Raw genomic sequence first — 69,050 nt, forward strand, 5'->3', positions numbered from 1 at the left:
TGGGAGCGCGGTGCAGGCAGGGACGCTCAAAAGGCGTGGATTTTTTTTTTTTTTCCCCCCCTCTGGTAAACATTGTAAAAGGCATTGGTGATAAAAACCGTTGTGCAAAAAAAAAAAAAAAAAAAAAAAAAAAAAAACCGTTGGCAGAGTAATCCTGAAAGCAATCACCCCGCAGCTTGCATGACAAAGGTGGCTCTGCAGGAAAAAGCCGAGCTGCTGCTCCCGGGGAAGGTCCCGTCCCTGTCCCAGTCCCTGTTCCAGTCCCCATCCCCGTCCCCATCCCCCAGAAACCCCCAGCTCTGGGGGCTCCCCAAGGACAGGGAGGATTTATCTGTGGATAAAGAGGATTTGGGGTCATCCTCTGTCCCAGTGAGGTTAAACCCAAGCCTCTGGCTGGGGCGGTGGCCTGGCTTGGCTTCCCCTCTCCCCCCATAGGCAAAGGGGTTGCACAGGGCAATTTTGGGGTCTTGCTGGGGTCGGTGCAGGGTGAGGGTGCCCCCAAGGGGGAGCAGCAGGAAGGAAGCTCCCCACCGGGGAGGGAGCAGATCCGGCTGCAAATCACTCGTCCCCCCTCAAACCCAGCCTGGACCACGCCAGAGACGGAGAGGTCGCGGCCGTGCAGGAGCAGAGGGAGCAAAAGTCAGGATTTGGCCTCCGCCTGGCTGGGAGCGGCAGCCGGGAGATCCCGGGGCGATTTTCCAGGCAGCGGGTGCCTGCGCTGATGGGTAACTGGCTCTGGGCATGTTTGAACAGATGCTCTGCTGCAGCACGGCCGCCTCGGGCAGGGACGCTCCGCTCCGGCAGCGCGCTGGGTCCCCGCGGGGAGCACCGGGGCAGGAGAGGGAAAGCTCCGTCTGCAACCGGGATCGGGGTGTCCCGAGCATCCCCTGGCCCAGCTCGGGGCAGACTCGTTCTGGCAGCAGCGGTCTCACTGATGATGGTGATCCCCCTCCAGATGAACCTCTCCTACTTCCACGCCGCAAAATTCCCCGGGGAGCTGCACGGCGAGGGTGCTGCGCCGGGGGATGCTCCCCGAGCACCTGAGCCCAGCTCAAGACAGTTATTTCTTCCTCCAACTCGTCCCTGTCTCTCTGCGACCCTATTAGTGCTTGCTCGCACTGGGAACCCGCGTGTCTACCCCCAGACGGTGAGGATGGCAGGGAGGGCACCCCGCTGCTCCCCGAGGTGCACTCCCACCCGTCTGAAAGGGTAAAGAAGTGCCCCATATGCATACAATGGGTTTTATGGCTGCCGGTCATCCTGCAGGAATGAGGAAGTCTCCCCCGAGCCCCAGAGATGCCATTTACGGGGATATTCTCCCAGGGGAGGTCTGGGCTCGGGGGGGGGGGGGGGATGCCGGAGCTTGCCGCAGAGGTTAAGACGTGCCCGTTAGCCCCTGAGCAGCGCCTTATCGGCGCGTGCCAGCTGCAGGAAGCGGGGATTTGAAGCCCGTCCTGAAAGCACACTCAGTATTTTTAGGAACCCAGGAGAGGGCTGACTGGGTCAGACCCCAGCCTTCTCCCACCGGCCCCAGCCAACGCCACGCTTTTCAGGGAGAGCTTTCCCAAGCAGGTGGCTGACTGCAGGGAAAATGTGGCTTTTTCGGGGTGTCACCTGCCTTGTGCATGGGTCACCCCCATGGGAGCAGGCACCGGCCAAGCCGTGACGCGGGGATACAGAAACGTAGTGGCACAGAGAGCTGAGCAGGACGTGGTGAGCAAGCATCTCCCTCCAGAAGGGAGTCAGCAGTACCCATCGGGGATGAAAGCAGCGGGAGAGGGTGAGCAGGTGCTGCCCGGTCGCTGCTGATCCCCTGGCTGGATGGATGCCGCTGAGATGTCCCCCGAGGAAACGTCGCAGGGACCACGGCACCACCAGCAGCACCGGGTCACCTCAGGAGCCAGGGGGGCTCTGCCTCATGCGGATGTGGCTTTGGGAGGTTAGCGCTGGTGCCTAATAAAGCTTGTGGTGGATTTCTGAGCGTGGTGGGGACGTTAATGAGGAGCGGCTTTCCCTCCTCTACTTAGCCCCCGATTTGCATGTGGGATTTCGGTACCTGTGCCTGCCACATCCAGCTCGGTAGCAGCACTGCACCTCGCCGGGGCGGCCGTGCCGCTTTCCAGGGGGGCGCCGGGAGCGGCCGGGGCGCCGCTGGGCGCCCGAGGGAGCGGAGCCGCGGCGAGTGGGCGGCCGGGGAGACAGCGCCAAGCCGGGAGGGGAGTGGGAAGGAAGCGGAGGTATCGGTGGAGAAAGACAGGGAGACGCTGGGAGTGGCAGGGGATGTGGGAGGCCGGGAGCCGGGAGCCCGGTGAGTCAGCGCGGTGGGGTGCTTTGAAAGCGGGCAGGGAAGCACACGCAGCCCCAGCCCGGGGAGACATTTTCCCCCCCATGCCGGCGCCTGCTGCGTCCCTCCAGCCCTGGCTGCTCAGCAGATCGCCCTCCACATCGGGGAGGTTTCGGGGAGCCGCTGCGCCCTCCTTCCGAGGCGTGCTGGCACCCGGCCACCCGGCTGTGGAGAAGCGGCTCCTCCGCTAACTGGGGCGGCCACCGGCGTCTGGGCTGGGAGCAGGGCTCCTCAGTGGCCAGGCTTGGTCCCACAGCACCTCCATGCCTTGGGGGACGACATGCCCTCAGAGGTGGCAGCAACGCCCAGCCCGCAGCACTTGCTCCCTGGGCTCCTTCCTCTCCGTGACACAAGAGAGAGGCCCTATCTGGCTGGGCTGTCCCCAGGGGGATGCTGTAGGACCGCAAGCTTTTCATAACAGGACGGAGCACAGCTTTTCCCTTTCGGCTCCCTGTCCTGCTGCACAGGGTGCACGTGGAGCCCTCAAGGTGCCAAGCCGGAGTGCCTCTCGCAGTGGCCAGGTGGCATTTTGGCACCCGGCCTCCTCCCTGTCTCTCTGAAATGCCTCTGGGAAAAGCGGGGGGGGGAGCCAGACACAGGGGCAGCCGGGTGTTTGGGTGACATGGGGCAGCCCAGGTCATGCTGCAGCACCTAGGATGTGAAGGACATGAAGTTGTGCCCATAAACCCACATAATTTATGTGGGTTAAACCCCCATTTATGTTATTAAACCCCCATCCGAGCTGGGAGCCAGCAACCAAACCCACCGCTGCCACATTTCCAGGCTCCCCGGCCAGTCAGGGTCTCAACTCCATCCAGCCCTGTTTGGATCAAAATCACAAGAAATGGCAGGAAAACAGGCACCGGGTCCTTGCGGGCACAGAGCTCTCAGCCTGGCCCGTCCCTCATGAGCAGAGCAGCCCCGCGCAGCCTGTGGGTTGGGGGCCAGTGTCCCCCCATCCAGGCGGGGTGGTGATGGCATGGGGGACAAGATGTCATCTGGGGCTGGCCGTGCTCCAATCCCCCTGTCTGCAGGTAAAGCTGAGTCCTCCTCACCCCCACAGCAGCGGACACGTGCCTTTGCTTGCACCCATTTGCCTCTTTCTGAGCATTTCTTCCTCCCTCTCTGCCTTCCTCAAGCCCAGTTCCTTCCCACACTCTCTAAACAGGAGTCCCTGCTCTTGTGCACACTTTCTCCACTTTATTTCATTATTATATCAACCAGGACGATGCTGGCAGTGAAAGGGAGCCCTCCAGACAGGACCAGTCCCCCACGTCAGCCTGTCCCCACGTCAGGGGTTTGCCCGGGATGGAGGGGGTTGCGATTGCGACAGCATCGCGTGGCTGATGCATTGTTTGATCCCATCTCTCTCTCTTCTCACTCCCAAATGATTTGAGTCAAATGAAACACATTTTAGTAGTCAAATATGTAAGGGTGGGTCCCATTGTGCTTTGACCCTACAGGGCGTTTTGTACATTTAATTTGATTTACACCCAAAATGTTAATTTAACATACTGGATTTTCTTCCACACCCAAGCAAGGCTGAAAATTAAACAAGATCCTACAGAAAGGTTTGTGTGCCATTATCTCGTTAGCGTTGTTATTTATTAAGTAATGAGGGTGCTGGGGTTGTATGCGTAACGTTCCTGCAGCGGCCGGTGGGGAAGGACACCAGGTGACGCGTGATTAAATAACAGCTAGGAATGGTGTTTTTAGGCAAGGCAGCATTTGTCTTCCGCTTCCCAATGGGCTTAGAGGCGTCTGAACCAGTGAGTGGTGCCGGAGTGATGCTCACCCTCTTGCTCCTTCCCTGAGCGTCCAGGAGCCGGATGGGGGACGCTCCCAGCCCCTTTCCCCTTGTGTCCCCAAAGCTCTGCTGCCAGTTTGGGGCAAAAATGCTGCAAGCAGAAAAGAGTGGGCTAAGCCCAAACAACACCAAGGCACGGTCAGTCTGTATTTCCCCCGTTGGGTCAAGGAGAAGGCAGCCCACCACCAGCAAGGTGCTCCATCTGATCCAGGCAGTGTCTCCCCATGCCGCCTCTCCATCCCTCTCCTCTCGCCTTGCCAGAGGCTGCAGGACCTCCTCTCCTCCCTGTGCCATCAATTCCAGGCACAGAGCAGCCCTGACCGCTCGTTAGGGCTCCAGAGCCAATAATAATAATAATAATAATAATAATAATAATAATAATAATAATAATAATAAAGTTCCTGATTCAGCCGTGCGTGTAAGTGCACGTCTGACTTGGAGCACCCAATTAAAGTGAAGAGTGTGCTCCGGTACCTCGCTGAGTGGGAACCTCAAAGCAGGATTTGAAAAAGCCAAGAACACGCTGAAGTAGTCACAGCAAGCTCTTCATTCAGGAGTGTTGTGATTAATGACGTTTGCTGCCTCTGTTGGCTTAAAAGACAAGGAGTGGTTAAAATAAAAGAAACCTCAAGTTGAAAGCGTTGCAAAAAATCAATTAAAACCCGTGTAGTTGTATCTTGACCTGGAGCAAAATCGCAGACATAACAGAGAAATTACATAGCCTTAAAGAGAAAGACAGAAAGAGGAGGTTTATGTGCGGTATCCCCCCGAAGGCACGCTCAGGTCGCTTCTCCCCCAGTGCTCACGGGTGCCCTGGTGTCCCCGGGGAGCAGCATGGGGGTCCCTACTGAAACGCAGCTCCTGGCTGGGAACACCAGGGGTTGGGATGCTCAGCCCTGAGCCCGGCCATGTGGCACCTGATGGTGGCTCTGCTCAGGGGCTGGGGCCATCGCCCACCAAATGCTGGAGGTCCTCACCCTTGGGGTCTGGATGGACACACGAGGACCTGCTGCATTCGAGGGCACGTCCTTTCCAGAAAGCCCCAGCTCTGGCCCCTGCCACCAAACAGCGAGACCCCCGTCATCTCCCAATGGCCCTTTTGCTCTTTGGGAGGAAAATGGCAATTTTGGGGGGGAGCGATGCCGTCCGCAAGGCCTCCCCGTGCGGGGAAGGAGCTCTCCGTGCGCAGCCCCAGCAGCCTGCGAGGATGTGCCCGGGGAGGAAGGCTTGGAAATAACAGGCCCAGGGCAGGAGAAAGCACCCCTGAATGTTGTTAAATATTCAAGGACACTCCATGCGCGGGCTCTGCGGCGCTCGGAGACTTTTCAGCGCAGTTTTGTGGGTTTTCTTCTGTTTCTCTTGCTTCCTTCCCCCCACCCGTCCTCTTTTCTTTTGTTTCATTTCCACTTCGGGAAGAGGGGGGAGAGGACAAGAGGCAAATAAAAAAAAAAAAAAAAGGTGGGGGGGAAGGATAGAGAGAAAAGACCGAGGCCTTGACACGCTTTTCATTTGAAACGAACGACTACAACAAAATAAAGAAATAAAGCCTTTTCTTTTTTTTTTTTTTTTTTTAATTTTTTTTCCTCCTTCCCAGAAGAAAAGCTTGTCATTAAGAAAAAATAATAACACCAACAACTTTCCCTGCCCGCTGCTGCCCCGAGGACAAGCCCAGCCGCTTCCCCGGCACCCTGGGGTGGGCAGCGCCGGCGGGACCCCGGCCCAGCACCCATGGGTGGGGGGGCACCGCCGCCGCCCCCAGCGAGGGGGCTCCGGGTGAGGCAGCAGCGGGTTGCTTTTTTTATTATTTTTTATTTTTTTTTCCCCTTTTTTTTTTTTTTTTTTTCTTCTTAATTTTCAGACGTGAAATTCTTTTGCAAACATTCATGCCTTAGGAAGGGCTGGAACAAAGCTCAGCCGCTCCAACCGGTCGGACAGGTAAGCAGACTTGTTGACACCGTTATGTTTGCAGCACGCATGCTCCTTCCCAAGTTTCCTGGTGCATTTTTCTATTCCACCTTATGAAACTTTCCTCCCACCCCCCCCCACCCCCCCCCCCCAACACCACCTCCTCCCCTCTCTCTCTCTCTCTCTCTCTCTCTCTCTCTCTCTCTCTCTCTCTCTCTCTCCCCCCCCACTTTTTTTTTTTTTTTTTCGCACCCTCCCCTTCCCCTCCCCGCTCCTCGGGCCCGGTGCGGGCGGCAGCGCAGTGCCCGCTCCCCGCCGGGGTTGCGGCCACCGGCGGGGGGGAAGAGCTCCGTGCCGAGCCGTGCCGAGCCGTGCCCCCTGCCCTCGCCATGCCCAGAGCCTTCCTGGTGAAGCGGCGGAGCCCGCAGCCGGCCGTGCGGAGCTGGGCTGGGCTGCCCGACGAGGAGCGAGCCGACACCTACATCCCAGGTGAGGCACCGCCGGACCCCCGTTTTGTCCCCGGGGGGCGACCCCCCGAGCCCGCCGCCCCCCGGGGAAAGGGGGCGGTGGGGAGCCGGGAGGCGGCCCGGTGGGGAGGGGGACCCCGAGCCTCGCACCCCCATCCCCGGGGGTGTTTTGGGAGCCCCCCGTATTGGGGTGGGAGGCATGGGGTGGTGTGTGTGTGTGGGGGGAGAAGGGGTTGGGGGTCCTCCCGGCTTCCCCCCTTCCCGCTGCCTCTTCCTCCTCCTCCTCCTCCTCCTCCTCCTCCTCCTCCTCCTCCTCGCCTGCCCTTGCCCCGGGTATAACGGGCAGGCGGCGGAGCGGAGCTGGCTTGTTTGAACTTTGGGACCGTCCGTGTTTGAGTTTCCGATTGCGGAGCGAGCAGCCCCGGGGCCCGCCCGCAGGTTAAACAGCCCCTGCCCACGGCACGGCCTCGGGGGGGCCCCGTCCCGCTGCCCCCCGCTCCCCTCACGCCACCTCTGCTCCCCTTCCCTCGCCCCGTCCCGCTCTCATCCCGCTCCACTCTTGGTCTCTCTGCATCCCCACCCTCGGCCCCGCTGCAGGCGGCATCGGCTGCGTCCTTCTCGGCTACGAAGACAGCTGCAGCCTGGAGAGCAGCGGCAGCAGCGGGACGAGGGACGCCGAGCCCAGCGACCCCCCCACGCCGCAGCCGGCCCCCGCAGACCTGGGCACGGCCGGGGGGATGCTGCTGGACCTGGCTGTGAAGCGCCCCGTGGTCAGGTCGAAAATCAAGGTAACTGGCACGGGTGGCCCCGTGTGGTGACCCCATGTTGAGGGCGGCTGGTGGGGGGCACCAGGCGCCGAGCTCAGCTCCGTTAGTCCGAGGTGCCAGCACCCAGCCCGCAAACCGAGGCAGTCGCCCCCCAGGAGCAGGATGGCGGCGTTGGGACGAGCCTCGCAAGCGATGTACCGTAATCTTCCAGCGCCCTTTGCCTTCCCTTAGCCCTGCCCGGGCCGTGCCGCCCCTGACCTGCTTGGCCACGGGCCCGCCGCAGCTCCGAACCCAGCAGGAAGCACCAACGTGAGGAGTCGTGCCCCATGGGACGGGGGTGGATCTGGCCCTCAGCGCCGGGCCTCCTCCAGAGCCCTTCTCCCAGGTGGTGGCTGCGCGGCCGCCCCCTCGGTGAGGCTTCATCCAGCCCCATGCCCTCGTGGCTTATCAGGGCAGCGCCTGGGAGAGGTCCTGTTGGCACCTCGCAGGGTTCTCGGCTGAAAGGGAGCGCTTATCTCAACGTGGGAAGCCCACGGGCAGGAGCTGTGACAGGCTGGGTCCCCTGGGCAGGACCAGTGGGGCAGAGCCGTGCTTTCACCCCAAAGGTGGTGAGGGCAACTGGGGAGTGGGCTCCTCAGGGCGCTCAGACCCCAAACTCCTGCACGGTGGGGTGGGATGTGCAGCGGGATGCATGGTGTGATGTGAGGCACAGGACCATGTCCATCTGCGAGCTTGCCAGCTGCCCCTTGAGGTGGAGCCAGGCCCCCAGGCCACCCGTGTGCTGGGAAGGAGGAGATGCCTTTAGCCATGGCTAGTTAGCACCTCGTTAAACCCTGGCTGCTGCTCTGCTGGACAGAGCTGTAAATGTTCCTGCTGTCTGTGTGGGGATTACAGAGTTTCAGCCATGGCATTATCAATCTTGGGGTGAACACTACAGTTTTCCTCTCCTTATATGCAGACGTGGTGAGGTGGAGCCCTACCTGTTGCCCAACGTACTTCTCCCTCTGCTGCCCCTCTAGTTTCACATCTCGATGTCTCACAGCTAGCTTGTTGGTTTTTTTTTTTTGGCTTTTACAAACCATTTCAGGTAATGTTACTTCATGAGTAAGTGAAGGAGGAGGAGCAGGAAAAATAACTGGCTCTTCAGGAAAAAGAAACCCCAAACCTATTCCTCTTTTCATGCTTCGCTGCTGTTTGAGTTGAGCCCACTTCTTATAATTTAGTTTGTGCTGCTAGCAAAAATTACATCGAAATCCACGGAGAGGACCTGTGTAGTTAACCTTGTTTCTGCAGAGTTAGGTTTTCTACGAATGCCACAGAAACTTGCCAAAAGCACCCCGAGTGCCGATGCCGTGTGTGTGGTGCTGCTGCTCTGCTTGCTTTCACCTGGCTCGAGTGGCTAGCAGTGAGCACATCGTCTGCCCCAAGGATAATTAAAATAATAATGAAGTATTTGCATATTCCAGACAGTAAACTTTCATTGTAAGGAATGCTCTTCCCAAGAGCTGAATCATCAATGTCTCCCTTAGTCAAGTTAGGTCATGGAGTTGGCGCAATATTTTTGGTATTAGAAATGGGAATGAGGAGATTAACCCATAATGACACTCTCAAGCTAATTAACCAGCAACGGGGACCGATGGGAGGAGATTAGTGCCATTGTTTTAGTCTCCACTGAGTCAGCACAACCTTGCTTCAGTTTATCTCTCCAAATTTACCTGCGCAGCCAGAAACACCATTAACTTTTTTTTTTTTTTGGGTGAAAAACCTCCAGCAGAAACCAGCAATGTTTGCAGGGAGGTCTGTGGCGGGACATCCCCAGGGAAGACGTGGCAGCGTGCGGGAGCATCTCTGAAGGGGAAGCTGCAGGGCATCGTAGCATCTCCCGCAGCCTTGAGTTGTGAATTAACATCAGCTCGGCGTGGCAGCGCTGCTCCCTCTCCCGATGCCCCTCCTGCAGTCCAAGGGGCTTTTATTTGTGTCCGCTCCTCGGTCTCATTCAGCCGGGGAGGGATTCAAGCTGAGCTTGCCGTACACGGCCACGCCGGCACCGAGCTGAACTTCCCCATCCCCTGCAATGCCCCTGTGCCGACACAGCTGCTTTTTTTTAACCTCGCTGAGCCGGGCACTGGCAGCGTGAGCGCGAGCGGTCACCGCTGCTCGTCGAGGCAGGCAGCGGGGAGAAGCGCGAGTAGCGGAGGTGCTGCCGGCAGGGAACGCTCGCTGCCTGGTGGCGAGGGGCTCGTGGCCGAAGCAGGCGTGCTGGATGTGGCTGGCGGAGGGTCCCTGCTGCTGGGGGGCTCGCGGCACAGCCCAGGAGGGGGCCAGCAGGCGGTGGAGAGCGGGCTGCTGCTTAGGCATGAGGTCTGCTGCGCCTGCAGCCGCGTCCAGCGCTCCCGCAGGTGCCGCTCGCTCCCCGGTAGGGCCGTGTCCGCCTGACGTCTGTCCCGGGCACCTTACTGCAGGGCAAGCAGAGGTCTCCCAAATGCTTTCACTTTTCATTTTGATTTTATCCCCAGAGTTTTTTAACGTAAACAATGAGCCAGCACCCCTCTCCCACCCCCCCTTTTTTTTTTTCTTTTTTTTTTTTTTTTTGTCTTTGCCATGTCGATACCTACTCACCCGGTCCTGTTCCGTTCCCCAGTTCACCACGGGCACCTGTAACGATGCGACGGTGCACTCCTGCGAGCTGTGTGGCAAGGGCTTTCGCCTGCAGCGCATGCTCAACCGCCACATCAAGTGCCACAGCCAGGTGAAGAGACACTTGTGCACCTTCTGCGGGAAAGGCTTCAACGACACCTTTGATCTGAAAAGGCACGTCCGGACCCACACTGGTGAGCTTGCTGTACCCGGGGGCTCTGGGCTGCTCGGTGGGGGGTGGGAGAAAGGGGTGAGACGGGACAGGGACAGGAGGGGAGGGTAAGCCTCCAAGGGGAAAATGCGAAACCAAGGTAAAGCAAAATTAACAAAAAAATAAATAAAATAGCAGCGATGTGGTGGAGGAAAGGGAACGATGTGAGCCCGTCTCCCAGCACGCCTGGGTCCCGCCAGCCCCAGCCGAGCGCGCGCCGGTGAGCGCGGGCAGGCGCTGGGTGAAAACGCTTTGCCCTCTAGAGGAAACGAGCAGCAGTTTCTCCTGCCGTGGTGCGAACCGTCCCTGCGGGCTGGGCTGTGTGGAAAGGGGCTGTGGTGCGATTTTTGGCGCTGTCTGGAGAAAGCAGAACGTGGCTCACGCTGCGCCTCCGGCTTTTGGGAAGCCAGGCGACACGCCCGTGGGCAGCCCGCAACCAGCGCTGCACAGTCCCGTGCCTGCGTGCTGAACTTGTCTTACCTTAGGCAGGAGTTTATGAGGCTGGTTTTTACCCTGCGACGATTTAAAAATCAGATCCGTGAGGGTCTGTCCTCATTCTGAATGAACTTGGGTCAAAGCAAAGCGTTTCAGACACTGGAAGTAGGGTGCTCACCCCTTCACAGAAGCGCTTGTGTTAACCTGGAGCATGGGGAAGGCTGCTTTTTTTTTTTTTTTTTTCCTTTTTTTTCCCCTCAAAGTGGAAGCGGTGGTTTAAACGCCCTTCAAGTCCATCCTCACCAAACAGGGCGCTTTCTGGCAAGCCAGGCTGGCTGCGCTCAGGAGGCTTTTAATTTGCACTGCAGGGCACCCAGAAGAGGCAGCCACATCTCCTGGGCGCGCTCCACCTTTCCGCATTTGCCGTCGCCTACAGGACCTGCTGGTTGCTTGGGGTTGCTCTGCAGTGCCCTTTTCCTTTGCTTATGGGATGAGGCAGAATTAAGCAGGTGCACTGCTAGCGGCGCAGCAGGTCCGCTGGGAGCTGCTCCTTAGCAGTGGACCTCGCAAAAACGATGCCGCCCCTTTTGATTTGAATGCACTGGCCAGAGCCGATGTTTTGGGCTGGTTTGGGTTGTTTGCCAAGAGCCACAGTTGTGATTTTTTTTTTTTTTTTTCTTTCCTGTCAAAGTCGATTGCTGTTGAGGGAAGCTGGGCGATGTTCGAATACTGGGGCTGGGAGCGGTAGCGTGGGCTTTATTCTGTCGCAGCAGGTGCTGGTCTACACCTGCTGTATTGAATTTCAGTGTCCCGGTGGGAATTGTTTGTAACTGGACTTTGCAACAGCAGGGTAGTGTCACAGGGTGGGAAAGCTGAGCCTGCCAGTCGAGGTTCACAGCATAAGCAGAGTTAAATGTTAAAAAGTAACTAATATATGCAGTTAAAGGGAATTTAAAAATGAAGAGGTACAGTTCCTGATCAGCTGATATAGGTCTAGACCCGTGCAGATGCTGAGAGGGGCAACCCGTCTCAGCATCAAGATGCTTCTTGGAACTCCGAATTAGCTTGGATTTCTGGTAAAGATTACAGCAAGTGAGTTGTGAACACAATTCGCTTACAAAGTTAAAGCCGTCCGCTGCTTTACACTTCACCCTTTTTTGCCTGCCTGTTACCCTAGGTCTGATCTTCCACGCTCTTTCCATTGAAGAAAACGAGGGTTTGGGCTAACATTGTGTCAGCTTTAAGGCTGGTCTTTGCTTGAAAATTTACTGAGCTACTCCCTAATAAGTAAAATCACAACAGTGTTTGGGTTTTTCTAGCGTTGGTAAACCCTACAGTATTTTCCCTTCAAGTGCTGGGCGGGTGGTTGTTGTTAAATCAGTGCTGACTGGTGATAAAATGGATGCTCCACTGCTCGGTCTCTTTTATAATGAAACTGTTCAGGCATTCAAATCACAAGCCAGCCCCTTCTTCCTTCTCCGGAGCACGCATACGTCTTTCTTTCATCTTAATGCACTTCTTTTCTAGAACCCGAGCTTGTAAGCCCAATAATTAAAACTCTATCCTGTGAAAACAGTCTTGCTTGTTTGAAGTGCTGCGATCGCTGAACGCTCGTGTTTGGCAGCCATCCACCGAAGTGTTATTAAGCTTTGCTCACTAAAAGAGAAAAATTAACAACTTACCGAGATACAAGATTTCATTCATTGCAAATGCCAAGATGAAGGGTTAGCTGGAACCGACGGTTTTACCTAATCACAGGACTAAAATTTCAAGTCAGGCATTTTAAGGAGTAAGTTATACCAGAGCGGATAACGGTTTGTTCTTTGGGATCAAAGCACTGATGGGCACCTGTTAGCTTCAGCATCTGCCTGAGCCTTATCAAAACATTTCTATATTCCCAAATATCTCAAACCGTTCCTGAAAATTTTAGCCTAAAAGTAAAATGTCTTATTTAGAGTTTCCTTAGAGCAGCTACCTATTGCTAGGAATTTGCTCAATATCTATTAAGACAAAGACTTTCTCTTAGCTGATTCCTCACTCGGCTGTAATAAATGTAAACCGGAAGAGTAATCGCTGTCTTTTGATGTTGTAGGAATTCGTCCTTACAAATGTGAGGTTTGCAACAAAGCATTTACCCAGCGGTGTTCCCTGGAATCCCACCTTAAGAAGATTCACGGGGTGCAGCAGCAATATGCCTACAAACAGAGGCGAGATAAACTTTACGTGTGCGAGGATTGCGGCTACACCGGCCCCACGCAGGAGGACCTGTACCTGCACGTCAGTAACGTTCACCCTGGCAGTGCTTTCCTGAAAAAAAACCTCAAAAAAACTCGCGGCAGTTTTGCAAAACAAACTGAGCCCTGTCCTGCAGAGGAACTCCAAAGACGACGACAAGGATGAATAACACAGTGGATTACAGTGGGCTGCAGGAATGAAGTTTACATGTAGGACTACATATATATTATTATTTTTTTTAAAAAACAATTTTGGAAGAAATCCCTGAAAGAAAAGGGATGCTTTTGTTAACGGGACTCTATTGATCCTGGCAGAACCTCAACTTGAAAGAAATATTCCCACACGTGATGCAAACATTTGTCTGGTCAAAAAATGGAAAGACTGGAAGGGGCTGTCACCTATTTGATGGAGCATTTACTGAACTGGCATTCAGGTGACCTGCTTTGTTTCAGCTCTGCTACGCATCCGAATGGCTGCTGACCACTCAGTTCACCGTTCCCCAGTGCCTTTCTTAAAGACGACAACAGTTACCTCCTGTAAAAATTGCCTTTGAGAGGTTTGGGTGAGAGGGGCCACGTAAGAGCAGCTACGAGTACATCGTTCTCATGTGCAAAAATAATTAAAATGGGCTTACAAACAGGAATACATTGTATCGGTACCTACGTTTAAATGTGCAAATAACCTTAGCTCTGACCCCCCGTGCAGTAAACTAATGATTTCCAGAACCGTGACCCAAGGCGAGATGAAACTTTATTTAAAAAGGACGCGGAACATTTTCCCCTCCTAAACTTTCTCTTCTAGCAAGCGACATTCCAGGGCAGCCTTACGGTCACGTTCTAGGTACTTTAAGCTGTGAACTCATTTTATCATATTTAGATTTAAGTGTGTAACCTTAACTCTGACTTCCCTGGACTTGTTATGCATGCTTTGGGGATTATTACCACATTTGATTATTACCACATTCTCTTAACATACATCAATATCAAGCCAGAAACTCAAAGAAAACACTTTAATGACTTGAAGATTTATATTTTCTGTCACATTGAAATGCATTTTTGTGTGTATTTTATGGTGTGCATGTGTGCGTGTGTTGTTTTTTTTTAATTTTTAAAAATCAGGTGCCTTTAGTTAGTACAACAGAGCTGCGCAATGCAGTTAAGAGCACAACTTAGGCTGTCTGCCTCACAAGATCAATGCAAAACTATACGCATGTATCTGGCCCCTCATGTGTAATCACCATCAGTTTAAATGGCTCCTGGTGAGACTGATGCTACCAGGGAAGAAGGTGGTGATGATGATGAGGGACTGGAGCGATGCCTTTGTTGTTTTCAGACTCCCCTTCTATTCCTGCTCCAGCTCCTGTTGACCTAGGACAACCGAGATGGTAGCGCTATAGGGACCATCAAGTGCAAATTCAGGGATTAAAAAGTAAAAAAAAAAAAAAAAAAAAAAAAAGTAGAGGTGCTGTAACTGTTGTTGCTGAAACTTCCTGACACTTTAAACCTCTTCAGAAGTTGCTGCAGCCCTTCCTGGGCACTTGGGTGTCTAAGTTAGGAAAGTCAGGGTGGGGTGGCAACTTCCTCAGCAATCACAGGTTATGCTGGGCCAAGCACATGTTATTCATCTGTCTCATGTCTTAATGGACACAGCTGCTAAACAGGTTTTAATTAACTTAAATGCATCATAATTAATGGTGTTCATTTTTAAATGCCCCCAAAGTCATTTGTGTTTCAAAATAAAGCCGTACTTTTGGTGAAGATCATGCCACATTCTGTATACGTTGAAACAAAAGCTGAACCATAACAGACCTGAAACAGAGTCATGGCCAGGACCAGAATAATCGTTGCTACTAAAATGGTAAGATTCTGAGAATCAAACAAAACAAAAAACCTCTCAAGATGCCTTGGTCTTGTACAGACATCTGCTTGAGTTCTTGCAGGGAAGAGCTTTTAGGGTTTCTAAAGATATAAGTATTTTATTCAGCACAACTGTGGGTGCTTGGGACCTTGAAAATGATGATAATAAAGTGACGCTACTGTGTAAAGAACAAACTTGTAATCTATGTAACAGGAAAGTCTGCAGAATACTTCAATAAATAGCAAGTCCATGGAAGAAAAAGCATCTGAGGTAAATTAGAAGATACTTTGCAAAAACATCTAAAGCTTACGCGCTGATCCTCAGTTCTGAGACAGTGCCCCTGTAACTGAGTGGTGTCAGTGGAAGGTTGTAGGACACAGTGCTTTTGATTTCCCTCCAATATGCCAAACTGGGTCTCTGCTGAAGGAACCAGACACGTTGAGGTGGGTCCTCTATGTGGCTTCAAAGAAAGCAGTCAGGGCAGCAGAACAAAATAGTATGTAACAGAAAGTAGCAGAATCGAAACCGCTCTGGCTGGAGAGCAAAGCTCCAACAAGGCTGACCCTACAGCTGCAATGACTGCCCCCATCACCTGTTTTCTGCACAAGACAGATACTCCCCGGAGCAGATGCCTCGGGCACATCAGTTTGACAGTCAGACGAGTTAGTTTAAACAGGTGACAAAGGGGGTTTCAGTTTGCATGGGACTGGCAACGTCTTGTTACGGGACAAAACTGGCAACAGCTTCTTCAGAACTGTTTGAGAGCTCACACGGGGATGCCTGAGGCAGCCGGGCTTCCAGAAGTGCTAGACACGAGTAACTTCTACCAATACTCTCTTTGAAGACTGCCTACCTCCTCCTGGCTCTCTGATGTTACAGGCTCGTCCAAGACTTAAGGACAGTTTTACAATCTGACATTGTCTGAGGAAGGCTGCCAGCTTCCGTAGCAGAAGGCTTTTGTTACACAGATGGACACAGGTGAAGCCAACAGGTGCCTGTGCTGCCCGGGCTCCAGGCTTGTCCTCACTCAGCAGGAGGCAGGATGAGGATGAAACCTTACAGAGCCCAGAGACACCCAATGGCTGTACGTATGAGGCACTGAGGGAGGATGCAGTCCCATCCCAATGCTGCCCGCCTGTTCCGTACTCCCTTGATTTACCCAATCCCAATCAACACATGGAGTCCAGAACATTTTATCACCTCCTGCTTCTGCCCAAGACAACTCCTCTCCTGTTTATGCCCACCTTCTTTGCACCTACAGAGCCACCTTTCACAGAAAATTGACTGTGTTCAGTGATGTTGGCCTACCCACTTGCTAAAATTCTGTGATGTGGGGATGTACTTGCCAAACAGGTACAACTTCTGAGCACGCACACAGCTTTGTTGTAATCAGCCATCTCTGAACCTAGCTTCTCAGTCTCCACGTTTGTCTCTTTAGTTAGAAACCTAATTAACCACACTGTCACCAGACCAGTGCTTGAATGAGCAAGTACCAGTACAGCTCAAGGTTTACTGCGCAGGTTTCCACAGTGCAGTACTCCAGAGGAGCTGAGGACTAAACACTACAGAGGCTCAGGTTTCTTCAGCAGCAAGCTTGCCTGTTGCTTGTTTAGATATGGCTCTGGCTGATTTTCTTGAAGTTCAGGGGTTGGGCTTATTTTTATATGCAATCTTCAGTGGTATTATGAAAACTCATACCTACAATTCAGAGAAAAAGTGGATGAGGAAAAAAGCTTTCCAGGCATGCAATGCACAAAGCACTATCACCTGACATCATCAGGGCTTATTCTGTGTGTCTATGAACTTAATTTTATGAAACAAGCTTCAAAAGTAACGCTTCTGTTTTAGAACATTTATTCACAAATGTATTTGAAAACAAACAAACAAGAACAATTCAAAAAAAAAAAAAAGCAGCTCTTTGTCCCTCAGAAGGCCCAGCTTCAAAGTCACAAGTCTGGGACTGTTACAAGGAAATGTACTTGCACTGACAAACGCTACAACCTGACACTGGAGATAGTTCCATATGGGAAGGCTCCTTGTCCCCGCAGACCCACAGCCAAGTCAGAAGAGCCCTAGACAGTCGCAGACCTGGCCTGTAGAGCCCACTGTAAGGTCACAACCTAGGGCCCAAAGCCCATTTACACTTTCGTATTTATTTTATGTGGGCTACGCAGCCCGTTAAGAAACCTGCAGGAGGGCTTACCAGAAGCAGTCAAACTTCCCACCTTTCAGAACACTTGCTGGAAATTTTTAAGTGTAACAGTTCTGCCCCTCTGTTCCTAAGCCACTTCTGTTATACAATCAACTTTTACTCAGTATTTTAAACAAGCACTTATGAGAGTTTGGTTGTAATTCATCGAGCAGTTTTCCCAATTGTATTTTTTCTTACAGCAACAAATAGTAACAGACCTGTTAATAGATATCTTTGAAATGGGCAAGAACTAAGCTGGCTGAAACCCAGTCTACTACATTCATTCATTGTTTACATTTCTCTCAGCACAGACAACGCAGATGTTGTTTTGCTTTAGTTTACCCATTCCATTTTCAGAGTCTCAAGCTCTGCGACAGCTTTTTCTCAAAAATGAAAAAAGGATAATTCAACTGACTGAAGTCTCCTACAACTTAGACAAATATGCATTCCCCGTTCTGATTTTTCTTTCCTTTTTTTTCTAAGGGGAAAAACAATATTAAGAAATTAGCTCAAGTTACTAAAAAAAGAATATTACTTACAGTATTAAAAAAAAAAGATTTAAAAAAAAAAGAAAGATTTGTGCCTTGGATCTGTGCTCAGACCACTTGCCTTGACCACTTGTATAGCTTAGTTTGGGTCAGTTTCTGTCCATGTATTCCTCGAGGCGCAGAAGCCACTTACTCCAGTACTGTGAGCACAGGTCTGGATCCATGAAATGCGGATGTGCGGGGCAACCGTTCTTGTAGGCAACCACTATGAGTCCACAACTGACCTGCAGTTAAAACCAGGAGGCTGTTAGAAATGGAACATTTACACGCAACTTCAGGCAGCAGTTTTAGAGACCAAGCCTGACTGCAAAATGTCAGCTTACACATACATATCACAGACTCAAAGAACAGCTGAGGTGGGAAGAGACCTCCGCAGGCCAGCTGGTCCAACCCTCTGCTCGAGCAGGGACACCCGGAGCAGGGTGCCCAGGACCACGTCCAGGTGGTTTTGAAGATCTCCAAGGAGGGAGATTCCACAACCTCTGGGCAGCCTGTGTCAGTGCTCCATCACCTGCACAGTAACAAAGTGCTCCTTCATATCTTAAATAAGAAATATTTAGCTTATAAGAAATATCTAAAGAGAGAAATGAGGAACAAAACCCAGCAATAATTCACCGTAAGATACTTGGAGACTAACATTCAAACGTTGAGAGTCCAGAGCTCTGACTGACCTGGGTGAAAACTGGAGGACTCAAACTCTGAATATCAATTTTTTAGGGTCCACTTACACCTTCCAGATGCTGGTAAAATTCCCAGTGACTGACGAGGTTTTGCCTGGGGTCATATGATCAGACTGACGCCATTCTCCAGCATCACTCTGAGTGGGAACGCTTACTTAGGCCTGTTCTGAAATATTTAATACTTGACAAACAGCTCTAATCCAAACACCGAGCAACCCACAGGGGTGAAGAGAAAGTGGTGGAGTCAGAAGGCTGATGGCAGAATCCTTGAATTACTGCCTGTACTGCATTCTAAGCATCACGTTTGTTAAGCACTTCGGATCAGTAAACCGATCTCTGTAATATCCTAGAAAGTCCTTTGCAGAACCCATGAATTACCCTGCTCTCTTCTGCTTTACATTTTCCCCCCTTCAAGGCTTTGCATTGAAATAACAATCCTTCAGGCCAAGCAGGCCTGGCTAGATTGCCTGTGGAGTCTTTGAAGCAACACATGACGTGAGCAACGTGCTCCCATCCCATTTCCCTGTTTGCAAGGTCTTTTGCTTCACTTCCTCTCCTCCCGCTTCCTACTCCTGACACAAACCAGAAACATACAGAACTAAGCACTGGGGACTGGCCAAATGTCAAGAAACTGGGATTTCACCTGACCTCCTGGGACACCGAGCATCCATCCCTGAACAGGGATTCCCTTAAAACCAGGGACAAGATACTACTGACAAGCAATGGCAGCATGATAAGCAAGAGTAATGGAATCATTTTACAGTACAGCTTTATGTCAGCTAAACCTGATCTAAGCCCGGGCTGCTTTGTTACAAATCCTACCAACAGTTCCATCACGGCCAGCAGGTGCTGGAGACAGTAAGTGGGGAGAAATGAAAGTAACAGGGGCACTGCTGCTTGTCTTGGCAGGCAGCAGGCCTGCTGACCTGGAAGTCGTAATTGGCATCGTGATTTATGGCTCCAACATATGCTGCAACCTGCAGCGGGTTGTCAAAAGTATTCTTCAGAGACGGCTTCAGTTTCTCTGATGTCTTCCAGTCAATCACACACAACTGGCCTCTGCATAAGACAACAAGAAAGGACAGCGTTTTAGCTTAAAATCAGTCACAGCAGGAAATTAGACATGGCACAGCAAAGACAGGTGTATCACTCAGCCCATTTCAACCCAAAGTCCTGTTGCTCGTCATTACTTCCAGTCTAAGGAAGTCTCCCCCATACTGGTAGCTTAGATCCCAAAATTCAAGGTGTAGTAATACCTGCTGCAGCTCCTGGAGACTGCTGAGGATCACCTAACCCTGCCCTGCTCAGTCAGGTATCCTCCACAAGGAACAGCGGCGCTTCTGTCAGTGGGCTCACCTCTGAGTTCATCCACTTCACCCCCTCCCAGAGATTTTCCCGGCTTCCCCTCAACAGCTCACCAAGGCGGCTGCTCCAGCCTCCCACATGCCACAGAGCACCAATTATCGGGTCTCTCAGAGAACCAGGACCTCACCGATACTTAGCCACGCAGTCTACCAGGCCCAGATACTGAAGAGTTTCATGCTGAACTGCGCTTTCCAGAACCTTGACTTCACTGATATCTTTTAAGACATGTTGCACGCTTGTTAAGTAGCCAGAAATAGCAGTGTCTTCTCCCTGCTCCTTAGTTGCCAAGTCTTCAGGTAAAAACATAGATTCCAAAGCTGCATGGAAGAGCTCTCCTTGGATGAAAAGATCTAAGAAAGGTGCGACATTTTAGACACTACTCATGATACACGATGGACTTGTATATTAGACATTACACAACAAAGCCTTCAATCAGACGGTTTTTGTACTGAAAACTTAAGGATGTGGGGAGGAAAAGGGAATGAGATAGAAAAATAACTTGTGTCAACAGTGAAATTATCTCTGTTACATTAATGCTTACTTTACTCTTTTTTTTTTTTCTAATTCTGCAGAAACAAAATAAGAGCTTTAATTTACTGTTTATTAAAAGGCATTGTTTTACTGTGTATTAAAAATGAGAATTTCTGTGAATGAAAAAAATATCATTCCAGGCTTCTGGCTGCATTTGCTTCTTCTGCTGTACAGGTTCATTTGAATTGAACAAATCTGAAATGGGTGGGCATAGCTCTTAGGAGCAAGGGCTTATCTCAGAAACAATTCAAAGACAATTTTAAACAGCTATATAAGGTTGTGTCAGTTCTTCGTACTAAGCTTATTCAGTCAAGCACTTTGTAGCTCAAAAAGAGCATAAACAAAGGATATTCAGTTTTCCAAAAGCATAATTGTTCATGTGAGGAGCACTAGGATGTTTATCAATCTTGCTGCAAGAGCCTACCTATTGCTCCCCAGGTCTCCCCAAATCCTTTTCAGTCCCACAGCTGGGGGGAGGTACCTTATGAAATGAAAGCCTCTAAAACCTCTGAACTTCACAGAAGGGGCTGGCTGTACTCTACATACTGAATGGTTACTGAAGAACTTCAGCATATTTGGCAGGACCTGTTTTTTAAACACTCAAGATGATACAATTTCAGAATGCTCATTCCCACCTGTTACAAAGCGCCTTTGGATCTGCAGGCAGGCTCAATAAAATCAGCTGGAAAATATCTATTTGTAAACAGATACCAGCACATAGAGAAATAGTGGAGAGGCAGGTAGGACAGAACAAAGGGTGTCTACAGTCTAATTCTAGTTTCCCCACTCGTTTCTGAATCAGTTTTAGCAGTCCTAGAGCAAAGATTAGAGCTTATATTCATCGAGAACAGGTGCCCTCATAATATGCTCTTCTCCCCTGAAATGGAAACAAGGAACTTTCAAAACACTCGACTTCTAGAGCTGGATAATGCAGCTCTGGTAACGTGTCCCAGACAACTATTCAGACCATTGCTCCCACTTCATCGTGACACTGTGCTAAGACTTACTTTTAGTATACTCTGCAAAACCATCCTTCCCAAGTTCCAGTATCATTTTCTGCTTCCATCTTTCTAGGTAAAAGGCTTGCTGCGGAGGGATGGTCTGTTGAAGGATACGGGTAACACTGGGTATTTTTGTTTTTTGTAAAGCAATTTTCATGGGAAGGCTGGAATCGCTGTCAAGAAGTGGAGCTCTCTTGTTGGGGTTTATGAGAGGAACCCAGTTCTTGGGAGTGTTTGTTTCAGCTTCATTTGGAGCTGCGTGTTTAAGTGGTTGTCCATATAACAAACCGTCTTCTTCAAGTATTGTCTCTGGTGTTTGGGCACTGGCTTTGTAAGATGTAACAGAATAGACCAAGCTGTTGTATTTTTCTTGATCAACTTGTTCATAACCGTTCACTTTTTTCTTTTTGCTATAAAGACAAGCAGAGGTAGCCAGACACATGTATGGGAACTGCTTTTTGCAATATCGTAGTCGAAAAATCATTTCCAGTCTCTCGGGTTTCCTGGACAGTAGCTGTAGGAAATTCATTCTGACAAGAAGCATTTGTGACTAGTTAACAGTTCTCTTCCTTTTGTTAGGAGCAGTCTGTACGATACCAAAATCCGCCCCTGTAGAAAAATAAATCAGTTATTTTCAGAGTCATAAAACACCATCAACCATTTTGTCCTTTGCCAAATAAAGAACTACTACGGTCATAAAGTGCCTTCATGCACTTTATACCACCAAAATTTAGATAAACAATACAAAAACAAAAAACCTGTAACTAATGAAAGAGGAAACGATCCTGAGAAGAACCAGCGCTGGCTGGCAGAATCTGAAACAGCAAACACAAAGATGCCGCAAGTAGCAAAAACTGCAGAAGATGCTCTTACAGCAACAGTATCAGAACTGTCAGGAAAGGAAACACACAAACTGATCTGTAACAAACCACCCCCAAAAGTAAGAGAGGGGAATAAGAAACAAACAAACAAACAACCCTTTGTAGAGGAGAATGAAGCAAACCCATTGACGTGAGACAGTAAGTGCGATTAAGTTCACAGCGCATGCTGAAATTGGGAGTCTTGAGACTGGGAAAGCCAGAGAGAAATCAGACACGTTGCAAGTACCTTCAGACGTAAATAAATCTTTTAAAGACCAGAGTAAAACAAAAATTATTTTTCCAAAAGAAGTTTCAACCATAGTTACGTTCTAAGACACTTAGGAAGTTTTAAAACAAACCCAGTATACCATAATTATTGTTCATGGCATAGCTTTCAAAACTATTTTATAACTCCAATGCTAAGTCCCATGGAAGTCTATGAACACGGCTAAAACAAACACGTGAACTGTGGCATTTAAATCAACGCTAAACAACTGCAGAATTGAGGCCTTTTCTCCTACTGAAAGTTATCTGCCTACCACTACAAAGTTCCCTTCCATCCATCCTCTGCAAAAGAATACACACAACACACATCGCCAGTCAACATCAGCATTTTGCTTTGGACAATACTTTTAACAGTACTCTCTTTTTCTTTCCCCCCCCACAGTTCTTACACAGCACTTCATACACTGCCCAAAACGTAGGCAGCACAGAAGACAAATAAGTGATAGGAGGAGTTATTTTGCATGGACAGATCCTGAACTCACGCAGAACTGCAGGGACACCAGAGTGTGGGTGCAGGCATCTGTCACACAGAACAACTTGCAAAGTGGGGCGATACCAGCTGCAGCTGTTTAGATCAAGGAACCTTGTAACAAAAGGGTGAGACCTTGGATTCTGGTTCCATAAATATTGTTCTTCACTTGTGAAGGACAAAACCTGCCAGCTGTAGAAGTTTAATCAGCAGTAGGCAGATACACCGCATTTTTTCTTTACCGGCTTTACACTTTTCACACTGACTTTGTAAAGCTTGGGCAAATAATAACTGATCTAACAAAAAGCGTACATAAAACATCAACAGTGCAAACAGATAGCATGCAACCTCTGCAAAATTAACCTGTCAAAAGCAGACAATTTCAACCATTTTATTGCCATGAAAGCGTGCCAGTTTTGCCAAAAAATAGAGCAACCTGTTTTAGACAGGTTACACATCAGTGAGAAATTGGATTGTCCACGTTCTGTAACTTCTGCCCTGCTTTATTTCATGGATGTCTGAGGAAGCTTTACAATGTTGAGTGAAATATATCCAAATTCTCTATTATCTCTCATTTTTATTCAGTGTCAAGGAACCGTTTCTACAATTTGCTAGAAATTTGTAAGAGCTTAAGAAGGTACTTTTAATAAAGTACACATCTGTTTGAATTTTTCAGTCCTTCTTGGGTTTTCAGCCAGTGTATTTTGTATGGCCTCATTTTTACTACTAATCGTTCTAATGCATTTCTTTTTAAGAAGCTCTCCATGTTTTGCTTTTCAGCTATCAGAAAGTAGCTCACTTCTGCAAAGCTGCTATGCCAAAATTTGCAACAGCTCATTCTTCTAACATGATCACATTTTTTAATAGATTTGCGATCTTGGAATTGGTTACCCGTCAGAATCTGCCACTTGCTGAAAAAGAAGCAATAAACTATATTAGCACATTACATCAGGTTTCACTTTGCTGCGGGTGGTAACAAGAAATAGCAAAAGCTTCAGAAGAATACCTAAGAGTCAAACCTTAATACCATAAGCTAATTTTTTCACGGTATTTTTTCCATCATAAAGAGCAGGGCACAAAAATTAATCTCTTCTCTTTCTGGGGTCTGCCCCTAAATAAGGTTACTGAAGCTGTAGTTTAAACTAAATAGGAAAACAAAACAAAACAAAACAGAACAACCCTTACTCAAATGCAATAGTATCCGAGCTTGCAGTTTCTCAGGCCATTGTTTAACGGCCATTACAATCTTACCCAAGTGCATCAAGTGCATCCATCAGAACAGAATAAACACTGGGTCAATGACTAGGTATTTGTTAAGCTAGCCAGAACACAAAAGAAATAGCTTATGCTGGCTTTGTGTCAGTGGCAGCAGGCAAGATGATACCTGATCAAGCATAAAGCTCACTTGTAGTAAGCTGCCCCCTCAATAATTTTTAAGGAGTAACCTTATACCAGACCAGTGCTTTAAATCAGAGGGCCATGAGAATGCTCAATATTACAAGCACTAAAGCTGATTTACTGTAACACTCATGCAGTGTTTCAGTAATGTCTAGTACGAATTTTAAATTTACGGCCTATTTTGTTCTGGAGTAATATGTCTGGAAATGTTTGTGCACAGTATGAAGTGAACAACAGAGAAAGGAAAAGTTTGTCTGCTGCTGTGCTGTTCTACAAAGATGTTCTAGGACCATTCAGAAATAAAGAATGCTTGTACTTAACATACTAAAGAATCACATGCCTTGTTCAGTTAATCACAGTGACATTTCTGTACAAAGAACTTACATTTACAAGAAAGCAAAGGGTCTGGGGCGGCCTGGATTTGCTCTTGCACAGACAGACTGGAATTTGATGGATATTTCTCTCAGGGGAAGCGTCTCCCTTCTCCCTCAAACCGTTGGTGCTGGTAGAATTGTTTCAAGTACCGTGTGATAAGCCAGACTGCAGACTTGAACCGAAATAAAATAACCTGAAAAAAGCGCAAAAAGAAGAACTTTTTTTTTTTTAACTTCCCCAAGCTAGTTGACTTTGCAGCTCCAACATCAACGGCACCAACATAACTGATGAAGTTTTTCCAGGATACGAACGAGCAGCCTACGTGTGAGAAACAGAAAGGATCGCTTCAGTGTTCATGGCCACCAAAACACTGCTGCAGCCATCGTTTCAGACAGCACCCAGTACAGCTTTTTCTTCGCTCACCAATCAGGCAAACAAAAGCACTAGCTCACTTCAGAGATGCTAAGAAAGGACACTACTAAACATGCTTACAGACCTGTTATCCTGCGTACCTAATTTGAGTACATCGAAACCACTTACGAAGGTATAATTTTAAGTTAATATCACAGGCTTTTGCCTGATAAGAAGTAGCATTACTAGTTGATGTGGAGAGGCAATAACAACTTTTTTATTTATTTTTTCATCAGAAAAGCAACAGTAAGCTACGTTTTTCCTCAGAATAACCACTTTTTTTTTTTTTTTAAATAGCATTTTAATAACGTGAGGCTCCGAGAGCTCTGTAAACTTTAGGACCTTGCACAGTTGCTCATTCCCCATCTCCCTCTGTCCACCTTGCTACTCATTGCCCTGCCACAGGTTATAGATACCCATCCCCCATTCGGGAAGCGAAGAGCGTGAGGAGAAAAAGACGCTTCCCAATTTAAAAAAGGATGGAAAAAAGGCTCAGCTCAGCAGCCCAGCTTCCAGCACAAGCCCGTACCGGAGAGAAAGGAGCCCCCCAGCAGGCAGCAGCCCCCCTGCGTTGCCCCAAATCCCCTCACAGAGCCGCCCCCCAACACAGACCCCACCTCACCGTCGGGACGCCCCCTCGGGGGGCGCCGATACCTCAGGGCCGCGCTGCCCGCTCGGCCGCACACGTGCGGCAGCAACACCGCACACACCGCGCATGTGCCGGCGCCCCGCTGCCTCTCGGGATTTGTAGTTCTGCACCCCCCGTGCGTGTGGGGGGGCGCTAAAGCCCCTAAAAACCGTTGAAATAGGATTTCTTCCCTTCTCTAGGTTTTATCCTTTTCATTTAAAAGGCTCCCAAAACGTTTAAAAGCGAAGGGAAAATAAGAAAAGCGCCGCCATCTTGGATGAAGGCGAAGCGGCGCCCTGCCCTCACTCAAGATGGCCGCCTCCTCGCGCGGGCCGCCGGGAGGGGGGGGGCGGTGGCGGTGATGGCGGCGTGAGGCGGCTCCGCCCCGGGCTATATGAGGCGCGGCGGGGCAGGGGGCGGGCGGCTGCCGGCGATATGGCTCTGCTCCGGGAGGAAGCGCAGAGCAAGGTGAGGGCTGCCCGGCTCCTGCCCTGGGGGTGCTGGGGCTCGGAGGGCGAGGTCTGGCAGCGGGGAGCCGCCTGGCATGGCGCTGTGCCCGCCGGGGGGCGGCTTGTGCCGTGCGGTGCTGGGGGCGTGAGGGCTGTCTTCTCGTCCGTGCTTCCCCCAGCCCCTGGGGGATGCCTCGGGAGGAGCTGAGCGGAGTTGAGCGTCTTGTCCTGCAGATATTTGTTTTGGATTGCGAATTAGTCAGTGCTTCTGCCTCCTGATCCGTATGGAACTTAGCAATGGGTAAAATATCCGTGCTCCCACCTTTTTCTGCTCTGCATTAAACTTAGCAACGAGTAAAATATCTCTCACTTAAGAATAGCGAGTGGAAAAGCCTCTGTGGGCTTGGATCTGCGGGTGGGGAGGTGAAATGCCAGCTGTCTTGCAGCACCTCGTGCCTTTGGTCCTGTGCCTTCCTGCCTTGGTAGGCAGCAATCTTGGGGGAAGGGGGAAATGCGCATGCCGAGGGTCCAGTAGCTTTAACCCCAGCAGAAACTGGCCAAAGATTAACCAGGTTTGTCAGGTAGTGGGGCCGCCTTGGGATTCTGGCTGCTGGGGGGAGGATAGAAGTGCTGCTATCTTGTCTGTTCCTGTTTACTTAAGGAAACAGCAACACGAAGCTGGTATGTGGCCCGTAGATAAAAGCCTCTCTGTCTATAAAGGAAACTTAACAAGGTATTAACCTTGAGTAGGAATCGTTGGGAAGTATAAACTAAAAGCTGACCCTGAGTTGGCAAAGCAGGAGACAGTCAGGATACGTGGGAAGAAGAAGGGAGGGTGGGATAAGGGGGAAGTGCTGTGGGAAAGGCAGTATAATGGGGAGGAAAACACTCTTCAGAAAGTGAAGTAGTGAGATTGCCAAGCTAAGCTTGTGTGAATGTACCGGTGTTTCGTAATGTCACTGTTTTGATAGCTTAAGTGCAGACTTGAGCTTTCTGAATACTGGTCTAGATCAAAATGGTGACAGTGGGTATTGTAGCAGCTCTTCCTAAAAAAAAAAAAAAAAGAGTCAGTGGAAAACTGACTGTAAAAAACTGTCATCACTTCTGAACAGCAGTTCTTAGTGCCAGACAACTTCTTCTGGGTGCTCTGGGAAGAATGAGACCTATCAGGTCTTGCTTATGCTCCACAAGAGAACTGCTGCATGGGAGCAAAAGCTTGTACAGAGATGAACTGCTAACAAGGTGAAAGCTACTGAACAGGAATAATGTACTACCCAGGACATAAACCTCTGTAAAGCTGGCCCAGCAGCCTGGACTGATGGTAAAATTTCAGATCCATGGGAGTTGAAGAATGTATGGTGGGGCTGTATTGCAGAGTTCCTTCTGCCAGCTCTGGCCTCGCTGCAGGAGGCCACTAAAACATTCTTGTAAGTGCTGAACACGGCTTAGGGGCTTGCTTCTGTTGCACAGTTTCCATCTTAGCTGGGCATACTTCATGTTACAGATGAAATATGGGCTGGAAGTGCTGTGCTGTGCAGGCAAATTGCTGCGGCGGGGCGGATTTGGCCTGCGCTGCCAAAGCTGCTGCTTGACTCCTGGAGAGCTGTGGGAGTGGAGAGAGGGGTGGGGGTGTCCTGGGTGCTGCTAGCTGGAATAAGGGGAACTAGAGGCTTTCGCTTGGAATATGGGATCCTTGAATGCTGCCAGCCCCGTCCCTCTGTAGGTGTGTGACCGCTTGCTTTCTGCAGAGTGAAGCTGAGATCCCTGTGGCAGGAGAGCGGAGTCATCAGGCCTGCTTGTTGCACAACCGGTAGCAACAGGTGCTATGGCTGTAGACCCTGTCTCCTGCTTACTTGGCAGGCACCACGCTTGGTGAGGAACTTAGAGGGCTAGACTAAGCTGCTATTTGTCTTAGAACAAAGACTAAGAGGGCATAATCAAACCATTGCATCCCTGGAGTTCTGCTGTCCAAAATGACCAAATTGGGGGTCTGCTGTAGCACGAGTAGTGATGTGAAGAGTGCATGTGAGAAGGCTGGTTTGGTTTTCCTGGTGATGTGTAATTTGTTTTACTTTAGGACTGTTTCAACTAAATATCAGAGAGCTAACAGCAGGTCTGTCATGAAGGCTCCAAAATCAAAGCTTTTCATCTACTGTACTAGCTCCTTGCTACTGCAGGTGTGCGGGGTACTTTCAGACATATTTTTACTATCTTGATTAAGGGGAAACTTGTGCTGAATATGACTGAAACATAATTCTAGCAACTAATGCCTGTGAAATGTGCTGTCCAGATACTTGGAAAGGCTGCTGGTTAGCTTCTGGGTGTTGAAATGAGGTGCTCTGGAACTGAAAGGTCTGTATAAACTTCTAGAAAGCATCATGATCTTCTAGTGCTCTCTAGAGAGCACTTATGCTGGTTTAATTAGACTACTCTCTAAAAACTAATGGATGCTGGATAGTGGCAGATGTAATTACTGCTGACGTCTTATTTGTGGCTGTTTGAGTGGCAGCAGGGAGGCGATCAGCAAAAGGATGCTTGGTTATAAGGTAGCTGACAATATGTAGAAAGCTCTGATGTGTAAACTGTTGAAGGGGTTTCCTTGCTCCTTCTAGGAGCCCAGTTATGTTGGAAACCCCTGGATTAATCGGGTTTTGAGAATGAATGCGGGTTCTTACGTCACTAGTGGTTGGATGCTGTGTCACAGCTGCTTGCACTGGCAGATTCTTTTCTTAGAATGGAGAAGTAACATGGTCATCTAAAAATGATGCTAAAACTGCAAGGAATGTAGCTTCAAAAGCAGCAGCTCAGGCCGCCCCACAGCCCTGGGCAGCCTCTGTGACCAAGGATATTTCCTTCCACTGGGTGCTCGCAAGCATGAAGGTGTGTGCTGCATTGAGGGAAGCCTGGGCAGAAACTTGTTCATCAAGTTGAAGTCTGAGGAGCTGATGGTCGGTGCTGGATTGTATTCAGGTGGTCTGACTTCTTTTTTTATTGTCTTTAAGCAATGGAAATAAACAACTGTTGCAAAACTCTGCCTGGATTGGCCGGAGTAGTGCCCTCCCTGCTGTCTCTTCGCTTGGGCTTCTTGATGAGGCGATTATGGTACTACCTAGGGCACTGCGATAACATCTGGGTTGTGTCCTGGAGCTGGAAGCGATCGATATGATGACTCTGTTGTTCTGGAGAGCTCTGCTTGATGTCCTGCTCTAATTTCTGGGTCAGGCTAAGTAGGAGTCATGGTGGACAGTCTGAACAGGGAAGAGTTTTATCCCTGAATCCTCAAGAAAGCCAAAGGATCCCAATGCAAGTCACTAAAGAGGTGTGAGCCAAGAACTTCAAAGCATCAGAGCAGCTGCAACAGCTGCTGTGGTTGTTGCAAACCAGAAGCCTCCAGAACCTTTCTGAGGAAGGGAAACGAGAGGTGAAAGTGGGGGCACTGCACTGGGCTTGGGGAAGTGCTCAGGTTTCTAACACAACCTGCCTGTCTCCCTGGTAGGGGCTGCCATCCTCGGCACCTCCCTGCTGTACGTGAGGCGTGCTGTCACCTCTGCTGAGCTGTGGATATGGCTGAATATGGGGAGCTCAGCTGGGGTGACTTCCTGGGAAGGCCCTGGGCTGTGTGTCTGCTGCCGTACAGGAACCAGCTCGGGGCCTGCAGATGAAAGAAGGCTTGGCAAAGCCTCCGTGTGACCATAAGCGAGTTGTTTCTCATTCCTGCGTGTAGGGTGGGTGTAGAAGGAATGGAGTAAAGCATCCTGGAGGATGAGTTGCTGGTGCTGATCGAGGGCTGGTGCAGAGCATCTGCTTGGGGTGCTCCATGGGTGAGTGCCTTGTGGAGCTGGGACCAAAAATGGGGCTTCTTGCTCCCAGTTCAGTGGGGAAATGCTGGTCCAGCGCTTCCTGTGGGGGAACAAAGCCCTCTGCCCCAAGGTTGGACATTGTGAATGCTCTCTTTGTAGTATGAGCCTTTCTGCCGTGGTTGTGTAATCCAAAAGGTCCCCGGCCTGCAGTTAGGAGTCTGCAGTGACCTTCACAGGAAGAGAGTAGACCAGTGGTTTTCTGGTCCTCAGTTCCGTATTACTGAAGGGCCTGAAGCTAAGACTCCTTAGGGGCAGAGTTGATAATCCTGTGCTCTTTTCCAAAAGTGATACGCTTGATGTTTCAGCCTGCAGCGGTCAATAAGCATAAACTGGGCCATGTATGTTCACAGCAGATGTAATGGTACACAAACTGCTTTGACCTGACGAAGCAGTACCACCTCATGTCCATACGCCCCCACCTCCTGTGCAGGCAGCTACTCAGCACGGAGGGGTGTGAGGACAGCATCTAATCATGGGTTACTTTCTCTGCAACACTTAATAAGAAAGCTCACAACTTCGGGACTGGATGATTTGTGTAATCCTTCCCTTAGTTTAGCTGAGGGGAAGCAGTTTCCTTTGGCTTATCGTACTTTTCCCAGACTCAGCAGTTTGTATTGTTAGCTCTGCTGATCCTGTTTGGACAGTGAAGATAAGTAAGCAGGATGCAAAACACCGAGTAGAAGGGTCTGCATCTCATACTTTGGCTGCTAGCACGGTCTGGCTATCGTAGCAGGACGTGCTCTGTAAGCTCAGTGCCCTCCCTAACCCCAGCAAACAGCTGGGATGCAGCAGGTAGGAATCTTTATATGGCCACAAGGATGGAGGCCGTGGTGGCCGGGGTATCCCTCGCTCAGGCATGAGGAGCTGAGCATAACAGGAGCCCCTGGTGACAGCCAGAGCCAGCCAGCAGCAGGCTGGGTGGAGGCAAAAGCTGCCCTGCAGAGGTCCCTTCTGACCTCAGCCATCCCGTGAGAGGCTCTGCAGCCCGAAGGCTGGGTCCTCTGCAGGCTGGCAGAGAGGTTTCCTGCCTGCCGCTCTGGATTGCAGTTCACAGATGGCCGGAGCAGGGGGAGGGAGCCGCCGAAGCTTTTTGGAAGTGACGCCTCACCTTAAAAAGGGCAGCCTCTCAACAGCTCTTGCGCAGCTTTACAGGAGCTTAAAGTGGCATCTGAGCCATCTGTAATGTGAGGGGGTTGCTCAGATGCTGTCTGGGCTGCCGTCAGATGCCTGTGGGCTCGGCGCTGGGTCTGGTGCTTGGCTGGTGGTACCTGCAGGCTCCTGCCTGGTGGCCTCTTTTGGCTAGCATGCTGTGGTGTGGCAAAACAGCATCGGTCCTGGACCAGCTCTCTGCCTTTCTTTCCTTGTAACACGTTTAAAATTTTCCCTAAAGGACAGCCTTGGGATTTGGCCCGGCTCTGACAGCTGCTCTTCAGCGCACTTCCCCTGTTGTGATCCCTGGCAGTTTCTCCCTTGTGCAGAAAATAAGAGTGATGTGTTAGTGCTGAAGGAAGAGCCTCTGGAGAGACAAGTCCTGTGGCACAGGAAGGCACCATATCGTGGTAGGCTGGGCTTCTTGAAGAAATAAGTCCCCTCCTGCTAAGGAAGGCGCTGGCTCTATTTAAGGCCACTCTTTGAATCACTGAAGGTAAATCTGGTCTCTGTTGAAGCTGGTATGCTCTGGGGCCTCCTGCAAACAGTTTTCTTGGGGCACATCCTCACAGCGTGCTCTGAAACCTCTCCCTGGCTGCTCTGAGTAGAAGCAAATAGCATTAAAACGTTGCCAGGCCCAAAACTGTGTCTAGGGAAGATAAGACCTGAATTTAGCAGAGGGAAAGAGACTTGTGGCTACAAGCATAAATAGCTTTTGTAAAGCAAAGTTCAGGTATCGTTGAATCTGGTTCTTATTCTAGCTTACTGGGGCTTTTTTTAAAAAATGTGTGCATTCTAGCAGCAATTAATAACATGATGCCAGGTATCTTGAGAGTAAGTTTATGCAGATGTGGTGTTAGTGCCCCGGTGTTCTTGGGTTTTGGTCCCGTTTTTGGCAAGCAGTTGGACCTTAGACTCATACAGGAGTCTAAAGAGTCTTTGTGCAGCTGCTCCCCTTTTCCCCCAAGGTCAGGGAGAAGACAGCCTTTGCAGCTGCCAGCAGCTACTGGAGATGGTGCCTGCCGTCCTTCTGGGAGATGGGAATGGTACAGTGACCGATCTGCGCCCGGGGAGGAAGCACCAGCCTATGGCTTGCACTTCACGATAGATAAAATCACTTAATTCTTCTTGTGCCAGACTGAAGCAGCTGTCTGATGTAAGGATGAGGAAACGGATCACAAGACTACGCTATTAAGCCTGGGATGATGAAGAGAAAACTATTAGGGTTGTTACTCTCTTCAAAATGGTATTGTAGGCTTTGGCTTGTTGTACTCCAAGTAAAGAAGCTGGAGAAGTGCTGGAAGGAGAATGCTTCTTCCTAGAAATATTCCACAAATACCTTTAGTGTGATCTCTAACGATTGGTTTTGCAGACTTTAAGCTGCAAGCCTTTAAGCCTTTTTTTCTTTCATGTGTTTGGAAGGGAAGGCTTGTGGCAGTGATGTGCAGCTTGTGTCAAGGCTGTCATATTCCTTCATGTGTACTCTCCTGGAGGCAGCAGTCCAGTGCAACACGGTTTTTGTTGACAATGATGACCAGTCTAGCTTCACTAAGTCCGCTTGATGCTTGACCAGGGCTTGTTCTGTGAATTCTGTTACAGCTGAGGTCTGTGTCTGTAGACCTGAATGTTGATCCTTCTCTCCAAATTGATATACCGGATGCCCTGAGTGAAAAGGACAGAGTGAAGTTCACGGTACATACTAAGGTAAGAAGATCATGGGGTACTAAGTAGACTTTGTAAATATGATGCAAATACTCTGTTTGTAGTACACATACCTGCAGGGATGGGCTTGGCGATGAGGAAAATCTCATTAGATGGAGTTTTTCCACTTAGAGGTGGCCTGAGGCTAAAAAGGCAGAAACTTTAAATTTCCTAAGTCTTGAATGCTCCATTTAGAGACAAGGTAACTGATATGCTAGGTTGGCTTTCCTAAAACTGTAGTTTGTGATCAGAAGGCCGGGGGTGGGGAAGCCAGCCACTGTGAAACTTCACAAAATAAACTGTATTAATGCTGCTCTGCAGCAGTGCCTGTTCTTTAAATAGCGTCCTTAGTAGTAAGACTCGCTCGAGTGCCAGCTCAGCTAAAAGAGTAGGCGAGGCTCTTACTAGGCAAAATAGCTTCCTTTGGAAGTAGACAGAACTGTTTCTAAAAGCACTAATTTACAAAACAGTAGGGCTTCTATATCTTCTCTTCCAGACTACGCTGCCAGCTTTTCAAAGCTCTGAGTTTTCAGTTACAAGGCAGCATGAAGACTTTGTGTGGCTGCATGATACGCTCACTGAAACTGAGGAATACGCCGGACTCATTGTAAGTACTTCCTGAAAATGCGATTCTAAACAAAATACTACGGTGATTTAATATGGAAACTAGTAAAGACACGAAGTTTGCTTTACCATTGTTGTTAGTGTTTCGTGACTTGGGTATTCCCTATGCTTGCTTCTGCTTTAATTACCAAACAACTCGAGTGTTACGGCTCTACTGTTAAGTTTCTGTGCAGTTTGGCTGGGAGCAGGAAAACAGCTATACCCTCTGTGAGTCCTCAACCCCGTCCTGGTACTGATATCTGCCTGAAAATGACACAGTGGGCTGCTCTATTAAATAGTCTCTTTGGTCAGGATTATTCAGCTGCCACAGGAGCCGCTGGCTAGTGGGTGGAGAGTAGAGGCTATTCCTCTTGGAATAGCCCCTGCGCTTCAGGGGTACCACAGAGCTGGGAGGGGCAATCAAGCACCTAGACATCAACTTGCCTGTAGGCTTCCTGGGTCCAGAACCTTCCTGGCTTGGTATGACCATATGAAAGAGCCTCTCTACAAAAGATGAGAAGTAATTTTGGGAAACTTACGCTTGCTATCATCTATCATTAACCAATTCCTTGCCTAGATACCTCCAGCACCTTCAAAGCCGGACTTTGATGGTCCCAGAGAGAAGATGCAGAAACTAGGAGAAGGAGAAGTGTCTATGACAAAAGAGGAGTTTGCCAAAATGAAGCAAGAACTGGAAGCGTAAGTAGAATGAGTCTGCTGCTGAAGGCTGAATGTAAATAAGTCTCCTGGGAGAGCAACGTATTTGTTGGTTACTGATGTTGAGTGTGACTATTCTGGAGAGTGTCTGCTGCTGCTGCCTGATATTCTGTAAAATCACTGGAACTGGGGAGTTGTCAAAAGCTTTTCTCAAACTGGAAAACTTCCTCAATAAAAAGACTGAAAATGGCTTCTCTGTGAAAATGGCTTCTCTATCACTCTATAGAGAAGCTCTATCACTACTTCAGAAACACACTGAGTATTTTTCCTGGAAAAGCAAAGCAATTATTTGTGCAGTGAAATGGGTAGTACAGAAGGGATCTGTGTTTTTTTCCTTTCAGTGAATACCTTGCTGTCTTCAAGAAGACTGTATCATCACATGAGATCTTCCTTCAGCGGATTTCTTCTCACCCTGTGCTCAGCAAAGATCGCAATTTTCATGTTTTCCTGGAGTATGACCAGGATGTAAGTCGCTTTTTCCTTTCCATGTGAGGCAAGGTGTTACAAGTGGTATCCCTCTTCTGTGCAGTTAGACTGCTATGTAAATCTACACACAGTGTCAGTGAGCAGATACTGCCTGTAATTCTGTGAGATGATTAAAAGGTGAAGACCTGTCTTTAGACCTTCTGCCATAAATCTCATAGCATTGCTTAATCTTGCTCAAGTTGGTTAGGAAGCCAATTTGATGTGTCCTGGGATCTTAGGAACAAGTACGGTTTAGGTGTGCCTTTGCTGTCATGTGTGCCTCGTGGTCCTTAAAATGGAAGAATGGAAGTGTGTTGAAGTTAGTATTACATCTATTTTGTTGCCTCATTATCAGTGGTGGATGCTGATCCAGGAAATGTAAGGAGAAACTGAGATGTTCCTGGGAATGGGGAAAATCTCTGGCACAGACCAGTTGAACTTCTAGTAAAGCCATTTGTTCCCAAAGCCATTGTACAGCTTAGAGGGGTGGTTATGGAGAGCTTGCAAATCAGGCTGCTTTATCACATGCTAGATACAAATTATATCACTACTCTGCAAACGTTTAAAATAGTCACTTTTTCCCCCCCTGGATGACTTTGAAGCTGTCTTGGTCTCTCTGTTCTAGCTGAGTGTTCGGAGGAAAAACACAAAAGAGATGTTTGGTGGCTTTTTAAAAAGTGTGGTAAAGAGTGCTGATGAAGTTCTCTTCTCTGGAGTCAAGGTAAGGTAGCTGGTTTTCCTCCTGTTCACCTTACTCTTGATTGCTTCTTGCTTCCTTCTTCAGGGAAGTTGGTTATCTGCTTTAGGCTTGATGTGTGTGAGGCTTGGAGCTGCTATGCTAACCTCACAACTTAGAACAGCAGTGTGGAGTAGCCTATATTAATTTTGACTACTTTATTTAAAAAAAAAAAAAAGTAAAAGGACATTGAGGCTATAGACTGTTTAAAAATTTGAGAGTATGTTTCAAGTGTCTGATGCACAAGAGTTGCCAGAACATGTGATACCGGTGGGGAGGAAGGAATTTATACCTTCAGCAAATATATTTTTGGCTACTTCAGGGTCTGAACAAACATGATTTACATGTTTTTGCTTGTACTAGTTAAGATCAAATACCAAGGACTCCTGTAAGTGGTCCAGCTTCAGCTTTTCTACCCTGTTGCCATGGAAGTTCTTCCTAATAGACTTGCCGTCTGAAAAGCAATGTCATAAAACATTACAGTACATGTGTCTTGTATGGATGTGAAACAGGCTTGTAAACTGCTTAGTGTTTAGCTACTGTGCAGCGGCAGGCCCAGGAAACAAAATTCCAACAGCTAGTACCCTTGAGGGCTCTCTGATAACTTACTGGTACTTCAGACAGCCTGCAGCACTGAATAGTTGAGCGTCAAATCCATCTTCACTTCACTGTGAAGAAGAAACTTAACAAATAGTTTGGAAATCCTCAGGGTGTTTTTTGTGAACTCTGCTTTTCCATAGTGAGTGACAAGCATAATCTTCAGGTGGCTAAAGTTCTTTGTTTGGACCCTTCCCTAAACAGGGAAGAGCCTGTGTTCTGTGGTAAAGTAACTGACTTAACAGGTTATACTCTCTTTCAGGAAGTAGATGACTTTTTTGAGCAAGAGAAGACTTTTCTTGTAAACTACTACAACAGAATCAAGGATGCATGTGCAAAAGCAGATAAGATGACAAGATCTCATAAAAGTGAATCTTTTCAAAGACCTTTCTAAAGACCTGCAGTCTTGCTGAGTGATTTTTGTAGCCTGAAAGCCTTGTCTTGTTCTTGCAGATGTCGCAGACGACTATATTTATACTTCAGCCTGCTTGAACAGCCTGGCATTAGAAGAACCTACAGTTATCAAAAAGTAAGCAACGCTAACTATTCGTGAACATTCAGAGTCCAGGTATTCTATGTTTTCAGAAAATTAAGGGGAATGAGTCATAGCTGGTTTGGGTTTCTTGAATTGCATGCAAGTGGCATTGAAACTTTCCTTTGATGTTCCTGGTGTGACATTTCTAAAACTATCAATTGCATTGGACTCTCAGACTAGCTGACCTCTTGCCAGTTGTGCAGTAGAGCTGAATTGTACTGCTCATTAAAGCTCCTTCTAAATAGAAGTCTCCCTGAGTGTTATTCAGGTCACAAACTTCTGGAGAAAAAGAAGTTTGTGAAAGTTAAGGGGTTATGCATATGTTTTCTAATGTGCTGTTAAATACATCTATAGCTTATACTAGGCCTGTATTATCTTCTGGACCTGGGAGGTTCCAAAATAGTTTTTTTTCCAACTTATGGAAACCTGGTCATTTTAAGAGGTAAATAGTTTTTAATAACTTTGCTATTAATTCACTGAAACCTTATTAATACAGTTAACAGCTGAATAAACAAAATGATCCATCAGTCTTGGGGAGTACTAGTGGGGAAATTCTCTACAATATCTTCATGCTGCTTATTGTTTCTCATCTTAATGGTGTCCAGCTGCTTATCTCTACTGGTCTGTTAGGCTGGAATCCAGCACCTCTTGCATTAAACTTTATGTTTAGGACTGTGCCTAGACCTTCTTTCAAAGCTCTTGTCTGGATATGTGTGTAGGAACAAACTCCAGCCTTCAGCTTCCTGGTTTCATGCTAATTGATTGTGGCATTTATCACATCAAAATGTCTAACATTTACTTGCAATTTTCTTCTTCCCCAAGGTATCTCTTGAAAGTTGCTGAGCTCTTTGAGAAACTCAGGGTAAGAGAAGTTTTGGAAAAAAAAAAATCTGTTAATGTGGATGATGCTGTGTCCTGTTACATACAAACTATATAATCTCTTCTGCAGAAAGTGGAGAGTAGAGTTTCATCAGATGAAGACTTAAAGCTCTCTGAACTGTTGAGATACTACATGCTCAATATAGAAGCTGCTAAGGTGAGGAATTTTTTTTTGAAGGTCTATTTTATTAGGGGGATTGTGACCCACTTTTATTTGTGCTTGGAGAAGACAGGAAGGTGGACCGTTGTCTTGCTTAAGAAATCTGGTACTTCTGAATGACAGCAGAATATGGAAGCCATGTATTGGCTAGCTGTGGTCCAGTCCCTTACTGGACTAAGGGTACAGCTCTCTGACCAGTTCCTCTTCGGCATGTAGAGGAAAAGAACTCATTGGATTCCTGCAAGTTAGAGCCAAATGAGTTTCCAGTTCTGGCACATCCATTGTGTGAGTTCTCATGACACATACTGATAACTACAGCACTTGGGATTTACTTAATGATTTCTAATTAGTCCTTTTACGTGGACATGTGATAACGTGAAAGTGACTGGAGTTTGGAATTCTATCAGTCCTGCCTGGTAGATGGATGTGACTGCGAAACACTTGCCAGTAACAAATATTCTAACAAATATTTGGCTTGGCAAGGGCATGACTATGCTGAGAAATGGTATCTGGGTATATTCTGACAGGCCTCTCCTTCCAGTGCCATCTCCAATGTCACATACCCTGGGGCATTCAGTACAGGCTATGTGTGATGTACTGCTCCAAGTATTAGGACTATTTTGCTGCTAGATTAGAAAGGAGTTGGCACTGAGACGTGCTGCTTATGACTAGGTTAGTATAGTGCTTCAGTCAAATTGCCAAATCTCCAAGGAACGAAATACGCTGTATGCCCTGCTGGAAGCAGACTGAGGGAATTCAGAAAGTGCTATTACTACTTGGTGGGAAGGCCCACCTTATAGAAGGATGAAACTACTTTAAGGGAAGAAGTGATGTCTACAATAGCCCTCAAATTTCATTGATTAAGGCACAAGTGACTGTCCTGAACACGTGTTGTACTGGTGAAGGGCTTTTGTTGCTGGGCTAAGAATACAGCAGGTTATAACAGCTTCTTAGAGAAAGCATGATCTGGTGCTGAAAGAAGTGAAATCTCCTGCTAAAGCATTTGTAACCTCAGTTTGGGCAATAGTCTTAAGGATTTGCGTTATTCCTGTGTACTTTCAGGATCTTCTGTACAGACGTACAAGGGCTCTCGTCAATTATGAAAATTCAAACAAAGCTCTAGACAAAGCCAGGCTAAAGAGCAAGGATGTCAGGCTGGCAGAGGAACATCAACAGGACTGTTGTCAGAAGTTTGAAAAGATTTCAGAATCTGCAAAACAAGGTAAAACAGGCTTTGCTGTGTTTCTCCTGAAGGGAGACTCTAATGCAGCCCAGGTCTCCATCTGACCTTCAGCAACTGAAGTCTGCTGAAGGCTGTCCTGAAACAAGTAGTCCACACATACCAGGGACAGTGTAAATGTCTGTAAAAAATGATGCAACTCAATCTTTTGAAGAATGATTGCCTGAGGCTGGTCAATGTCAGTACTAGACCAGTCTCAAGTATAAGCCCCCACTTGCTTTCTAGACTGAACTCTTGTTCTCAGGCTCCATCTGAATATAACAACTCAGGCTTCTGATTTTCTCCAATAGAACTGTGCAAATAGGCTTTTCAGCTGTCCTGGGACAGAGCAGTGCCTGATACCAAGTCTCACACAGCTTCTTAGTTGGATGTCTTTGGCCAATATAAAATAGAGACATACCTTCATGGTGCACACTGCTGCTCCCTTCCTATTCCCAGTGTTCAAATGCTCCAGTTTCTTGCAGAACTTGTGTGGCCTATTCCTGTTTCATTTGTCTTCCTATAAAACCTCCCTGTCTTAGCAGAGAAATAGCCATCTTGTCTACTAAGATAGCATATTGTGTGATGGAATGCATCTTCTGGCTAGAAATAAGACTAAACTCTCAAATCTTTTTGTGGTCAAATGCTGTAACAAGAGCTGTATACTATGAAACAAAGGGCACTACTGAAACTTTAGTCACTACTCTGTACATATGTCTAATCTGTGCTTATTCTTTCTTCCCTACAGAATTGATGAGCTTCAAACAGAAGAGAATAGCAGCCTTCCGCAAAAACTTAATTGAAATGGCAGAACTGGAAATAAAACATGCAAAGGTGTGTTCTTTGGAATTTGACGTATGTAACTTGAAGAAAGTGACTAATGTTTAACTTAGAGGACTTGCTGAGTTTTCTTTAAGGCTAGGAAGTCTAAAATAGAATTGGCAGGCCCTCTAACTGAGATCTGAAGAGGGGAAGAGAAAGGAATTGAAGGTTTGTAGGTGTTGTGCATACAATGAACAAGTGCTGGCAGTCTTACCTGTCTCATACAGTCAGTCTGTTTTCAGCCTGTCACTCCTAGGACATTGGCCTATTGTACTGTAAATAAGAAGTCTGTTTTGCAGGTAGTAGGCAATATCTCACTTAACTTTCTGTGATGCCTGCAGATGCATCATCTTAGGGAGTTTCTCCACTAGATTCGGGAGGGGGTCAGCTGCTGTACAGACAAGTGCTGTGAGAGCATGTTCTGCAGCCTGTCATCTAGCTGTCAACCCTTCTTAACTAGCTTATTAGCGAAAGGAGACACTGGCTTGCAGGTCTGTCATGAGGCCTCTGCCAAGGTGTGCTGAGTGTGCTTGAAGTAGGATAGGGAGACCACACTGTGTATTGTGAGCTTAATCTAGGAAAGTATGTACTGGTTGCTCTCTATGTAGGGTCTGCTAACTTGGCAAAGTGGGAAGCCACCGGAAGAGGTAACCTCAGCCTCTCTGAGGAAGAAGAATCTAATTTTCTACTTCCTGATTGCCCTGAACTTCATCACAGGTAGCTGCTTCAGTGCAGTGCTTGAACGTGACACAAGAAAGGCTCAGTTTGGCCCACTTAAGTTTATTGCTTTCCTAGCCTCCTGCTCCTCTCTTCCTTCCCACAAAGTCACAGTTGCAGGCCTGCAGGGAGGGGCAGATTTCAGACTGATCTGTTTGACACATTGCCTGAATACTTGTTCCTGCAATATAATCTCTTTAGCACTGACAATCTACAAAATCCTGGGGTGGACCTACTATTTTGAAAGCTCCTGCATTGTGGAAAGCAGGATTTAAACAATCAGTCATACTCATCTGAAACTAATTCTCTTCCTTTCCAGAACAATGTATCTCTCCTGCAAAGCTGTATTGACTTGTTCAAGAACTAAGGCGCCTTATTCTGAAAATGTGAAGAAAAAAAGCATCAGTTGCACTCAATGGCCAAGGGGAACTTATTGGCTTGATTTCATTAGCTTAAAATAAATATTGTCACTGAGATTATGACTAATACCTAAATATATTGATAGTGATGCATTGAGTTGGTATAAATGAGAGCTGAAATGCGTATGAATTGTCTGGATGTAGCTAACATCCTGTTGGCTGATAACTCAAAATGAGTCAAATGTAAGAAATCAATTTGATGTTGACTGACTCTTCATCTAGCAGAAAACGTTTTCTGAGAAGAACTTTTTGTTTCAGCATCATAAAGTGATCTGTCATAGCCCTGATATATTTGAAACTTGCAAGTGGGAATGACTTGTGTAGTAATTTTATAAAGTAAATATCTTAACATTCCACTTCCCAGACAGATTTCTACTACAGTATATTTTGAATTTCTATAAACACATTCAGTATTTGTACACTTGGATGATACAGCAAATAAAGATGTCTGATAAAAACAAGCTGTTGCGCTATGGCAAGACTGTCATTTTACATCCCACACAAACAGGCTTCAAGTACAGAATTACCACATTACTCATCACCTGGAGCTCTTCATTGAGAGCACTAGAGATTACATATATTTGACTTGGTAGGATTGCTTTCAGAATGGGTGTTGACATGAAATGTGGGGACTTCAGGTCATGCTGCTGTTTGAGTAGCGCTCAAACTTTTAATTCCTCTATGCTACACGGCAGGGAAACTAAACCTTTCTAGAACAGAACAGTGTCTAGATGGCTTGGACTCCTTCAGGTTACATTACAGCACTTCATACTTATCCATCTTGATACCTCCTGCTGGCAAGGGCTGTCCTCCAGAAGCACTGAAGAAGCCTTGAAGTCCTCTATGTAAGCTAAGCCTCTGTATGCCTGGTTGGCCATGCTAAGTTTACATTGCCATAGTTTAGGCAACTTGGCCTATAAATTCCAAGGTCACCGTGCTACATTTTGGCTGTCAACTGGCATATGTGGAGATGGGTCAGCAAGCCATACCCTTCCTGAGGCAGCTTTCTGTGGAGTGAAAAGAATATCTGAGCATGTTATTTCTTATGTCTAAAATTTCTTATGTCTAACCACCTACTTGTGCACAAAGTAGGCTATGTAGCTACACTCTGAGCAGGCTGCCTGAAGCAGTTTCAACCAGAGAAGCTCTGAGAATGGGCTGCTCAACAGCAGTATCTAATGGTTGTTCAGGAGTTTACTCTTCCCTAAGCTATTGCTTTATTTATTTGGAGCCCCCATGGAAACTGTGCAGCTCTTGGTAGCCACAACCTCCTGCAGTGGTCTAAATGGGAAATATCTGAACTCTGTCACCTTTTAACTTCATTTGACAGGAGCAGTTTCAGCTTATGGTTGATGAGATTTCTGGCATTCGTGTTCAGCCTCTGCCCAAATAGCTCACTTACAGCAGCAGTTATAAAAGCACACTGCTTGTGGACATCCGGCCCTTTATAGATAGGGTTGGTAGGTACCATTGCACAGGCATTATATTGCATATGACAAAGATAAAGCACTTGTCCTGGTTAATTATTCCTCCCAAGCTGGACACTTCATGCTGGCAAAGCTTTGACTCTTTCTGAAACTGTACAAATCCTTTTGCGCTCACTTTGGCTGCTTCATTCAGAGAGCAGGCTGGAGATGCTGGGCTTTGTTGGTATGCCAGCTGTGCCACGATGAACTTCTAGTCTGCTGTGGCTCACAGAAGCTGTGGTTGCTTCTTTCCCTTCCATAGCTATTGCACATGCTACAGGGCGAGTAGTATCCCTTTGCTTATGATGCTTGGCAGTAATATGCTGTTTATATGGTGGATCTTTCTGAAACTGGCTGTAGTAGTTGGGTCATCTTTGTAAATCGAAGTCAGTAGTTAGGAGCGTACAGGTTGTATCAGTATTTATGCTGAATCTGAAGAAGCTGGGCTCTGACTATGTTTGTCTTTAACTATGTCAACTCAGTTTGCAGGTTCTCCCCCTGAGAAAGTCTGCACCTAGTATTTATATGAGAAAACACTTTGTCTTTACTTCAGAAGCAGTCTAGGTTGTTGTGGGCTACATGCGCTGCCAGCAACTGTGTGTTTGAAGCTTTAAGTGAGAATCTTTTTACTCTTGCATAGCCTGACTTGGATTAAAGTACTAATCTAATCAGATTAAAGTATTGGAAAGATTTTGAATGGGTGTAACTAAGGTTTTATACTGATGTTGTAGTTAGTTAAATCACATTAACCGCAGGAAACTAGCTAGAAAGTAGCCTTTGTCAATAACGCTGTTGCTTTAAAGGAAGCTGCTTTGTGTTAGCTGTGCCAGTAGAGTGCATCACAGTCAGCTTCAATGTCTGAAGCGAGTTGACTTGCAAAATACTACTCACAGCACAGATCATGCTCCTGGAGGCCAGTGGGTGGCAGCCTGGGACAATTGCTGGTAACTAGTAGCACCACGTTTGCTTTCAGACTGAGCTGCAATGAAATACTGGAAAGATGCTGCATAGCCTAGTTTCCTACCTGACAGCTAGACTGATGTTGATATTTGAAAAATTGTCTGCATGTGCGAACAGTCTGCTCATAAGAAATTAAAATCTTTAACTAATGTAATATGGCTTGCCTTGTAGCACGGCCTTGAATAGAACAAAGATCAGCACAAGCAAGTTGGTGTAACAAGACAATATAATCAATGTAAAACCAAGTGTTCAGAAATATTGCTGAGACTCAATTTAAAAGGCAAAAGCAGAGTTTATAGATGTCCCATACAAGGGCTGACTGTTTAGCGTACTCTTACCCATCACATCTGCGAAGCAGTTTATGTTTACAGCCTGTTGCTCTGGTCTAGGAGTTGTGTTTCTCCACCAAAGCCCATCCACAAGCTTCACCATTGTCATGGTTATTGTGGTATGTGGCTTTTTGTGTGAAGACAGAGGGAAGACTAACTATGATGAAGTTTACTCAGGCTTGTTAAACATCCAGCTCTAATTTTGACAGAGGCAGTCACTGCTATTACCTGGAGGTAGGAGATAGCACAGAGAAACTGCCCTCTGAGGGAGAGTGCTTCTACTGGCGTGCAGCTTCTGGGCTGTACAGGGTGTTGTAGGATACAGTGCTCCCTTCCACACATGGTAAATTCGGAGTCTGGCTTTTTCTGTTCCATCTTGGGAAGGAGCAGATGTTTTTCTTTTTACCCTCGCAACAGATGCACGGATCCTGAGGAATCCAGCTATGTGCTCAGCATTAGGGAGCAGGGAGGTGATTCATGTCCTTGGACAGCAGCCGCGCTTCTCTGCTTACAGAGAAGTGAAGGTGATTGCTGGGATGGTGCAGGTGAAGTGGCTAGAACCAAGCCCGTGGGTGCTGCAGGTTTCTGGCTGTTTCCAGCAGAGCTGGAAGGTAAGACAAGAACAGAGCTGTGGATTTGGGTCAGTGCAAACCCAGAAGGGGTTAGCTTAACCCAGAAGATAGCTGGATGCAGAAGGCCATGGTCTTGGTATGGGGAGTTTGCAACGGGTGAGGCATGTTAAAATGAGAGCATTTGGGGATGGGTGAAATAGGTATCAATTGTACTCAGGGTGTAGGCAGCATCTGGGCATTGGAAAACTGCAGGTGGGAACCAACCTGGTCAAGTATGATAAGCTGATAAACATGTCCTGTTGCATGAGATTGCTATTTCAAGTGGTGCAAGAAATGAGGAATTCAATAAAACAGTGTTCTGTAGCCACAGAAAGGGTACGATTAAGCGTCAAGTGTGCTTGGAAAAAGAGCTGTTTTACCCTGATTTATGCAAGTACTAATGATTCTAGGGAGACACATCACATGCTAAGGGTGGTGAACCGTGAAGAGAACAGTTCCCGTGCCTTTGGGATACAGAAAGCCCAGGGAAGCTGTGAGCATGGATTGTGTATGCTAAGTTATTGCTGGTTTTGTGATGCTCACAGTGGTTCTGCAGCTATGACTAGCTTCACGAGCCTGAGAAACTCTGCTAAACACCCTGGTCCTGGCTGGAGGGAGAAATTCAGCTGCAGTCTGAGTTATCTTGGGATGATTACTGATGTTTTAATTAGGTTTATCACCACTAGTGTTTTTTTTTTATGTGCTCCTGATTTTTTTCAGCTTCTCTCTTCTCTGCTCTATCCCATTTCTTCTTGATTCCACGCACTTCAGGGATGCTCAGCTCTGATCTGAGGCCCTGTCCTCCAGTAGCTTTGTAGCTGTGTGCTACGCTTCTGATGGCAGCAAACGCGAATTTCTCTACATGTGGAGCTACGAAGATTCTCCTGGTAGGTATTAATAGCCTCTGGCACCTGCAGCCTCTCTTAAAAGACGGGGAGGAACAGCTTGCTTGCTTGTGCTGTGAAGCAAAGAGCTCCGCAGAGGTCCCATTCTTGAGCATAGCTTTCAGTACTCTCCTGCTATCCTAGCACTTGCTGCTGTGCCTGAGCGAGCAGCTCTGAGTTATTTCAGCTTGTGCTCCTGAGAAACACCTGCGTCACTGCATGGTTACAGTGGAATAGCTGAACTGGCTTTGAAATCTGCCCATTTGCAGCTCACTAGTCACCGGGGAATGACTACCAGCTCTGGTGATCCGTTTTAATCCCTCAGGTCGTTGCCTGGTTCTGGCTTTAGACCTGCAGCCGGCTGGTTTCTGGAAACGTGCTTTATCTGCTATCAAACACTGTCCAGTGGCTGAGCTCTGGCGTGGGCTCAGCCTTGCTTTCTGTTTACTTTTTATATTACAGAGCTGATGAGAAGGCCCAGCTGAGATCAGAGTCCATCTCAGCTGGGTTTTCGTGCTTGCGTGCTAAAAATAACCCCTGCTGGGACAGCCTTATAATTTGAACAGACCAGCAAGAACAGGACCCCGTTTGCAGGGGAGGGGATTCACGTAGAGCATGGAAAAGGTGACTTGCCTGTCATCCCACAGGGAATGTGCAGCAGAGGCAGAAATTTAACTTGGATCTAAAATCCCAGTCCAGGGGCTCCCGCTGTCTCGATCTGCTGCTGCTGGAAGCAGCCAAATGAGTTTGTGATTTCAGTTTGACTGTCCCTTGGCCGCGCTTTGCTGCTCTTCTGTGGAAACGTGGTAACTGCTGGTGTGACTGTTCTGTGTCCAGCCCAACGCAGTGAAATGTGTCAGCTTAAGTGGCTTTTAGTGCTCTGTTTTGTGGGTCTGTTTTACTTGGCAGCGGCATTGCAAGGTCACTTTTTGCAGGGAGGGTGGCGGAGTCCCAGGCGCTTGGAAATGCATTGCAAGTACTTTGCTGCTGATACCTCAGCTTCTTGTCAACACTGAAAGGCAGAGTGCAGCGGCCAGGTCGTGTGTGCTTACTGCGTATAACACCTTAACTTCTTTTGGGTAAGGCTATAGGATTGTCCCTATCAGTTAAAGGGATTTTAATTCATTTTCTGTTTCTTTTGTTTAGCATAAATTTACTGTTACTTACCAACTTTCCTAAGCCTGTTCTTTATGAAACATGCCTCTGACAGTCTGATTCACTGGTATAAAAAATGAGTGAAAAGTATTTTAGGGTTCCTTTTTGATGCTAGCCTACTGCCTGCTTTGAAACCAATTTACTATTTTACTGTGTCTGTTTTAGTTTGGATCAGGTTTGTTCTGATAGAAACCACCCAGGCCTCTCTCATAAGGCAGCACAGGTTTAGTTTGCACCTGTGGCTCAGCTCAAAAACTTACCTCGGGTTTGGCTTCATTTAGTCAGAGGCTCCCAGCTCTTTCTTGAAGTACTCCTCCTTGAAGGTCTTGCTCAAAAAAACCCTCATCTTCAGGCATAAGAGGTTAATGAGTGATTTAGCAGAGCTACGCTAGTAAAGTTGTCTAATTAAATTTGGTCAGTGAAAGATGTAGTTTCATCACAAGCTTGCTGCCACTGAAAGGGGATGGCCTCACTTCCCCTCCTGTTTTGTTCCTCTTGCTTCCCTTGGGCTGGTCCTGATGTTCGTGTGGCCGTGTGCCAAGCTGATGTAACTCACTAAAATGGCATGAGATGGGCCAAAATGGAGGTGGGCCAAACCAAAGATGGGCCTGTCGCCAGCTCTGTGTACTGAATCTGTGTTCCTGGAGCAGAGCAACACGCAGGCAGGCCGAGAGGGGATGAGAAGGGGAGACTTTGCAGGGAAGGTTTAGCTCAGCTCTGCTTTGAAACTGTTGGACCAGTGCTTCCTTTTCGGGAGGGACTTCTAAACCTGCAGGGGGAAAACGTGGGCCACGTAACCCCAAGGCTGTCTGCATGATGGGGACTGACTCCGAACTGAGAATCGCGCCTTGTTAGCAAAGGCTTTGGAAGGTGGTTAGTCAGCTCTAGCTGGGAGGTGACGGTGTTGGTGCCTTCTTCAGAAAGATTAGTTTCTGAAGTACTAGTAGGGACTGAGATCAGTTTCTGAAGTACTGGTAGGGGTTGGGAATAGCTTCCCATGCGTGGGCAGTTGCAACACTGGAGATTAGCCCCATTCACGAGTGGTTCTGGACCGTGGATGTGGAAAACATCAGCGAGCTGAAGCTTGGAGCGAACAGGCAGTGCCACTTTAAAATTTTTCATTCTGCTGTGGAGATTATTGGCACGGCCTCCTTCAGTAAATGCAAGGTTGTTGCCATGGAGGACAGGAAATCCCTCGTCTGCACAGAGAAGGAAAACATTGGAAACTGTCCTACTGTAAAGCACAGCTGCCTCTGTGGGGGAAGAGGGGTGCTTGCTAGCATGGAGTGTTTTCCAAAGGTCTCGGTTTTGTCTGCAGATCTTTGCACGTTTGCTCTGTCTTAGAGTGCTTCTTGTGTGTTTGAAGAGGCGATGGACAAAGGAAGTGGGAGCAGCTGGTTAGGACTAGTCCTAAGTGCCCTGATTAATGTGAGAAGCAGAAGGGATTTTCTCTTGGGAGTAAGATATTTAGCAAATTTACACTATTTGCCTCTTACTTTAAATCCACAGTTCCTCTTATTCCTTTTTTTTTCCTCTACTGTTTGCAGAGGAAGGTCTCTGCCTTTTCTTCCACTGGGCCTCCTAAAGCAGGAGGCATTTCTGCAGTGGTGGGTCTGTATTCTTCACCTGGCAGTCTGAGGCGTGTCCTGGCTGCTGCTGCTGGAGGCAGGGGCAGCAGTTTGGGCCATATTTGCAGCTCTAGCAGCTGCCTGGTTCCTGCAGACACCTAGATGGTGAGAGCTACCCTGTCCCTGTGGGACAGGGAAGAAGTGAGATTTGAGAAGGATCTTTCAGGACGTGTTAGCACCATCCTTCCAGTGCAGGCTCTGCGAGAGGACCCAGTTCCTGCAGGAGTTGAGACCAGATAAGTCCGTGGGGGCTAATTAGCTTCGTTGAGCCATTGCTGTTAGCTTCAAGTTACGTAAAGGTTGGGGTGCTTGGTTGCTGCTAGGTGCAACCACAATACCCATGACCAATATTTGTCTGTCTTTCCCACCGTCTGCCTCAGAGGCCAGATCAGCAGATTACCACTGATGCACACCAGTGGTTATCGATAATCTGCAGAGGGGCCACTGGATCAGGAGTTTCCCTGCCTTCAGAAACAGGTTTGTCTGTTCAGGTCTGGTTCTGTCCCATTGCTGTCCTGTCTGTCCACACTGTTGTAGTCCTGAGTTGTGGTAGGTGATGAACAGAAGCAGGTAGAGAAAATCCTGGCTGACTCATGGAGCTTTAACCTCTGCTTGGCAATGTTTTCTGGGCCAAATTTTTATGCTGACATTCACGAAGCTGAACTTGCTGTTGCAAGGCTCCAGAGGATATTTCTGCATTGTAGCCCATGGTGTTATACAAGGTGTCCTGGCTGGAGAGGAAAGGCAGCTTGTGCTTTTCAGCTCCTCAGTACACACCAGTCAGTGTTGACTTGTAACACGGTATGTTTAAATGAGCTGTGTGCCTCCTAATGCTGTATGCTGTTAAATCAGCAGCAATGCCTCTGGGTTATGTCTTGGGGGTTGCTCATAGGGATGGTGTGGGTGAAGCCAAGCACCTTTGACAAGCAACGTGATGGGAACAGCATCAAAAACTCAGGGCTCTGGTTGAGGGGTGAAACTCCCAGATCTTCCCTAAAGCGACTCCAGGATTTCCCTGGCAGCTGTTCCTGGACTTGCCACAGCCCAGCTTTTTTGCAGTGCAGGATGATGTAATCCTAGTTCAAACAAGCCTCTTGCATGGTTTCTTCTCATATTGGGAGAGGAGGCTGGAGTGTCTTCTGATGTAACCTGGCATCACGTTGACTTGCACGGATGCAAGGCTGATTTACACCGATAGGGCTCCATGGCCGTGTTTGTCTGGCTCTGAACATGGTTGCTTTTGACGTCTGTCTGGAGTCAGTATGCAGTGACCTGATTCATGTCTTCCTTTTATGACTGAACACAAAGCACCACCACCTCCTTTCTATACCAGCCCTCCCTAGGTATATTTGCACGAGTCACGTCCCACCCTCTGTGCTGCTTTATTTTCCCATTGATAACTGACAGTATGTTTATATGTCTTCACTTTGACGTGCTTCCTCTGCCCAGATGGGAGACCAGGCTTTTTAAACTTAGCTGGGGCCTGTTTATTTGCATCTATCTACTGCAGAAAGTTTTTTGCAGCCCTGGGATGACCTTCTAGGTCTGGGCTGGCACCATTTGGCCTGCTGGTGCAGGTCCTGTCTCAGTTTCTTTAAGGCTGCCAGTTCTTTGTGGAGTTTCAGCCCTATGCCCTGTGAAACATGCAAGGTGATGCAGAAGCTGGTCACTGACATTGACAAGATGATATAAAAAAAACTTCCCTGTCCTTCCTGTGTGCAAAGAGAAACAAAATGTAGGAATTCAAGGCAGTAAATGAAGACGGTGATGGTGTAGCTTATCTTCAGTTTGGTTGTCAGCGACAACTGTTCTGGCAACTGTGTGCTGTGTGGAGTCTGTCTTATTTTCTGGAGGGGCCAGGCCACCCTTCGGTATGAAGGAGGAGGCAAAGGAGCATGGCTCTGGGGAGACTGAATGAATTGTATGTCACATTAGGCCCTGGGACAGTGTCTCCTTGTCCTGTGGCAAGGCTTGGCAAAAGCGCAGCCAGGGTTAGCACTGCTGCAGGAGGAAGCAGGGAGGTATTAGTAGTGGAGCCAGTGATGCAAAACAGGGTGGCTGGGTGTGCTTCTGCCCCATCTTTTCTATGGGTGCAGACACTTATAAGTCCTATAAGGCACTTCTAGGGTCTCTGGAGAGGGTGACTTTTACAAAATCCTTGTGCTTGCATTGCACCAAGCACAAAGTGTTACGTGGGGCCTGGATGCTGCAAGCAGCTCAACCTTGGGGAGAGGGGAAGAAGGAAAATGCACTGTTTATTTGCTGTCCTTGGAACTGCGCATGTAATGTTTGCCTGCTTGAGTGAAATTGCAAGCTGGAGGATCTATTCTGAAGGAAGAAAGATGATGCTTGGCTGAAAAACTTTCCTGAGGCAGGGTAATTTAGTCTACAGAAACTGGTTAATCATAGGAGCTATGTGGTGTGTGAGTATGCAAATCCCGAACCACCACAGCTCCCTCAGTGCACACAACAACCAGAGGGAGGTACAATGAAAACAGGGAGTTCTCTGTGGGAGACAAGCATCCCTGTGTCTTAGTGGGGAAATCTTTGCAAATAAACCACATGGCTGTGTTTGGTTACAGAGGAGCTAAAAAAAGGAGCAAGGACGCTGAGGATGGACACCCTGGCTGGTAGCTGATGAGAGATGGATTACTTCAGTGAAAGACAGAGGTCGCGACAGCTTCCTCCCCTCTTTCCTCCTGGGCTTCACCCATGGCAGAAAGGACATAGGAATCGTGTTATCACACGTTAGTGCTGTGCTGTTGAGTATTCCTGCTCGGTGTCCGGTGCCCCACCAGCAGACGGGCTGTCTCCTTGCTCCTCTTGGTGCTATGTCTGGTACAACATGGAGCAGTGGGCCCAGGGTCTCCTCTCAGCTCCCCATGGGCCAGATGGACAAAGCACTTTTGGGGAGACTGCAGGAGGTTCAAAGACGGACCACTTCTTCTGAAAGCACATCAGAGAGGAGGAAACGGGAGGCTTGAGGGCACCCCCTGCCCTCTGCCAGCCCTGGTGTGCCGCTCTGCGCGTAAGCAGGGCCTGTCAAAGCCGTGCAATAAGGCAGTCCTGCAAGGAGGCTTGTTTGCCGAGCTGTGCGCTGAAATTGCCCAATCCTTGTTTAAGTGGCTGCCGTGTGGCTCTGCAGAGAGTAACGAAGCAGGTGAAGGAGAGGTGGGCAGGGGGCTGCCCCCAGGTGACTGCAGAGAGGGGCCAGCATGCCAGTGGTGTTGGGGTGCTGCTGCCTCACAAAGTTGGCCAGAAGAGTGGCAGCACTTCCCAGCAAAGTAGTAACGTGACTTCTCACAGCTCAGCAGTTGTTTTCCCTTGCTGCTCACAACACCGGAATAAATTGAGGATCCCCTGGTTGCAGGACCGTGTCTTAAGCCCCCCCCATCAAAGAGTTTAGGGGTGGATGTCTCCATATCTGCAGCTGCCTTGTTTGCTGAGTGTCCCCACAGCCCCACCACGGCCTGTTTCTCGGCTAGGCCTCCTGTTGGGCCGTGTGAGATGTACTCCCGCCATATGGTTTTTGTTGCCATGAATGAGTGAGGCCAGAAATCTGATATGTGAAAGCAATATCACGGCTGATTTCTTGGGCTGGTAAGTACGGGAATTAGAGAAATACTTCGGCATGTTTCAGTGAGGTGCTTCTTGTAGCGTAGCATTGGGCTGGGGGACGAAAAGCAGAAAGTGGAGAGTGATCAGCTGTGACTAGGACACCACAGCAGGTGGGCGAAGGTTTTTAACATGAGTGTTTCCATACTTCAAGGTCCTACTGTAAATTTGGGGGGAATATGTTTCTTTGCCGAGGCAAGGCTGGATGAAATTCTCCCTGTTAAATATCAAAAGCAGTTTCTGCTTCCCTGGCCAACAGCTTGCTTTCCAGCCTTGGAAAAAAAGAAAAACCCCAGGAAACTGGCCTGAGGCTTCAGATGTCTGCAAAGGTCAAATTAAAGAAGAATTTTTGCAAGAAAACCAGAGTGAAAGGGGATCCACCCCTCACCCACCTCCATCCCTCCCCCAGGGCGCTTGTCTTTAGGTCTCCAAAAGGAGAAAGGAGGATGTAGGGGGGCACATTTCTTCAAGGAAGTATGCAGGAGTGTTTTTTGTCCCAGCTGGCTGGGTTTGGCCAAGTCCATGTATTATTAAATTACCTCCAGAGCAGGGTAGCCATGTTCATGCTGCCTGGTGGAAATGCTGTCTGGCCCACGCTATCTCAAATCTGGGATATCTGCAGAACGAAGCTACTTGGCGTGAGCTCAAGCCACACCAAGGACCTTCCTAACAGTCACATTTCCAGTTCCCAGCTGTGTTTCCTGGTATGTTTAAATACATTATTCCTAGAACACTGAAACTGCCTCCTCCTCCCCTTGGTACAGCACAAGGCTGGCTTGTCCTTGCTGGTGTGCATCAGGGCAGGGGGATGTCCCAGCTCCGGGACTTGCTGGACAACAAGGATTGAACATATTGAAAGAGGGCATTTTTGGTATTTAGCACTGACCAGGAGGTGCTGGTGGCATTCCCGTGGTCGCTTTCCTCTCCCGTAACAGTGCCAGCCCTCCCTGTGGGCAGCAGACTCGTCGTGGCAGCGATGTCTGGCGTGGGGTGTTGTGGTGGTGATCCAGCTGGCATGCTGGAGAGCCTTGTGGAACTGGGCAGGTTAACACAATTGCTTCCCCCACCCTCAGCTGTGTCCAGATCAGCATGTCGGCTTTCAAACAAATGCCTTGAAATCAGCCCAAGGAAAATGCTTTGCTGCCGAATCCAGGATTTGCCAGGTCTGTCTCGGGGGCAGGCACCCACCACAGGCACCCTGGTATTTCCATTTGCTGGTCGGCAGCACCCACAAACACAATGTCTGGCAGAGCTCCCGCCTTCGCCTCGTCTGTAAATATTTGCATCCTTCCCTTGGCATCAGCAGCCTGGTATTTGCGCAGGGAGAAGGTAACAGATGTTTGAAGAATTAATTTTCTGTGCAGCCCATTCGCAGGAGCTGTGTAGGAAGGCTTCTTGGGGTGACTGCAGCGTAGCCAAGCAGAGAAAGCAGCGGTGTTGCCTTCTGCCAAGGGGCATGGTCTCAGCAATGTTCTCCTTGTGATTTATGGAGCACTGAGCTTATCTAGCACCTGCCCACAAAACAGGAGGTGCTATCGGCTTGAAGCACCAGTATTTGTAGGCTGCTGTGCCCAAGAGGAAAGAACAGGGCTGTTGGTAAACTAACAGCATGTCTAATCTCTCATCTTTCAATGCTCTTCTGAATCAGCCAGTTTAGTGGTTACAGTTTTACTGTTTCTTTTTTCTAAGACTTGCTGGTGGTTCGCTTTGGCTGGTCATCCAGAGGCAGGATGTGTGGGCAGGCATCTTTTTCCTGCAGAGCAATGCTCGCCAAGGTCCCACCGTCCTGGTTTCCCTCCTGCTCCTGTGTGGTGGGCAGGTTTCTGCTTCCATGGGGAGGGAACCAAGGTGGGGGGCTCTGAGCTGAGGCTTCCTATGGGGTCCCACCAACCTGCCTCCTTGCAGATCTCGCTCAGTGGTCCCAGCCCAAATACCACTCTCCCTCCATCCTGAACATGGATTCATCAGCAGTGCTTTGGTTCCCCAGGGACATCAGCTGTGTGATTTTGGTCCAGCTCTGCCCCGTCAGCAGCTCTATGGTGGACTGGAGCAGGGATCTGCTCTGGCTTAAAGCCCTCTTCCCTCCTCGTGCATTCCCCCACAAACCAAACCAAACCTCGGTCCACCGTACCAAACAGCCTCATGTTTTCAAACTGTGGTGGTCTCCTGACCCCACTGTCCGTGGTGTTTAATAGGGAGTACACCTTCACCACCAGCCAGCCCAAGGGGCAAAGATGGGGAGGAAAGCCAGGTCCAGGGAAAGTAGGTAAATTTTTTCATCTCTTCATCTACTGCAATCACTGTAGAAGCTGTAACGTGTGCCTTAAGGGCACGTCTGCGTTGGTCTTTGGACAAAGCTGGTTTGAAACAGGCTGATTTGTGCCGCATGCTTAGGCAATGCCTTCTCTTCCTGTCTTCTGTTCGGTCGCGATCCTGCTTTGTGGGGCGAGGTGTAAAACAGCAGGTGACTGACCCAAGCTGAAACAACCTGGCAAAAGCAGTGGCTTAGCTGTTGCTGCTGATGCTGCTTGTGGAACTATGGCCGTGGTCAGAGAAGTTAGGTGGGCTTTCAGATTTCTGCTGTAGGTTTTCAGGTACAGGCTAAAGCACCACGTTTTGCCTAAAAAGCCACAAGGCCAATATTAGAGATGGTTTTTAGAAATGTGCTTTCTTTGCTGGCATGCCAGTTCTTGAAGAGAATAACAGTGTGTTTCAGATTAGGAAAGCCCAAAACCCTTAATCCCTCCTAGAAAAGGCCAAAGTGAGTGTAAATCATGCCCCAGCCCATGTCTCTCACCTGACGTTTCATTTTCTGATTGGGTTCTGGAGGAGACATTTGCCCTTGTTAGAGGGGTGTAACACTTGCATGGCATCAAACGCTTCATTTTGATCTGCCAGAAGCAAAGCAAGGAGCAGAGGGGAATTAGCCAATATTAGCACCAGAAAAGTGAGGAGGCAGCTCGTATTATTGTGGGTAAGTCCCTGCCAGCCCTCTCACATGCTGTGTATTTCCCAGAAAGAGTGCCCAGCCACTTCTGCACCAGGGCAATAACGTTTGCCTGCCGGGGGGGCTTGCAAGAAGGGCTGTATCCTTTGTGTGATTAAAGCAAACAGTAATTAGGGATGCGGCAGCTCTGTGTGGGGCTCAAAGGGACAGCAGGCTGCTGTAACGTGGCACAGCTAAGCCACAGCTTTGTCTTGGCTGAAGACTGGTCCCCAGCCTCGCTTTATTTAGCATCAAAGGAAGCACAGAAACCCCAGGGAACAGTTGGGAGTGCTGTTGACATTTGCTAGCAGGTTCTCCTCCAGAGGAGACAAGGGCTGATCCCAGAGTATGCTCCCAGAGCGGGCTGGGATATCCCAAGGAACACAAGGGAACTGAGTGCCTGAGCCTTCCCGAGAGGGACACAGTGTCTGCCTCCTTTTGGTCTGTGTTAATAGCTTGTCTTTTTGGTATTTTTGGAAAACCAGGTTTGTAGCATAGGTAGAAATTCACTTTGAGTTCTGTGGGCTTTGCATGTGTCCAGCACCCCCTAAAACACATTCCCCATTTGGATAAAGGTAAGGAGTAAGTCACTGCCTGTTTTCGGCCGTGGTAAACGTTCAGTGTGTGTGCAAATGTGCAAAACATTGCTGGTGGCCGGGCTGGGATGTCCTCGGGATGTCCAAGGGATGTTGTGTGTGTCATGCTGCTGTGAGCTGGCACCAGCCGCTCTGGCTGCGTCTGAGGTGTCCCCACAGGAGTGTGCCAGGCCCGGGCGAAAAAACTGCTGCTGTGCTCTGCTCCCCTCCCTCCGAGGGCTACCAACGAACTCCTTAAAACACAACCCACCTGTTCTCAGCCTGTGGGCTGTTTGAGATAGGGGCTGTCATTGCCATGTGTGTTTGAACAGCGCTGCAGAAAGGGGTCCTGGCCTTGGGCGCGGTGACAAGAACAACATGAAGCTTCTGGTGAAGTGGCTGCATGTCCTGGCATGGCCGTAGGCTGCTGAAGCTCTCAAGAGAAATGGCATGTTCTTGTACTTTCAGCCATGTGCAGAAACCATCACAACTGCAGAAGTAGGTTTGCTCGGTTTGGAGGTGTTTTACTGTCCCCTTACAGCTGTTGCCTTCACATCGTGGGTACGGCTAAACCACGTCATTCTCCCAGATCTGTTTTTTCATGCTGTCTTTTACTGTCATATCCTGAGTTTCTTGGACTTTTTGCTTTTCTGGAAGAGTGGTAGAGGAGCTGAGGTTTGTGTCTGTGCGTCTGTGTGGTCCTGACTTAACCAGATCTCCTGGATCCCTCTCCAGAGCGAGGCGAGCGCGCCACTCGTCACGCACCACATCTTGTGCTGCCTCCTGCCCTCTGCCATGGTTTCGCCCCGGGCTGGAGGCTGTGGTTTCAGGGCTCCTGATAACCACATCAAAAGCATCTTGGCCCCGTGACGCAAGGCTCTAATTACCAATGCAAACTCACTTTTCTGGTTCAGATTTGTTAAATATTTTTGGCAGGCCGACTGGAGAGCCTTGTGCCACATCAGGCGCTGCCCTCCCTGTGTCCGTGCCCTGCTGGCTGCGTGTCGGGTCGTGCACTGCCTGTGTGTCTGCACACAGAGAGCGTAAACCCCGCAGCCGTGGCTAATTGGGCAGAAATTAGATGTTCTGCTCAGGCAAAACCTAGATCAAATGTATGCTTCTCAGAGCTCTGGTGCACAGATGCTGTGTTACTGAGTGTGGAAGCACAGCCTGCGGGGACGGGAGACCTGGTGTGGTCCTGTCTCGGGGTGGGCGATGCTGCTCCATCGCTCGGTCTTCTCCACAGCTTCGGCTGCAGGTTCGTGGTTACGTGGCCCATTCGTGAAGTCCTCACAGTTTGTAGGGTCTGGAACCAATTTTTTTTTTTTTTCCTGCTGTAAAATTGTTGCTATGTAATTACATGTTGCAACCTTCCGGATAGGCAAATCTGTCAGATTTTGACATTTGACAGCGTTCTATGTATGACTTTTATTAAAAGTGGGCTTTTACCAAACATCTCAATAACCACCTCAGTTTAAAAGCACATCTAAAGGTCAGCTTACCTAACGTCATTTTGGGGAATGTTTTGACTTAAAAAACGGCATAAAAAAAAAATCAGTCTACGTGACAGTAAAAATGCAGTCATCTCTCCTCGCTCTCTGGGTGGTGGCAGAGGGAAGCTGTGATCCGATTTGCTTTCATCCTTCTTGGCTATGCCTACACGGATAACCTAACCTGATTTCAGACGCCAGAACAAAATTACTCCAGCCACCATCTGCGTGTGGATACAACGTGAGCCCCAAAGGCGGTGCTGGCTGGGCTCTGCTGCCCGGCGTGCCACGCCATCCCGCGGGGGCGTGAGGAGGAGGACAGGGCTGGGGAATCTCTTAACGATGCCGTGACCATCAGAAAGCCAGCCCCTGCAGCCAGACTTGTGTCAGCGAGCTGTTTGCCAGCCGTGCGGGCAGGCTTAGTGCATAGGTCATGTGGCATGGACGCGAATTTAGCGCGCTTGGAAACTGAGCTAAGCCTGGGAGCTGTACGGTAAGCCTGGGAGACCAGCTGTTGGGGCAGCGGGTAAACGGCTGGAGAGCAAAAAAACACTATTTCCCTGTTTCAGAGACAGAGAAATCTCTGTGTGTTTCGTGCTTAGGGCCCTGCAGCGAGGTTTGGGGTTTTACCATGGGACCCAGGTGGGAGTAATGGTCTTGGCTGCAGCCCTCAAAGGAGGGCTGAGCCCCCAACTTTTTTTTCTGGGTGGAAATGAGTATGTTTGCCTGGCTTCCAATCCCATGCCACCAGATGAACCATGAAGAGATGTTTTGATATTGAAGGGTTAAGCAGCGTGGACACAAGGAATGAGCTGTGGTGCTCCTTTTGTGAGTCAAAGAGGGAAAAATGTGCCCTCCCTCTCTGATGTTTCCCTCTGTCCAAAAAAGGCTAAATGGGCTCAGTGAAAAAACCAAGGAGGCATTCCTCATATTCTCTGGAGTAATTAGATTTAAAAGCCCAGATTTAAAGGGGTAGCTTGCAGCAAATTACATATGGCTCTGGGAGGAGTTCACCTTCTTCAGGAAAGCCAGCCGTGCGCTGGGTAATGCAGGAGGAGCTGGGCAACGGCTGGAGAAAGACAAGGCTGTGTCAGAGATGGACATTAACGAGTGATCCATTAGTCAGCACAGATTATTAAACACAGGAGGGCAGTTTGTCTTCTTTATTTTATTGGGGATGGCTGACATGCAGCAATAACCACAGGGCTCAGCTGGGTTTGCAGCAGCTCCCGAGTGCGCAGGTTAATGGTATCTACCCCGCTCCAAAACCCATTCATGTCAACGGGAGACTTTCCAGTGACTTTCAACGCACTTTGGAGCGCGACCAGAGTTAGTTTAATAAGCTGGTTTAATATATCCTGTGATCTGTCTGCAGCCAAACAGCCTGCGTCATCTGCACTGCACCAGGATCGCAGGCACTTAGTGCATCCCTTGCTGGTGGCAGCCTGCCTCTGATGAAACACACGTGAGGGCTGGTTGGGAGCACACACCTCTGTGCAGAGAAGGATCACCTCTGCCTCCAGCCCCTCCTGAGGCCCCTCTGCCGCCCAGCGAGGGCTCACAGAGGTGGCTGATCCGAGACCTGAATGATGAGGGGGAAGGAAAAGCTTTAAAAAATAAAGGAAAATGAAGAATAAAGGAACATTGTGGCTGTGTTGTGGTCCTTTCTTCCTATCTCTGGCCAGCTGGAGATGCTGATAGCATGGGACAAACCTTTGGCACAGGTTAATTGTTGCCTCCCCCTCTTGACAGGTCCAGAGTTGGAGAGGTGCCTACCTGCTCCTGGCTGCCCAAAAGCAGGATTTTATCAAGGCTGGGCTAGGAACAGAGCCACCCTTGCCCTAGGGAATAAGCAGAAAGATCCCTGGTAAGCCATGAATCACCAGGCATAGGTGGGACTAAGAGGACAGTAATGTGCATTAAATCCCATCCCTTTCAAATCCCCACTAAATGACCTAAAGCCTCAAAGCCCCGTGAGCAGAGGTTTCCCCCATTCTACATTGTGTGGAGGATCCCACTATTTTGAGATGGGTTTTCATCAAATCTCTTCTCAATTTCTGTCCCAGGCTATGGGACTGTGTGAAAGGTGGAAATTCAGGAGAGAAAGTAGGGGAAGAAGGAACTGGGGGGCTGGGGAAGGTGGAGGAGGTGTCTTCAGGGTGTGTCTCTGGATGAGAGTTTCCTGTTCCCTTTGGGCAGATTGACTTTCTGGGTGAGTGGGCTGGAGACCAGGTTTCTTCATCCCTGAAGACAGGGCTAACTTTGCTTTGAAATTTATGTCTAGGACAGAGCTCCTGGCTGGGTATCCCAAACAAAGGCAGAGGGTCTCTCTCCTTAGGTGATCGTATCCTTTGTTGGATAAGGACTGAGCTCTTCTTGGTGGCTGCTGCAAGTGCCAGGCCCGGGCAGCTCATTCCGCCTTCAGCACCCGGACAGAAATGACGCAGTTTCTCAGCATCAAGCCTACATCTGCTGGTGGCTTTCAGCCTGCAAAAGTTGGCCACCTGTGCAGGAAGCCAAACCCAGGGCTTCTGAGCCACAGGTCCTTCCCCAACACGTTTCCAGCACAGTGTGCTGGCACAATACAGCCTTTAGGGGAGCGTGCTGGAGAAGGCTCCTTGCCAAAGGGTCCTGCGGGAGCATCTCAAGAGGCCTGCAGTCACTTGGTCTCTTTACAGCTGCAAACGCCTCAGGAGCAGGCTGCAGGCACCCGAGGTGGGGAACACTCTGTCACGGTGCCTGTGCTCGTTGCTCCTGACACCGTGACGAGGACTTTGTGTGGGTGTTTTAGGAGCAGCTGCCGATGCTGGGCAGCGCTTCCATGAGGCCTGTGGGTTGGGTTCTCGCAGGGGCTCAGCCACGTGCTGACTTCCCCAGCGATTTCAGGGTGTCACTGCTCCATGGTTCCTCGAGCAGTTTCCCATCCGACTTCTGTGTGTTTAATCGGTGAATTAAATTACACTTGTGCCTTGCCCGGAGACTGTCCTGCAGCAGTGGGAATACCTGCCTGGCTTTGCTGTGGAGCACAGCCAGCCCCGACAGCGTGGTGAAGTTAAGCAGGAGTGTGTTTAAAGGGAGGGAAGGGCTGTGGTGTGCTTGGGCTTTTCCTTGCAAGGAAATGCCGTTCAAGAGGAGCCCTGGGAGAGGCGGGCGCCGGGACGGGGGAGCAGCACGGTGACTCCAAGACCTTGCAGGGAGGTGAGGACTGCAGCGAGGTGCCTTAGCTCAGGGGAGGATCCAGCTGGACCCCCCCTCACTTAAATGCCTGCAACACATTGCAGTGCTGTTCTGCAAAGGTCTATTTGATGGCAAATCGTGGTTTGATCCATGTGAAACTCTCCAGCACGGATTTGCCAGATTTACTTCTGCCTGGTGAATATGGAGGGGCTAACGCCGTGCTTTATCCCATCACTCACAGCATCAGGCTGTGTGTCCCCAGCTCGAGCTCCATCCCCAGAGCTCTGAACAAAACCCGTGGGGGGGCTGGGGCTGGCCGAGCCAAGAACAGAGCCAAACTGCTTCACCGTGCTTCCTCCCCATTGTGCCTTGCGCTCCGGCGCATTGTGCACTGCGTGGGCAGAGCATCCTACAGGGAGGGGGGGTCTGGCTCTTGGAAATCAAAAGAGAGCCTGGTGGAAAATAGCTCGTTTGGTGAGACTCATTCTCACCCAGCTTTTCTGGAGTCAGCCGTGTGCAAGTTGGTCCTCGGTGCTTGGTTTAGGCTCTCAGAAGGATGCTGGGGTGGTGCTGGCTAACCCTCTGTGGTCGGGATATCTCGAGTAACCTGAAAGAGATGGGAAGAGGAAAGGCAAGGTTAGGAACACAGAACAAACTGAGAGAATGAATTCCTGCCTGCATTGACTCTTCTTCTTGGGGTGCAGAAGTTGTTTTTCTCTCAACTTGCAGACTTATAAGCTCTCCATCCCAGCCCCCCCCCCCCCCTTTTCCTTTCCCTTCAGTATAAAATGGCAATCACTAAGCAAAACCAGCAGCTGGGGCGTGTTTAGGAGTGTGACCCAGCCTTTGGAACAGCGAGTGCCTCAGCTGTTCAGCTTGCACGGTCAGGTGCAGGTGAGTGCTCAAGGGCTTTGTTTTTTTGGCCCAAAGTCTCCCATTTCCCTCAATTTCAAATTGGCTGCTGAGCTTTCCTGCTGGCGCTCTCTCCTTTAGGGGAGTGTGTACCTGCGTCATGGGCACGGGCAGGGCAAGGGGGTCAGCAGTACGCTTCTGCGGCCCACCCGTATTCCTGTCTTCTGAACAGGACCCTTCTCCCAGCTTTAGGACGTTCTGCCTTTTATTTTCCTTTTATACTGCTAAGTCTTGAGATGGTAGGCTGAAAGCACGATGCGTATCTCTAGCTGTCCTCCTTCCCTGCTACTAATGTGGATCAGATCCCCGGAGGAGGGACACATCTCCGTTTACCCGTAGGGAATTGGGCTGCACTTTTGCAGGGAGAGAGAACCAACATTTTGATCCTATTAAAGCCTCTGACCCGTGAGCATCATTTTGCTGCCAGCTCAGTGTCAAAAAAGAGGGTATCAGAAGTGCTTCAAAAAAAATGAAAAAGTGCTGAAACCCGCTTTTAACGTATTTTTCTCCATGACCTAAAAGAGCAGAAGCCCGTGTGTCTTGTGTGTGTGCTGCTTTACACGAAACCTGACATTTCTTTGCAGTCCTGACTCATCTTCAATGGAGAAGCCCCCACCAGACACCATGAGAGCCAAAAGCATTGTGAGCTGGAAAACATCTTCCACTTTCCCTCCCTGGCCTGTAAGAGGAAGCAGGTAGAAAGCCTCGCTTCTTTCTTTATGCCAGAAAAGAGATTTGAAAGGGCTTTGCGGCAGCAGCTGAAAACCAGGCAGCTCGCACGTGCCCCCTCCATGCCACCTTCCCCGTGGCTGCCCCTTTTCCTGGCAGATGCGGGCATTTCCCATGATATTTCAAGTTTGGGAGAGTATCCGCATCTCCGGGACAAAGAAACGCCTGGAGGCAAACCTTCTGCCTTGCTTAGCGGGGCTGCGGGCAGCCGTGCGGCGTGGCGTGGCCGTGGGGAAAGCCTACGTGCCGGTCGGTGCCTTTCTTCTGCCGTCAGCTGCTGGAAGCATCTCCCGTGCCCGCGGGATGACTCCGTGCCTGGCAGAGGCAGGGAGGGCAGGCGGCCCCCGACCCGCGCCCGAACAGGCTGGGCTTTGTGCTGGCCGGCTTAAAGGAGCTTTATGGCTCCTCCGGGCACGGCGTGCGCCCCGGCTCCTGCACAGGACCCTCTTTGTGGGGGTGACGTGGTGCTGGGGTGGAGGCGAGGCAAGGCTTCGCTTGCATGGGCTCAAGGCGTCCCCGGAGGGCTGCAGGCACTGCGGCACCACCAGACACATCACCGGCCATAAGTCAGCATCGCGGGTCTCATAAATGGCCAGGGAAGGCTTAGTAACACCCACCTTGCCAAGAGTCTCCTAATTACATGTAAATGTGTGAAATCTCAGCTCTGCAAGGGTTTTGTTCCCACTTCTGCTGCTTGGTTTCGTGTTAAAACCCCCTCTGCAGCTGCAGTCTCTCGGTTGCAGGGACGACGCTGTGAATAAGTGATTTGGCAGTTTGGCTCTCAAACCAAAATATTGATTTGGGGCTCACCTGGACGAAACAAGTTTTTGATAACTTGCCACAAAACAGTCTGAGCGTGGAAGGATTTGTTTGCTTCTAATATTCCTAGCAGGGTTTAAATCTTAAAAGATCTTTTCAAAATGAAAAGAGTTCTCACACCTTCTCAAACAAGAAGTTTTGACATAAAAAAGATTTTTTTAAATTTTTTTTTGGCAGAACGGTTCACTGGTTATGGCGTGAATCTGCAAACACTTGTTTCAGCTGGAGCTGCATATTTTGGCAACAGGAATTAGTCACCTGAATAATTGCACCAGCTCTGCTTGCCATTCTTGCCTAGTGCTTCCCACCTGCTAGTCAAGTGTTTCCAGCGCCGTTTCTGGAGACAGTTTCTCACTCTTTCCTCACCCATTTACTTCAGAGGGTAACAGAAGTGGGAAATCTGTGCTCTCTCATCTCCTCCCAACACCACTGCCCGCTGCACAGCTCCCACATTTGTGGGAAACCAAGCCACAGCTTTATTAAAATCCTCACAGCCGCAGGGTGCTATGGAGGTTGTAAATGTTGGGCCCTGTGATGCTGTCTGTGTTGCACAGAGTTGGTTGGCTCCTCTCCCTCCCCAAGGGCTGGACACTCCTCCTGCTGGTGGGGCTTATTGCAGCGTGCCTGCTGGAAATGTCTCTTTTTGCAACGTGGCTGCAGCTTTTGTCTATTTTTGTTTGAATTCCATCAAGCTCCACAACGATTCGCACACAGGCAGCTGAAAGACGAGGATTTTTAAGTACTGTTTGCAAACAGCATTAAGAATCATAGAGTGAACTAGGATGAATAAGACCTTCAAGATCATCAAGCCCAACCATCAGCCTGACCTACTGAGTCCCATCTACTGAGTCCCATCACTAAACCATGTCCCTTAGTGCCAAATCCACGTCTCTTGAATACCTCCAGGGATGGGGACTCCACCACTTCCCTGGGCAGCCCACTCACATGCTTGACCATCCTCTGTGAAGAAATTCTTCCTAATGCCCAATCTAAACCTCCCCTGGTGCAGCTTGAGACCATTGCTTTATTGCAGTTTTAGGGCTCCACCACTTTTGCCACGTTACCTCATCGGCTGCTGGGCATTTGCACAGCTGAAAGTCTGGAATGACACAAGGTGAGCCCGGCCTTAAACATGCATAGGAACAGCTAAGATTGGGTAATTTTTCTTATAGGGATGCTGCTGAGCCCCAAGAGGGGACTCAGCAAGATGTTCGACCAGTGCTTTGGAGAGCGGTTGCTGCCAAGGAGGAGGACAGAAGTCTGCACGTCACATATAATGGGGCCACAGCTCCTCAAACCTGAGAAGAAACCTGGCTTCGATGCTCCTGTATGCAGTTTTATGGATAAGGAGAACCAGGATGAGCACGTGACCTGGTGGCAGGATGTGTCTTTTGTGTGGCCTCCGATGTCAGTGTACCTGCTGTCTGGTGTGTGTTAGCAAGTCAGCAGTGTCATGAGGAGGAAACACTCCTTCACTGTGCGGGTGACAGGGCCCCAGCACAGGCTGCCCACAGAGGCTGTGGGGTCTCCTCCTTGGAGATCTTCAGGCCCCACCTGGACGTGGTCCTGGGCAAGCAGCTCTGGGTGGCCCTGCTTGAGCAGGGGGTGCACCAGATGGCCCCAGAGGTCCCTTCCCGCCTCAGCCCTTCTGGGATCTTTGACCAGATCTGGAGCAGATGGGGTCTGTAACCAACAGGTTTGCCTGTGGGCCCAACAGCATGCTCAGCCAGGCAGATCCCAGCCCCAGGGCACTCGAGGCTGACAGGATGAGACCTTGTGCGTTTGCAGGCCAGGAATTATCGGCGCTGGGCCAGCCCTTGGCACTTTTGAGAAAAATCACTATTATGCACGTGTTTCTGTCCAGAAACCCACACAGCTGCAGGGCTGGGAGATACCAGTGCACCTGAAACTGTGGCGGAAGAGCACGATGCTATGTTTTAAATGCCCCCTGCATCAGGCATTATGAGCTAAGATTTAAAGTGAAAAAAGATAGTACGCCTCTTTGTTGCGGGAAATAGCTTGCTAGCAGCCAAATAGGGACGCTGAAGTCGGGCTGACAGGTGAATTAACACCGCTACTAGCCACCCTTTTAGTTCTTGAAAGTACCAGGGTGTATTTTTAGCACCAGGGTTTTAGGTGTTTTAGGCCTGAAACCACCTCGGAGTCTGAAAGTCAAGCCCGCCCTGCAAAACCACGCAGCTGCGCTTGGGCAGCCAGACGTTGAGAAAGGAAAAGCCACATAGCTAGAGAATTCAAACAAAAGCTGTCGTGGTTCCCCAGCTGGGGAGATACAGCAGGGCTGGGGAGAAAATGGTCGCTGGGGAACGTCGCTGCTCTGCCGAAGAGGGTTTGGGGGGATTTGGTGAGAAGAAATGCCCGGTTCCTGCAGTGACAGGGATCATGGTCTGCCAGGATTAATGCCATCTTGTTATGACTGAGGTGCTCTGGGGTCGGATGGTGCATGGTGTCTGGGCAATGAAACCTGAGCTCTTGAGAGAAGAGGGGAGTTTTAATCAGGAACCGTGAAATGGTTCGCATTTGCCGAGCCATTTGGGGGAAAGAGCTGACTTTTGGACAAGAGAGAGATATGTGGAAAGATCTGTCTTATAAAGTCTTCTTTCTGGGGCTCTTGGCTGTCTGTGCTGCCTCTGTCTGTGGCACAGATTTCAGCTGAACTAATCCTGTAAAAATGCTGCAACATCCTCTTAATTCCCTCTAAACCAGATTTTCCTCGGGATAACCACAGCAGAGGCCTGAATCAGTGCAGTCTGTGTTCAGACGTTTCCCGTTGCCTTGAATCACAGTTTGGATGAGCTGAGCTGAGATGCTGGGCAGGGAGCTGGAAGGGCTGGTGGGTCTCATGCTCTCCTGCCACCCTTTGATGGGGCAACAAATTTGGCTGGAGGGCCTGTGGGATGGCCAGGCTATTTTTTTTTTTTTTAATATGTAAAAATAGAAAAGGGGGGAAAAAAAAAAACAACTCTTAAAATTCTTTCTTTCCTTGTCCAGCTTTCTACAGAAACAGCAAGGAGAAAAAGTCCCAGGAGAGCAGTCACTTGGGGCATAGGCAGAGGGTCCATCTAGATTTGCTGAGTCCAGAGACAAGACACAAAACACATCGCACCAAGCCCCTGGTTTCTTCCTCTTCATGCCATAAAGAACATTTCCGTAAGTGAGAGCACTGTGCCATGCAATTTGCAGACCTCCTGCAACAAAATTTAGAGGGGAAGAAAATCCCCCAGTTTCCCGGGTCCTGAGGGAGCAAAAGATCTAAACCCAAAGGTCTACTAAACCCGTAGGGCTGATGTTCCTACATCAGGATCTGAGGCTGCTGGTTTTTCATGGTGCTGGGACACAGCTGGAGGAAATCCCATGGGACTTGTAAGGAAACAGAGAGGGAAGAGACAAAGAGAAGATGGAGAAGGACAGAGGACAGGCTGATTGAGATGGTCAACATATAAATGTAACTAAAAGCTAGCGAGCATGTCAAAAACACGTTCCCTGGCATCTTGTACAACCTCCCATGATTTTACAGAGACAATATCCATGGTTTATCAACAACAGCAGGTGAGTACAACCCTGAGACTGCTCTGGTGCCTCTTAATCCCCTTAGCACAGCCCCAGGCATCCTGAGGGCAATGTTACGTGCATCAGCACAGCAGGACCATCATCTTATGAACAATCTCATGTCCTTCTACTGTGAGGACCAGGGCTTTCACCCAGAGGTGGGGCCTGCTTCTCTCACTCAGCTGGTTGCCCTGCTTTGCTCTGAGAGCACTGGTCAGAAGATACATTTGCCCCTCAATGCCCTTCGGATGTTTTAAGGAGTTGGGCTGAGCCTGGTCAGGCATGGAAGGAGGGTTGGAAGGAGAATAGCCAGGTGGGTTTCTGGGACCCATCCCCAGGTGGGTAAAACTTGAATCAAACAACTCCAGGAGAATGTGGACTGGGAAAGGAAAGGTCACGTAGAAGCCCAGGAGGAACCTACAGGTCTTCTACCTACTGAAAAGAGAGGTGACAGTAGTGTTGGAGATAAATGCTTTGTCTCCAGCTAATTAACAGTGCTGATTCCTGCTCACTGAGCCTAGACAGGCCTTTCAGTGAACGTCTAAACATTAACAAGGCAAGCGGTGTGCACACAGCGAAGCAGCTCAAACACGGCGTGGGTGGCATGCTGGCGGGCATTCACACGCAGACACAAAGGAAGGGGTCCTCCAGTGTTCAAGGCTGCCTTCTATCGCTTCGTCAAATATTTGTTTGCATCTGTGACCTTCCGGCATTCCCATCATGGGGGTGATTTCGGCTGCAGGTACGCTGGCAGCCACTTTGAATTGCAGCAGGGACCTGGAAGCAGGGCAGGTCAGCAGAAATCCTCACAGGTGGGGTTCCTCCAGGAGGTCTTCATTCCTGCAGCACCCAGCGCCAGGCCCTGGAAAATTCGCCAGTGCCCTGGGACAAGGCTCTCAAAAGTGCTCTTTTCTTCAGAAAGGTTTTTCTGAGGTAAAGTGGTGCCAGAGGAACCTCTGGTTTGGTGCAGGGCAGCGCTGCAGCCCCAGGGACGGAGCTGCCCCAGGCCGCTTCAGCTGCAGGCCATGCGGTGCAAGGGGGTGAAGAGGAGCCGTGCGCTGCTGCCAGCGATGGGTCAAGGGCTTCCCTGCTCTGGGCTGCTGTAAGTTCAGCCTTTTAAAACACCGCCACGCCGGCCAAAAGGCTCTTTCCACGTGTTGGGAAGGCAAATAGAGCCGAGCACCAGGGAGCAGGCAGAACTGGCCTTTAGTTGCCAGCTCTTCTTGGCTGGTCAGAGAGGATGTTTCCTGAGACCTAATGTACCTCCCACTTTTATTTATTTATTTACGGCAGGGTGCAGAGCCGGGGGCTGGGGTAGGACGTGCACAAACTCACTGTGTGTTTGGCATCGTGCAGCTGCCTTAGGGAATTCTTTCCCCTCCCCTCCACCCAGGCTGCCCCTCCTCATCTCCTGGAGCTGCAGCCTGCTTGGGAGCAATGCCACTGCAGCGCTGGGACCTGGGGGAGGTCCTGCCTCCAAAAATAATCCTGTCTGCCCAGTATCCACTTTACTTATTTATTTATTTTAAGCTGGATCCATTCCCTGATCAAACCCGTGGTAGGGTGAGCTGTGGTGGGTCACTGGGGAGGGGAAGGTGGCATTTTCCTGTACAGGCCCTGGATATTCAGCACAGGATGGCCTCGTTGGCCACCAAAAGCCCTGCCAGACTCAGAGCAGAGGGACAGAGCACCAAAAATGTTGCCTGATGCTCCTCAAGCAGCAGAGGCTCCCGGAGCTGTTCTGCTGTTGCGTAGCCTGGATGTCCATGGGTGCAACACAAGCCCGCAGTGTCTGGTGGACAGGCCCTTGTTATTATGTCCCAATGACAAGCTGCATCCAAGGAACGTTGAAGAGCATTGCTGATGTTTGTGGGGTAGCCTACAGGCTCACGGACCCATCCCAACACCACTTAGTGCTTTGGTGAGACCGTCTACCTGGGATAGATGTTTACATCCCCGATCACACAGGGGTTTACACATTTCAGGCTAGCAGGGCTCTTCATGTCATCTTGTCCATGATGATTTTGTCCAAGATACTCCTGAACATCATAGCTAGCCTGTGTCAGACCCCAGAGGTTGTGTTGGCTAACACACGTCAGCAAGGAAGCCTTCCAGGCTGTCTTTGAAAGCCCCAGGAGAGATCATGAGTCGCAGAGGCCATGTGACTGACATCTTCTGCAAAGCAGACCTGGCCAGACTGAAGCCACCTGATCCGCTGGCCTTTGATTTCGTAAAAAGGAAACCCATCTGGTTGCTGTGGTGGGAAAAAAGCTAGGGGAAGAGGCATGCAAGTTTGCAGCAGGGGAAGTCCCCTGGAAGCACCTTTAAACCATTAACGGGACCCAGCCTGGACCTTCGAGGTGGCACACTGAGCCCAAACCTCCCAGAAGGGAGAGAACAGGGCATGGTCCACACTTTCCCAGAGGTCCACAGAGGTCACACCACAGAGGTGGGGTGCATCACACCACCACCAGCGATTCTGAACGTTGCTAATTTTGGGTGCCAGCTCTGGACCTGTGCTGTCACCAGCGTGGAGGGTGGCACCATGTGGGTGGTGACACACTGCCTGCCTCATTCGGCGAGGATGTGACCTCCGGGGAGTGGATGGTGGGCATGGAAAACCTGAAACTTTGCTGCCACGTCATCCCACCTTGGTTTTCTCCTCGCCCACAGGCAGATGCCAGCTGTGGGTCTCATGGGTGGCAAAGCTGCGGGGCCCTGCAGCACTGTGTGCCCTTGCAGCCGAACTGGCTCCCAGCTGCTGGCACCGAAGCCCATCAGGCTCACGTCCCTCAGGACAAGGACCTATCCCAAGTGGTTGTGCCCGTCTGATGCCTGGGACTAGGGATCTGTGCCTGGCTATGGCTTTTCTGATGTCTGATGGTGGCTGAACTCATGCTCCTTGCTGCTGGGCTTTGTAGGAGCTCTTCTCCATCTCCCTTGTCCTCAGAAAACTCACGGGAACGTAACTATCTTCAAAAGCTCTCACGCCCTGCCAAAGCTGTTTGAAAGCTCTTGGTGGGTTAAAATGTTGGAAGAGGGGGAGTGAGGAGCAGATGCAGCCCTTGCTTAATTTTTACGGCCTTAAGGACCCGTGCTAAAAACAAGTTAAGAAAAAAGTGTTGTTTCCAGGAAAAGTTTTCAAAAGTCTCAGCTTCATTTCCTTTCCAGGGTCATGAAAGCTGCTCTTTGATAAAAATTATAATTTAAAAAAAAACAAAAACAAAAACAGTCTTATTTTTTTCTACACTTTAATGTTGTAAATTCTGTGGGGGAAGGGAGTGCTCAGAAATAATGGCAGAGGAAAAAAAAAAGGTCTGTGCTTTCTCACAGCTTGTTCTTAGGAAGATACTTTTTTTTTTTTTTTTTTTTTTTTTTCTGACAAAGATCTTTGGAAAGTGGTTTTCTTAGCTCTGCCCTGACCTGAAACTGGGGGTAAAACTTGTCAGCGTGGAGAAACTGAGTGGCCTGGCCAGAGGGGAACAGCACTCATGGTAGCACCAGCAATTTTTCCTCTGACTCCACTGCACCGGTGCTGAGCGATCCCACTCGTGAGCAAACCCTCAAGCTCTAGTGCAGCTGCTGACTCGAGGCACATTTCTTTTCCTAGATGTCACCTCGGGTTTCCTCCCCCTGTCCCCAGCCTCTCTGGATTTCTAGGATGCCTGAACTCATTGCTGACTGTGGTAGTGCTGATGTGGATGGGCTGGGC

The 69,050-nt window shown here is 49.1% G+C and overlaps 3 protein-coding genes and 1 long non-coding RNA gene across 8 annotated transcripts; 3 read left to right on the top strand and 1 right to left on the bottom strand.

Annotated features, from left to right (window-relative positions):
* The first annotated feature begins 6,283 nt into the window (after positions 1-6,283).
* On the top strand, positions 6,284-14,544 carry OVOL2 (ovo like zinc finger 2). Its single transcript, XM_040551709.1, is given in 5 exon segments — positions 6,284-6,545; positions 7,121-7,311; positions 9,932-10,121; positions 12,666-12,883; positions 12,885-14,544. Coding segments are annotated over 5 exon segments (792 nt in total). The 5' UTR covers positions 6,284-6,445; the 3' UTR covers positions 12,978-14,544.
* Positions 14,545-16,513: 1,969 nt separating this feature from the next.
* On the bottom strand, positions 16,514-25,731 carry MGME1 (mitochondrial genome maintenance exonuclease 1). 4 transcript variants are annotated; one of them, XM_040551707.1, is made up of 7 exons: positions 25,402-25,731; positions 24,378-24,561; positions 20,988-21,590; positions 19,577-19,799; positions 19,011-19,143; positions 17,466-17,628; positions 16,514-17,049 (listed from the first exon to the last, which is right to left on the bottom strand). In XM_040551707.1, exons 3-6 carry the CDS (start codon positions 21,523-21,525, stop codon positions 17,494-17,496), a joined length of 1,029 nt encoding a protein of 342 aa, XP_040407641.1. In that variant the 5' UTR covers positions 21,526-21,590; positions 24,378-24,561; positions 25,402-25,731; the 3' UTR covers positions 16,514-17,049; positions 17,466-17,493. The 4 variants fall into 4 exon arrangements, with proteins under 4 accessions (XP_040407641.1, XP_040407639.1, XP_040407642.1 ...); XM_040551705.1 differs by having other exon boundaries at positions 16,514-17,628; XM_040551708.1 differs by having other exon boundaries at positions 16,514-17,628; positions 25,434-25,720.
* A 13-nt stretch (positions 25,732-25,744) lies between these two features.
* Positions 25,745-40,896, top strand: SNX5 (sorting nexin 5). 2 transcript variants are annotated; one of them, XM_040551702.1, is made up of 13 exons: positions 25,745-25,875; positions 32,465-32,569; positions 33,063-33,173; positions 33,747-33,868; positions 34,228-34,351; positions 34,977-35,072; positions 35,947-36,052; positions 36,138-36,213; positions 37,042-37,081; positions 37,169-37,255; positions 38,321-38,480; positions 39,226-39,311; positions 40,336-40,896. In XM_040551702.1, exons 1-13 carry the CDS (start codon positions 25,843-25,845, stop codon positions 40,381-40,383), a joined length of 1,194 nt encoding a protein of 397 aa, XP_040407636.1. In that variant the 5' UTR covers positions 25,745-25,842; the 3' UTR covers positions 40,384-40,896. The 2 variants fall into 2 exon arrangements, with proteins under 2 accessions (XP_040407636.1, XP_040407637.1); XM_040551703.1 differs by lacking the exon at positions 25,745-25,875 and having other exon boundaries at positions 33,040-33,173.
* Positions 40,897-56,466: 15,570 nt separating this feature from the next.
* Positions 56,467-57,773, top strand: LOC121068252. The gene is made up of 2 exons (XR_005818749.1): positions 56,467-56,627; positions 57,510-57,773. It is a non-coding gene; the product is annotated as an uncharacterized LOC121068252 (long non-coding RNA).
* The last annotated feature ends 11,277 nt before the right edge of the window (positions 57,774-69,050 follow it).

The sequence above is a fragment of the Cygnus olor genome, chromosome 3 (assembly GCF_009769625.2).
Source record: "Cygnus olor isolate bCygOlo1 chromosome 3, bCygOlo1.pri.v2, whole genome shotgun sequence".
Lineage (NCBI taxonomy): Eukaryota > Metazoa > Chordata > Aves > Anseriformes > Anatidae > Cygnus > Cygnus olor.

What these genes read in the sequence shown, in the direction of transcription:
- MGME1 (XM_040551707.1), bottom strand. Translation starts at nt 21,525, where the DNA reads ATGCTTCTTGTCAGAATGAATTTCCTACAGCTACTGTCCAGGAAACCC. An exon ending in GACTGCGTGGCTAAGTATCG is followed by an intron (nt 19,144 to 19,576) that starts GTGAGGTCCTGG and finishes TGTCTTATGCAG; the next exon opens with AGGCCAGTTGTGTGTGATTG. An exon ending in ATGCCAATTACGACTTCCAG is followed by an intron (nt 17,629 to 19,010) that starts GTCAGCAGGCCT and finishes TTTTAACTGCAG; the next exon opens with GTCAGTTGTGGACTCATAGT.
- SNX5 (XM_040551702.1), top strand. Translation starts at nt 25,843, where the DNA reads ATGGCTCTGCTCCGGGAGGAAGCGCAGAGCAAG. An exon ending in AGCTCTTTGAGAAACTCAGG is followed by an intron (nt 37,082 to 37,168) that starts GTAAGAGAAGTT and finishes TCTCTTCTGCAG; the next exon opens with AAAGTGGAGAGTAGAGTTTC. An exon ending in TCAATATAGAAGCTGCTAAG is followed by an intron (nt 37,256 to 38,320) that starts GTGAGGAATTTT and finishes GTGTACTTTCAG; the next exon opens with GATCTTCTGTACAGACGTAC.